This window comes from Arachis hypogaea, chromosome 11, assembly GCF_003086295.3.
Source record: "Arachis hypogaea cultivar Tifrunner chromosome 11, arahy.Tifrunner.gnm2.J5K5, whole genome shotgun sequence".
NCBI lineage: Eukaryota > Viridiplantae > Streptophyta > Magnoliopsida > Fabales > Fabaceae > Arachis > Arachis hypogaea.
The window spans coordinates 140,729,040-140,800,380 of NC_092046.1; the positions used below are offsets into that span (position 1 = coordinate 140,729,040).

Below are 71,341 nucleotides of genomic sequence, written 5' to 3' on the forward strand. Positions count from 1 at the left end.
CTAATTTGTCACTTCTATCTTAAGTACAAATAAACGCAATGTCACAGCATTCTATAGCATAATTGAAATTTCATTAGTGGTTTCGCGATTACCTCCACCTCGTGGTGACCGACCGGCACCCTAAATTCTCCCTTGTGGATAGTTCCAGGACATATGTCCAGGACGATCGCACTTATAGCATAAGCCCGAACCAAAACGACATGGCCTATTCGGGTGATAGCTTCCACATTTCTGACAACTTGAATCATCTGAAGTAGTCGCTAACTGTTTTCCTTTTCTCTTGAATTCTTGGCCCCTTGGTGCGAAGTTCTGATTATGTTTCCTTCGGTGAAATTCCCGGCCATAATTTCTTTCCAAAGCAGCCTTCTTTAAGCACTGTTCTGCAACCCTACTCTTGTTTACCAAGTCCAAGAAAACTCTGATCTCCATCGGACCCACTGAACTCAGTATATCACTCCGGAGTCCTCCTTCATATTTGATGCACTTCCATTCCTCAAAGTCTCCCGGAGCACCCTGACAAATCTTGGAAAATTGACATAATTTCTCAAACTTGTTTGTGTATTCAACTACAGACATTTGACCTTGCTTCAATTACAACAATTCAAGCTCCTTAGCTGTCCTGACCGAATTGGGGAAGTATTTTTTGTAGAATTCCAATTGAAAGGCATTCCAAGGTATTGCAACATCGTCTTGCTGCAGCAGGCGTCGCGTACCCTGCCACCAATGCTGGGCTTCACCCGTTAACTGATAAGTTGCAAATTCAACACATTGATTTTCAGGGACTTGTTGTGCTTGTAAAGCCCGTTCCATCGCCTAAAACCAGTTATATGCCTCTGTGGGTTCCGTAGTCTCTCTAAAGATGGGCGGATTTACCTTCAGGAAGGTTCTAAGGTCATTGGCCCCTTCTCTCTGTCACTGCCATTCCCATTACCGGCTTGATTCTCCAATGCCGCAGCCGTAGCCTGCATAGCAGCAGCCATGTTCTCTAGGGCAGTCATAAAGTTCGCAGGATTATTCTCAGGTTCCGTGTTACTAGCCCTATTTCTCCCTCGACCGTGGTCGCGTCCACGAGTTGCCATTTGGTTCCTGTTCACACCAAACAAGTGATATCAAGGTGATCAGTCTCAATATCGCAAGTCTAGTGCTTCAAAATTCCAAATGCATGCTCATGAACTTTATGCTATGTATATCAGGTAGATATCCTAAATAGCACATAAACACGACTCAAAGTATGCTCAAAAGCATAGTCAGTCCGTCCCTCAGGCTCTATAGGAACGAACTACTCTAATACCATAATGTAACACCTTACCACACAGAGTCTTATGCTTAAGTCATAAGACAGAAGTGGCGAGGTATTACGACCTCTAAAAATAAAATTTGTACATATAGTAGTATGAAAAGGTTTATAACTAGGAGCCTTTGAAGAAAAAGGGGTAATTCAAAACCGATAAATCGGAAAGCGCAACACTCCGATCGATAACGTAAACGAAACAGATAAGAATAAGCTAACACGAGGAGATATACAAAAGAGTACCAACAATACAGATATCAAGGCTCAAGACTTGTTTTATGAAGATAACCGGTCTGAGCATAATATATATATATATATATATATATATATATATATATATATATATATATATATATATATATATATATATATAAAATAGTAGAAAGTCCTAAAAGAATCCAAGACACAAAATACAAAACCTGGTTCTCCAAAATGACCTCTAAGAGGAGTTAATACAAAATATACATACAGTGGAGAATATAAGTATCTAACCAAGTATATAAGATCAAAATATAATCCCGAGAGCTAAGGATCTTCGCCAAAATAGAAGTCTCCAGTAGGGATGGAAATACTACCCGAACCCGTGGGTACCCACCCCGCCCCTACCCGCTCGGGGCGGGTAATTACCCGCCCCGCACCGGGACGGGGTCGGATTTAGGTAATACCCGCCCCTACCTGCCCCGCTATATATATAATATATATAATTTTAATATATAATATGTATAATATATGTAAAATAATTAGTAAATGATTAATAATATTCTATCATATTTAAATTTTTACTTTAATTTATGTTATGTATGTGATGAAGGTTATATAAATTTTGAAATTTAATTTTATTTATTGGATTTTAATAATTATAGGGGCGGGGCGGGTTAGGGTTCAACATTTTACTACCCGCGGTAGAAGTGGGGCGGGTTCTATGCGGGTTGTTGTGCGGCGGGGCGGGGTCGGGTAAAGCAAAAACCCGCCCCTACCCGCCCCGTTGCCACCCCTAGTCTCCAGTATGCCTTAGCGAGGAGCCTCATGTCCTGCATCTGAAAACCACAAAATCCGCATGGGTGAGAATCGGAGGTTCTCAGCATGGTAACAGTGCCCAAGTATCTAACATGTAATGTCCTAGGAGAGCCGACGGCAATCCTAGAACTTCCAGTTATAATCAAAGCGTATGAATATACTAAACCATGAGAAAGTGAAAACAGGCAACTAACTTAAGGATCTTCAATTTAACTAAATATCCCCTTTCCAAGTCCGTCAAACCTCCCAACTGCCAAAAGTAAAGATATGCAAACACAAGTATATCATACAAGAAATGCATAAGTAGGAAGCAAGTAAGACAATTAGGCAATTAGCAAGTAATGATGCAATCAGTTAGGCATTCCAAACAAATCACATAAAATGCATATGATACATGCCTGTCCTAGTGGCTGATGAGTCTCATCTCTCGGTTGTCAAGCCAACCCGATATGTCCTGGTAGCTAACCATTAGACAGAACACCAAACACGAAGCAAGTGGGACAACGCCACAACCCTTGCATCTTACCCGCGTACCCGGAGCAGGGGACAACTTCACCCTGCCTCTTACCCAGGCAGTGTTACATTCTCGGCCCAGAGCAAGCGGCAACAGAACACGGCCCTTACATCTTACCCGCAGCCTTTCCAGAGCAAGTGAATAATACCACTGCATCTTACCCGGAGTCACATACAGAAACACACTTTCGTATTCATTACCATTCATTCATTCATCCATTCATTCTCAATTCATACCCGGAGTAAGTCGGTAACACCACTGCATCTTACCCGGAGTCCTCACCTCTTACCCGGAGCAAGTGGTTAACACCACTGCATCTTACCCAGAGGCACATCGCAATCAATTTCAATTTCATTATCTTTATAATTTCCTCATCTCAGCCAATCGGCTACAAATCATAATTCATTACCAGCTGTAAACCATCATCATACACAGCCATTCGCCTCATATCATACTCAGCACTCCATCACTTTCCTTTACAACTCATGTCATCATCATTAATCATAACTCATCATAATATCCCTTTTTCTTCCTCCATAAGTTACCCCCTTCTCTAGCTTCCCCTCAATCACAAGACATTTTACATTGATTTAAGACTTAAAAGATGAAAATGGGGGGTTTATAAGCCTAAAACAGCATCTTAAAAGTTTACAAGCTTGTTGGAAATGTGAAAAAGACTTGAAAACAAAAGCTTTAGAAAAGAACAGGGTTGCGTGCATACGCACAGGGGTGTGCGTGCGCATGCCTAGAAGAATTTTTAAAACTGTGCATACGCACAGAAAGTAAAATCTCTATTGTTGTGTGCGTGCACAAGGTGTGCTAGCGCCACCAATAGCATGTTATTCCCAATGTGTGCGTATGCACAGGGCTGTGCGTACGCACAGCTTGCAAAACCTTATCGTTTGTTTGCGCGCACAGGTTGTGCTAGCGCTCCCATCAGTGGCCATTTCCCTGTGCGTGCGTACGCACAAGGCTGTGCGTGCGCACACAAACCAGAAATTACAAAATCTGCAGAATCTGCAGAATTCAGATTTTTGGCCCAAACTTTCAACGATCATATTTCCTTCCACAAAATTCGAATTTCTACCAAATTTAAACCATTTTAAAGCGTATGAAGTTATCTTTCATTTGATACAAAAATTATCAAGTTCTAAAAAGAATAACTCAAGATATGATCCGTTGAAGTTCATCAAAATTCCATTTTTACCAAAACTCATAAAACTCCCAATTTCTAAACATACACTTCCAATTCTCATTTAAAACCAACCAAAACTCACCCTTCCAATATCAAAATTTCCAAACCTCATTCAACCCTCAACCCACCAATTGTTCCATATTTAACCAACCTCAATTCAATAATTCCATTTAGGATTACATTTCCATAACTCAATTTCTTCCAAACATTCATTCAATTTCAACAATCACCATGAGCACAAACATTTATATCACACTAAATCATGCTTACCAACTTGAGTCTCAATCTCAACAACATTTGGGCATATTAATCCATACTACTCATAACTTTCCATGCTCATTAACAATTAGCAACATTCACAACCAATCAATCATTATTCACACATTCTCAACTTAATCCACATCAACATTTCATAATCCACTAAATACATACACAACAACATAATTCATTTTAACCCATCAACAATATCAATAGTTCAACTCCTATCTTAGGGTCTCTAGCCTAAGTTTTCACACCACATTATATTTTAGATACAGGAAACTAAAATCATACCTTGGCTGATTCCCGTCTAATCCGGAACACTCTTAAATTCAACTTTCAAGGTCTCCAAAACTTCCCCAACAGATTTCTAAGCTTGGTGCTCTACTCCAAAACTTTCCAAAACTACCAATCAAGTTTCAATAGCCACATATATACAACCTAAGCCACAAATATCACACCCAAACACAATAACTCAATCACTAAATCACAAAATTTCAAGTGTTTAGCTTAGGGTTGAGATCCTTACCAAGCCCAAGGATCAAGGAGGCAAGACTAAGCCTTCCCCTCAAGTTAATTAGATCCTATAACATCAAAACTCAAAAATCTCAACACTTTTAACCCAAAATTTTTGAAACTAAGGGATGGGAATTTAAGAAAGAAGACGTGGTTTACCTCTAGAATATTTGTATGGGTTTTGTAGAGCTCGACGCCCTGGTCGTGTGGCCGCAAACGGTGCGTCAATTGGAGCTCCGGATCAAAAGTTATGATCAATTGAATTTGGGACAAGGGTTTTGGAACTTCTCCCCTTCCCCTTTTCCAATTTTAGCGTGTGTGTGACTGTGTGTTCTTGGAGGAGAGAGAGTGATGAGCTCTCTCATTAAATGAGAGCTTGGTTGGGCCCTACTTGGGTCCAGTTGGCTCAATTTGGCCCGTTCGGCCCAGTTTTGGGCCGATTTCTTTAAAATTTGTGTCAAAATTCTCGTTTTAATTTTTTCTATCACTTTAAACCATAAAAAACTCATTTCTCACTTTCTAGAATATATTTTAATTTATGGGTTAATTAGTCACTAATTAACCGGATTTTACAAGTATGCTCTTTACGGTTCTTTGGATGACTTGATCCATAAAAAACCTCTCCCGGAGACCGACGTGAGTGTCTATGCACGCATGATTGTTAAAGGACTTTCGCATATTCATTGCAAAGAAATCATCCATTGTGACCTCAAGCTGGAGAACATTCTTTTGTTTCCTTCGTAGGACAAAGAGAGTGCAAACTATCAATTAAAAATCGCGGATTTCGAATTATCTAAGACCAAAGAGAAGGAAGCAGATTTTGAGGTTTGGAAGTCCAAGCCTAGAGATATGCCGTCGTACTTGTCATCGGAGGTATTTTCCGGTCATATTGATGCTCCAATGGATATATGGGCACTTGGCTGTATAGTAATTGAAATGCTAACTGAATTGCCTGCATGGGGTGAGAGCTTTTTGTCTACTGAAGAGTATTTGAGGTTCTTCATTGAGTATCTTGAACTATTACCAAAGAAGGCGAAAGGAATCAGTTTTTTCTGTTGTGATTTTCTAGAAAAGTGCTTTATAAAGGATCCTAGCAAGAGGTGGATTGCTGACATGCTTCTTGATCATCATTTTCTTTAGATCACACTTTTTCATCCGTATTATCTTGCAACTTGGCTATGATTGTTTTTCTTAGTTAGAGATATTATGACATTGTAGGATTAGATGGTTGATTTGTTTATTATGTCTCCTGTCCAAGGGCTTGATGGCTATGCCGTAGGATCTCTTGTGTCAGGCCGTCTTCTTCTCTTTGATGATTTTGCCGAAAGAGAGTTAGAGTAGAGCGGTGTTAGGAAATAAAAAAATTATACAAAGTGTTTGATAAATAATGAGTCTATTTCTTAACATTTATGGTTTGAAAATTTGAATAAACTAATTAATAATAGTAATTTTGTTGCTATATGTGCTTCAGATGTTGTAATTTCTTTTTACGTTTTAATTTTTTTTTTCTTTCATCTTTTTATAATCCTGCTTTCATCTTTTTATAATCCTGCTTTCAGTATATGATCAAATAAATAATTAATTGAAAACTAGGATACCTAAATAGGTTAACACAAGTGGTAGTTATTTGATTTGTTTAAAGATAATGTTCTAGATTTGATCCTTAAGAACTAAATGTGAAACGACACCTGATTTTCATGATTGAATAATGTGAAATTATTCTATAAATAAGCTACTACTAGTAAAATATAATGGAGTAAGGGACAGAATACATTAGTAAGTATCAACTTATTCTATCTCTGGTGCACAATGTCATCCATATATTCTGTAACTTGGTGCCTTATTTGGCAGTGCCGATCCTATCCATAACAGCAATAATTGCACAACATCATTGTGATATGATTTTTGGCTTAAGCTACCACAAGTCCGGACGTTATTCTATCTCTATGAATAATTAATGCATGACTGTATTTCCTCCAGCGTTTTTCCCTTGGTTTCGGGTACAAACTTTGCTACAAATACAATAGTTAAGAGGGAACATCCACCATACAAAAACAAAGTACCTGCCCAAAAGAAATGGCAATATATGTTACCATCTAAAGTTAGATGGACAAAATACAAATGCTAATTATTTCCTCCATGTTAAATTATCTGATACAAAGAGAAATCAATGAATTCGGACGCAATAATTTACATTTAGATACATTAATTCTTTAATCTATGTGTTGTATGGTACTTGTTTTTTGTCAACTTATCTTTTGAGATCCGCACTTAATAATATATATATATATATATATATTTATGTATCTGTAGCCTATTTTTTTCTTTAAAATATAAATACATCAGTAATATTACATGACAAGCAAATATTATTATTTTGGACTAATAATAATTTATATTTTATACCCATATTTATAAGAATTTGCTATATAAAACACATCATTTTTACTTGTATTTATCAGAATTTGCACACAAATCAATATAATTTGAACCTACATTTCCAAGAATTTACACACATACCATTTGATGTTTATATTGGCCAATTACTAGTCAAAATTGCTAAAATCTGTTGCCCCAAGACTTTATGCTTTAACATACCATTTTATTCAAATAGACAATTATTTGAAACTAAGATTATGCTTACCAGGAGAACTCCAACTCATTAGGAAGTTGAAAGTATATGAAACTACCCAAGCTCCTAGCCAGTTAACCAAAACCACCAAGCTCCCAGCTGTTCCCTTCACATGTATGGGAAAGATCTGCAGTATGAAATATAGTATTAGTTAGAATCTTATATTTGCTGAACATGTTACATGAGTCAAGACCATTCAAGTTTATGTTGTGTCAAATGAATGACACATACCTCAGACATTATCACCCAAGGAACTGGTCCCAATCCAATTGAAAATGCTGCTACATATATCTGTTAACAAGCAGAGGCAAAAAGATGGTGAGAATATGAGCTTAAAGAACAAGAATTCCATGGGAGAAGGGATCAATATCTTGAAGAAGACGCACCATCACGCCGGCCACTGCTAACACCGGTACCCACTCGAGCAATAAGCTTTGATCCTGATACAGGAAGTCACAAGTCAGAGTTTCAGAACTAAATAAGATATACACTCCAAGAGATTTGGTGTATATATATATATATATAAATTTAAGACTTGCCTTGAGAAAGAAGGCAATTCCAGTGATGAAGCAGCCTAAAAATGTCCCAAATGCAGAAACCTACAAGTATATCAATTAGGCATCAAAATAAAAAATTCTGATTCTCCATTTTATGGAATGAAATGTATTGTTCAACATTTACCATTATCAGTGGTTTTCTTCCAGACTTATCCATTAAAATAGCTCCCAATACAGTGAATGGAACCTGCATACATGCATAGGCTATGGTACCAACTTTGCCAGCAGAAAGTCCTGGAAATAAAGTTATAGGAGATTAATTACACAGAAGATTATATTGGTCTTTCAAAATCAGCATGCATCCACTGCATATATTTACTTACCGGCTGCTACAAAAGTCTCAGCTGTGTAAAATCCAATACCATTAATTCCAACAGATTGTTGGCACACCATTAATCCAACCCCAATCTGAAATCATCACAAACAGTTAGAAATCTTTGAGTAAATATACAAAAATTGGTATGTATGAACATTATGCCACTTACCACTACAGATCGCACGTGTTTGCTTTGGAACAAATCCAGAAGCTTGGTTTTAGGAAGGCTTTGGAGAGTTTCAATATAATCCTATAAGGAAAATGAGTTGAGAAAAGTGAGCTCAGATGATCAAGCATATCAACTTGATTAAGAAACATTTTAACCATGTTCAATAAGTTAATGATTGGAGCTAAGAAAGTACAAGAATTTCTTCAGCTTCTTGAGAAGTATCAACATTTTTTCCCCGAAGTCTCCTTAATGCTCCTTGAAATTCCTTTTCAAGACCAACTTTCGCCTGAAAAAATATATATACTTTTAATTATTAATTTACAATTTTGCATCACTCTCTTTAAGATTGTACTAATGTATCTCAATGCTTACCAGCCATCTAGGGGACTCAGGGATAAACCACAAACCAATCAGCAAGCAAATGCATGGAACTAGTCCTTCAATTTTCAAACCAAACCCTTCAAGTTAGACCCTGTTTCTTCACAACAGTCCTTTTGCAGAAAATTAAACTTTAAAGCTAATGGTATTAATTATGGTTTACCTGCTAGAGCTAGTTGTCTCCAAGTTATGACACTTCCTATTAAGAATGAGACTGAAGCTCCAATAACAATCATAAGCTGCAATACAATTGCAGTTAAGACCAAAATTCACTCCAATGGTGTGCTTCAACATTTTAATCAAACAAGTAATATGATCATTCTTAATGTTTTCCCACCTGATTTGTTGTTGCAAGTCCACCTCGAAGATTCTTTGGTGCTATTTCAGCTATATATATAGGAACCTGTTCCATTTTGCTAACATAAGATATAGCTTTCTATCAAAGCTTCTAATTAGGAAAAGAAAAATATTGATAATATTGTAATACACTATAGTTAATTACCACATATGAGATAACTCCAATTCCATATCCTGTGAAAAATCTTCCAAAGTCGAGTGAGTAAGGATCCTGAAGCAGACAAAATAACACATTACAAAATAACACATTGAACCTCAATTCAATTTTGATAACCTTTTTTTTAGGAGATGAATTTACATATTGCATGAGATGCATACCTTTGAGAAGAAGAGGGCTAACCATCCTGTTATGCAAAATGCTGTTGACATTCTCATTGCCTGTTTCCCATGAGAACCAAGGATTGTTTATCAAAATTTAAAGTCCCTTATAAACTGCATAAATTTATTTGGAATTTAGATATCACATACCCCTTTCCGGCCAATGAAATCGGTAATCCGGCCACTTGTTACAGCCCCGAGCATTGCACCAATGGTTACTAAAGAACCAAACATGGAAAACTGCCATCCCCACGAAACAGAATTAGTTTTTCTAATATTTCAAAGTTCAAACAGCATGATATAAGTGTCAATGAAAGAAGAGAAGATTATAGTACCAACCTGAGCAAGAGATAGATTAAGATCTTCCCTGATAGCCGCTTGAGTAGGTGCTGTATATCCCACCTGCCAAAATAATCTCTTAAACATAACAACACATGTTCCTGTTTTGTACATCCATCTATTAGTGTTATTTCTTAAATATATATATTATGTATACTCACACAAGTTCCAAATGAAAAAGAACCACAGACAGCAACAAATGTGCTGAGCAGAACCATTCCAATGGATCCATGTTCCACCATTGTTGTATTAGATTCAACATCTTTGCAGGAAACATCCTTCTTCCCTTGCTCAATGAAGGGCTCTTGCAAATCCTGAAGCCCATTATTATTATTATTATTATTATTATTGTTGTTGTTGTTGTCATGTCCACTCTCCACATCACTGTGCTGCTCAATTGCCATTTTCTTCAGTAGCAATATGGTTCAAACTTACAGAAGAAAATGGAATAACCACCCCAGTGATTAAGAGCAATGCAGTGATGCTAAGAGAGGACATGCAAGAAAAGAAGGGCATGTGTTGGATGCTATATATAGTACTCTATGTACTACACGACAGCATTGTCAATCACTACAAGATATTTAGTCTTTTTGTTTGATTCAAAGTTTCTAACATGTGGAAGGAAGCTGTCATTGACGTGGTGATTCTTTTGAAAAATGTGTTAAAACAGAAATATATGTTTACATAATGAAGAAAAAAATATCTCTATAAAAAAACTAATATTTCCATTACGGGCTTATCTATTAGAGCAGAATGGTATTGACCTCTGTGCATAGATAGAGCAGCAAGTCATGTGAAGCTTGTGGTGAGTAGCATTATTGGTGTTGGTTTATTCATATGATCTTACGTGGTTCTTAGTAGGATGGATCGGCAACATTTGAATATGTTTGTTATAGGAGGGTGCAAGCTGTTGGATAAAGAGGTATGATTGTATATTTGTTTCCACGGTTTTGGCTCAATCATTGGCATTGCCACAAGTCCATGCCAAATTGCCAATACGCGCCATTGCTATTGATTTTATGAAAACAATAATTAGCTCATTGTACATCTTGTCAAGATTTCTCATTGTCTCCCTAGCAGGATTCTATTCCTAATTAAACTAAATTCCACATCTTCTTAAACAAATAGTAATTTATTAGTCACAAAAAAAAATAATTTATTAATTAAAAATAAATTTAATTATTCTATTTTTTTTATAATTTCACAAGACGTGTAATTAGATTCATATTTTTTTTAATTGAGTCTTTATATTATTTTTATTATTGTAATGAGGTTCTTTTTATATTAAAAATATTAAAATTAATAGAACATCTTTTCAAAAATTATATGATTAAAGATTTAATTAAAATTTTAATCGTAGATATTTTTAATTTATAAAAAAATATTCTATTAATTTTAATAAAGATTTAATTAAAAAAATTATAAAAATTTAATTATAAATTTAATAAAATTATAGAGACCAATAAAATAATTAAACCTTAAAAGTATTATAAGTTGAAGAAGTATCTATTTTGGTCCTTTATTCTATCTATGTCCTATGAAGTACTTGGTACACTTTTTAGTTTCTACTACGAGAGTTGAAACCAAATTAGAATTGAACAAGCAGAACTCTTTATGATAAATGGCATGATGGCTGTATTATATACTCCTAAGGTTGCTGTAAGTTATGGTTAATACGTGTTGGTCTTGATGAAAGTTGTTTCTTGGCGGCTGTTACAACACTCTTTTGAGATTTAAATTAAAAAAAAAAATCAAAATAAAAAATTTGAATCTATTTTATTTTTTTTTTTATTTTATTAAAAAAATATCTTTGGTCTCTTCCTCTCCTCCCTAATCCAATCAATAAACATCATCATCTCATTGCCGCTTTAAAATGTTGCGCCTCCGCTATTCGCCACGACGCTGACACCCTGTCGCAACGCTAGCCTGAGGCAGAAATTCCGATTCCGACATTAACCCAAAGAGAAGATGCGTTGCGAAACCAGGAAGCCATAACGATGGAGGTGGGTTGATCGTGGAGTTGGATCTTCTTAAAGAGCGGCCATGTTGCATTCTCACTTGATCTCGGTTTCTCCGTGACAGCGGCAGTCATGAGCACCACGGATGAGCAGTGGCAGCCATGAGGATCAAAACCATGGCAGTGATTTCTCTAGTCCTTGTAGGTCTCCTCATTGTAGTACGATGTTTGCAAGCTCCGGCGATGGCAGATCACAGTAGAGACGCACAAGCTACGGGGAAAGATATAATTAGGCCTGATTCGAATAGGATTTGGATCGGGTAGGGGTTGATTTTCTATTTGTTTGTATTAATAGGGTGTATTTGAAATTTAAATTTAAATATAAATTTAAGGGTAAGTTACCAAAATAAATAATTTTCAATTCAATTTTACCTGATTATAACTTTTAAAGATTGCAAACGCAAATGCAACTTTTACGTTATTATAGAAATTTCACGACAGGAGACTCGCGGATTAGGTATACACGTAAACCCGCTAGAGGGGTATAGCGGTTTACTTTGAAACACATTTAGGAAGTGCCGCAGTTTTTTCATGAACTTCAATTATGCATAAACCGCGATAGGGGGTGTAGCGGTTTATGCTTGCCCAAAAACACCGATAAATATCAAGCAGGAGGGAGTGGTGTGATGGTGAATAGTCATTTTCACAAATTTACAAATGAATAGTGAGGAGAGTTTTTTTTGTTCTAGTCCATTGTTTTGGAAAAATTAAGAAAAGCAAAAGGCATGGTGTTAAGTTCACTGATAGAAAATCAGTGAGTGTTTTTATCCGGTCAACAAATACGTTGTCAGAGTTAAAGACGAGTATATTGCAAAAGACGGGGTTGTGTGGGGCCAAGTGGTGAAGAAGGTGTTCTACAAGATTCCGATTGCGGTTGTGTCAACTGGTGTGAAATATGAAACATTTGTGATCGGGTCAGACGAAGACATGTAGGTTTTGTTTCATTGTCGGCGCAGGTTTCCGGAAGTGAGAATCCACGAGTTGTATGCCAAGTTGGACGACAGTTTTGGTGCATCAGCATTGAATCCTCAGTCGATGACGGTGGGGGGTACTTCTACCTCGATGACTGTCATTGCACTTGGTTGTCTGTTGGCTGATCCTTCATCTGTTGCAGTTGGGATAGCTAGGTCACCTCGTATGATTCCGGGTATTTTAGGTGACGGTGAACCAGATCGAGTTGAAAATATGATGCGAGATGATGATTTAGACGATGAGCCAGCTCACATCATGGGGGGGACAGTGACGAGGATACTCAGAGGAACCCACCTACACATCAGGGGCCATCCAGTTTCGGGTCACAGCAACACCCTCCACATTTCTCAATGCTGAACTTGGAAGCCGTTGGCCAGCAACCGGACATAGATCCTACCTTTGGAGGTCAAGAATTACACGAGGGACATCCTTCTAGAAAATTTCAAATTGGCCAATCTTTCCAAACTAAGAAGGAAGCTGTATTGAGCGTAAAGGATTATAGCATCCATCGTGGAGTTGAATACCGAGTGATAGAGTCAGGCCATCTTAAGTATCATGGGAGATGCAAGGAGTTTGAGAAAGGTTGCACATGGATGATTTGCATCACACTTCGGCAGTAAAAGGGTACTTAGGAAGTTAGAAGGTACAACGGGCCTCACACTTGCTTGGCTACATCAATTTCGAGCAATCATCGACAGCTTGATCATCATGTTATTTGTGTGAGAAATTTTTCGTTGGTTAGAGCCGATGTAGCGATTATGATAAAAGTGTTGCAAGAAACTACTGAGGCAACCTACGGATTCAAGCCTAGTTACAGGAAGGTGTGGGTGGCAAAACAGAAGGCAGTTGCACAGATATACGGGGAGTGAAAAGAGTCTTATACCAAGTTGCCCCGTTGGATCCTTGGTGTGCAATCCACGATGGATGGAACCGTGGCGTTGTTGAAGACTTCTACGGTACGTGTCGGTGATCAGGTTGATGAGTCTATAGTGTACTTTCATCATCTTTTCTGGACATTTCCTCCATACATTGAGGCATTTAGACATTGCAAGCCACTAGTCAGCATTGACAAGACTCATTTGTATGGGAAGTACGGCGGCACTTTGCTTCTGACTATCACGTAAGATAGTAACTCGAATATCTTATCCATTGCCTTTGAATTTGTAGAAGGGGGAGAATGTGGAATCCTAAACTTTTTTCTTATCCAACTTGCGTTAACATGTGACCCCACAAGAAGGTATTCTGGTGATCTCTGACATGCACAATGGCATAAAGGCTGCACTGGAGGCACCTGACAGTGGTTGCCTACCACCTCATGCATATCGAGCCTTTTGCATTCGTCACGTTGCAGCTAATTTCGCCCTCAGTCGCATCAGCCGGTAGTACCCTGAATCTTTCATGGAACCATGTGAAGTGAACTATGAAGTGCTTTACCTTATCCGGCGGTGGAAGCTCCCCTAATAACTCCTGAAACCACTTTCAAGCCGGTCTGCCATCATCCATCAGCTTCTCAAAATCTGTGAGGCACCCAGCCTAGATACATCCTTCCCATCGACGGACAACCCCAGCTGGTATACCCCATCTTGGAGCGTGATGGTGTACTCCCCAAATGGCATATGAAAGGTGTGTGTCTCAGGATGTCACCTCTCAATGAATGCGCTGACCAGGGGCTCATCCAACTAGAACCACCCTGTGTTGAGTCTCGCAAGGTGGTACAAACCAGCCCTCTCCAGATAGGGTATGATCCTATCATGCAAAGACATATTCTGTTACCTCCGAACGTTGTAAATACACCTACTTGGCTGCAGCATGTGAGAAAAATAACAACACCAAATGAAATTCCAATACTTACAAGTTTAAACCATAAATTATAATTGGAAACAAAAACTACAAGTGTCATGTCTATCCAATCCGGTATAGTTCAATTAACATTATTTTTAACCTAATTTTATTAAAATAGAGAAACAAAAATGTTGAACTTTTACATAAAATTTTGAAACATATCTAAATGTATTTAGAAGAAGTAAAAAACTCCAACATTTAAACTTATAAGTCCTACGTTATAAAATTTAAAATAATAAGGCTCAAATTTAAGACTTAAATCTTAAATTTAAAATAATAAAATACAACCATTAGATTCTATTTCTAAAATTTAAGTCTTAAATTTTAAAGACAAAATTACAAAACTTCTAATTTTAAAAGTGAATATTTAATATTTAAAATTTAAAATTTTAGGGTAAAGTATACTTTTTGTCCTTAAAGTTCGACAAAAATTTTAAAAATATCCCTAAGTTTTATTTTGTTTCAATTTTGTACTAGAAGTTTTTGATTTGCATCAAATATACCCTTGATGGCTAATTTTTCAAAAAATTTAAGACCAATTCAATAATAATTTCATAAGAATAACCCTCAATACAAGCAAATCAAGTATAATTTTCATGCATTATTATTAGATTGGTCTTAAATTTTTTGAAAATTTTGTCGTTGAGGGTATATTTGATGCAAATAAAAAACTTTTAGGATAAAATTGAAACAAAATAAAACTTATGGGTATTTTTAAAACTTTTGTCAAACTTTAAAGACAAAAAGTATACTTTACCCTTTTAAGTATTAATTTTCAAATACGATATTTAAACAATAACCTTACAAGCCTTAAACACTGTATTTAAAATTTGAACCCTAAATCTCAATTACTGGTGGATAATCATTCTACTTAAACATTATATCCTTAAATTAAAATTTTAAATCTTAACTTTTAAATCCTAAATTACAAATCTTAAATTATGTATTCTAACTATTGCACCCAATACTACATTTTATGTTATATAAAATTCAATAACTAAAAGAAAATAGACTTATCTCTTCGTTGATGCTGTCAGCAACGTGCTCAACGCCGTTGAGTCGGTACAGGTTGCGTTCGTCCACCATAGTCCTATGCCTTAGTAGTTCCAAATGCCCAAATAATCCTCTCTAAGTCTTAGGAAATTTTCCCTCTCAATCCACAATTTCTTCTCTCTTTCTAAAACATTTCTTTTCTCATTCTAACTTTTTTCCAACTGATGCGAACTGAATAATTCGCAACTAGGTGCAGCGTATTTATACTCAAGCATAAGCCGCTATACCCCTATTGCAGTTTATGCATAATTGAAGTTCGTGAAGAAACCGTTGGAGGGGTACCACAATTTCTTCCTAAATGTGTTTCAACGTAAATCATTATACCCTATGTATACCTAATCTGCGGTCTCCTGTCGCGATTTCTATAATAATGTGAAAGTATGCAATCTTCAAAAGTTATAATCTGGTAAAATTGAATTGCAAATGATTTATTTTGGTAACTTACCTTAATTTAAATAATTAAATATAAATATTTAATTTTTAAAATAATTAAACAACTCTAATCCTAAAATGATATATTTTTGTTTTTCTATAATTAAACTAAAATAAATTGTGCTCTTTTTAAAATTAAATTAAATTAAATTTTTAATTCAAATTAAATAACTTTAATCTTAAAAAATAATATAATCTTTTAAATATAAATTTTGAATCTTTCAAAAAATTAAACAACTCTTATCTTAAAAGAATATTTTTATCTTTTTAAAATTAACTACAAAATTATTTTACTTTTTTTATAATTAAATTAAATTTTTAATTAAAATTAAATATATTTAATATTAAAATATTTTTTAATTTTTAAAATTAATGATAAAAAATATTTTTTATCTTTTTAGTTTTTTTTTATTTTTGCTTTTTATTTTTGTTATAATTTTGTAATAATTTAATATCAAATCAAAAATAAAATAAATTTAAATTAAAATAATAAAATGAAAAGATTGTAACGAAACAAAATTTTAATATTTTTTTTCTTAATTACGAAGTACTAAAATTTCATATATAGACGTTTTTTCTTTCTTATAATTAAAAAATACTAAAACTCCATATTACTTTAGAATATGGATGTTTAAGATGGCTGCCCTTTCCAAAATCCAACCCAAACTCAAGATATATTTTGTCGGATTTTCATTTTTTATCTGGTGTTATTTTCGGGTCGGGTTCGAATTTTGCTTTGGATCACCCGATCCGAAGTTACTTTTCACAATAAAAAATATATATATTTGAGTTAATTAATAATGTTATATTATACTTTTATTCAATCATCAAAAAATATTATACTTTTATAATTCAATTAATATTCTTTATATTATACGATATTAATTTTATTTTAAAATAATTTATTTTAATATAAATATAAACTAACCTTTGTTAAATTTATTTTTAAAAGTATAATTTTATTATTTTAATATATAAAATTTATAAATTTGTATATACTAATCTTTTCAGTTTAATCCATTTTTTTTTTGAATAACTTCGAATTAAGTCAAAATAGACCTGATATCCTTTTAGGAACAGATCTAAATTTACTCGCCCGATCCGGCCTGATCCATGAACACTTTACTTAGAATACCGAATCACTGTCAGGAGGAGGGGGTTCGAATTCGACACCTCTACAAAAAGGAAGAGGGCAAATGACATAGAGCTGCATCTCATTGGCTCATTAGTTAGTAGTCACCAGAAATTTTTATTTTATGACTATTATTGGCGTAAGGCCCAGGTTTCAAAATTTGACTGGACTGGTCTCAACTTAAAAAAGTCCAATAAGAATTTATTACAAAAGAAATGTATTTTTTTAATTTTTTGTATTATTAATTTTCTCAGCCAATACTTTTCCGATTGTGCCCCCTGTGCTTTTGCAATAGGTTGGGGTTAGGGTTTAGCTCCCATTATATTTCTTGGTAGTTATTTTTCCAAGGAGGGTTTATCTACCTCTCGTAATTGTTGGTTGATATCGAGAGAGAGAGAGAGAGAGAGAGAGAGACTGTGCGGCGAAGAATGGCGAGGTACCGAAGCCGGAGCAGAAGCTACAGCCCTCGCCGCCGGAGCAGAACACCGCCGCGCGAACGCAAGCGCTACGACGACGATCGCTACGGCGACAGCAGGTCCTACAGGGATCGCCGCTCTCCACTCCCTTCTGGCCTTCTTGTTCGTAATCTCCCCTTGATGCTAGGTATCTCCTTTTCTCGCTTTTTGTTTTTCGCGAGGCTTTGGCTTTCATTTTTTCGTTAATTGTGTATTTGTTACGTTTTATTGAGCAAATTGTTTACCACAATCGAATTGAAATGTGTTCTTTTATGTAAACTGTGCAGGCCTGAAGATCTTAGGGGTCCATTTGAGCGCTTTGGACCTGTGAAGGATGTTTATCTTCCTAAGAATTATTACACCGGGTACGTCTGCTTTTTCGTATCGTAATGTTATTAATACAGAGTCGTTGGATTTTGCTTATGCCCTTTTGTTTATCTTTTTGCACTGTTTGCTTTGAGATGCTTATTATGTTGGTCTGGATTGCTCAGCTTTAAATCCAAGCATTTCTTATCTTAAATTTTGGGGTTCTGTTATCAATATTTATAATTGGGATATTTGTTTTCATACCATTGCGATTTTGTTGAATTGAACATGCAGTGAGCCTCGGGGATTTGGGTTTGTGAAGTATCGATATGGTGAAGATGCAGCTGAGGCAAAGCAACAGCTTAATCATACCACCATTGGTGGGCGTGAAATAAGAATTGTGTTTGCCGAGGAAAACCGGAAAACCCCTCAGGAGATGCGTGTCATTTCTCGTGGAAGGTGAGATCACAGTTTGATTTACTAGCTGCCTTTCTGGTTTTTGCTAATATGTTTCTCTTCTGTGCTGATCTTGTTAATGTCTAATTTTCGATTTACATTTGGTTTGCTTTATATTACATAAGTGGTCGACAAGGAGGTAGCAGGAGGAGGAATCGGTCAAGGTCCCAAGACGCCGATATAGATGTTAGTTCAACCACTCACTTTTGCTTCTTAATCAGTTTCCAAATGCAAATGATACTCTCTCTCCCATTTTTTCGTTGGGTTTAAACTTTCTATTGAAAAATATTTGTCTTAAGTTGTAATATTTTTGTTTGTGTTGGCAGCTTATTCTCGGTCTCCAACACCAGCTCGAGATTATTCAAGGTGTGTGTTTTACACAGTAGTATTGTGTGTGACAACTTCATTGGCCAGTTAATATGTTATAGTTTGCATTGCCCAAATTTTTGCCATATCATATTCTCTGGGGTAATATCTTTGGATCATCCTTATTTTCTCATTAATGATGGGAAGTCTACATTTCAAACTGCACATTATATGTAACAATTTGATCTCAGAAGATAACTTTATTTTTCTAAGTGGTGAGTGTTTTTATTTTAGCTTCAGTATGACTGGTTTCTGATCTTTCTTATGAACGTCACAAGTGAATGCTGTATTTGTGAGATTTTTGGTTGGAGATCATTATGATCGAAGTTTGCTTGCCAGAGTAATGGTGGTGAAAGCAAATATGACCCTGTTTGTTTTGTTTCTTAACTTTCAAAATGACCGTAGTCTTATGTTATGTTTCTGTTATCAGACTTATATTTTGCTAGTATGTTCATGCTGGAAGACATTTGTAGTGGCAAGCTGGTTTATGGGTACCAATGTTACTGTTCCTAGCTCAATAAGAGTATAACTTGCAGGTTGACTTCTCAGTATTAGAATCTGCCAATCCTTTGACCGTGTCACTTTGATGACCCTCCTTTAATGTGCATAGCATAAGTGGATATTGAATGATATCTGCTTATGGTCTTCTTTATGCAGATAATAAAGTGTATTGGATCCAGACTTTAAAGATGGGTTAATAAAGATTAACGAGTAAAGAGGCTTAAAGTGATGTGCAACTTGCTCATGCTTCTATCAAAGATTCTTCATATGAAATATCACATATCAAACTTTCCTTATTCTGCCAGTTGCTGGACTTTCCCTCTTTTTGGCATTTGGTTTCTAGCTTGAAGAATGGTTCAAATAAGTACATCTTTTGTTTTCCTTATATAAATTATCTGTAACAAAGATTATATTTAGTTTAATATCTTGTTTTGCGTATACTATCCAGTTAAGAAAGAATATAAAGCTTATATTTGGCCAAAGAAAATCATCCACAAAGAATGGAAGCCAAAGTTTATACGAGTAGAGATATGATGACAATTGTGCAAGAAAGATAGTTGTGGTTTTAGAAAGTTGGGACAAAGAGCTATGAAGTTACAAGATGCTGGTCTTGCAGTGCATCATTCATAACTGTCTGTGTGGATCCGAGTGTCATGTATTTGTCCAGAAACTATTGAAAGGTACAGGTAAAGGTCATATTTTGGCTAATTAGATTTAGAAGGAGAAGTAAGTATTGGTTTTCGTCTGAAAACAAAAACTAGTTTTGGTTTAGTGTTGTGGTAAATGTGGTTAATCATCTTGTAGGTAGGGTTGTAATTTCCTGTACAGTTTGCTGTAGTTTTAAATATTCATATCCCTCTTGGTTTATGAAATGATCATGGATGTTGTTTGTTGTAGTTCTATTTCTTGATATGTGTAGGATATGTGATTTTGGTGAGTTAGCCATATTATTATTAACTTCTTTAACTAAGATTTCTTGATGTTGATGTAGGAGTGGCAGGGGCAAGGGCAGGGATAGGGAAGATTACTATTCTCCTGACCGATCAAGATCTTATTCTAGGTCACGCTCTCCTAGTGATGGCAAGGACTATAGGAGGTCTCCACATCCCAGGTCTCGCTCTCCTAGTGATGTGAAGGACTATCGGAGATCTCACTCTCCTAGTGATGGGAAGGGCTACAGGAGGTCCCCACATCCTAGGTCTCCCTCTCCTAGAGCTGAGAAGGATTACAGGAGGTCTCTGAGTCCCAGGGAGAATGGTCGGAGTCCTAATGAGAAGAGGGCTCGCACACCTAGCAGATCAAAGAGTCCTAGGGGTAATGGCCACAGTCCTTCTAGATCTGGTTCGCGATCTTACAGGTATGAGCCCAATGCTTCAAAATGTTTTCATTCTGGTCATCGAAAATTTCTGTCAATATGAAATATTATTACATTCTCTGAGAATCTTGTGGAGGCAGATGGAATTCTAAACTAATCTGGTAGCGGAAGTACAAATCTGAAACAACTGAATAAACTAATGGTCTCATTAGTATGGCGAAATACTGATCTTGAGCTTATTGTTATGGAAAAATTGCGGTCTATATTTAGTGTTAAGCTTAGATTCTTATGTTCGTAACTACTTTCTTCTATGTCATGTCGCATGGGGATTTCATCTGCTGATGCTGTAGGTGTATATTTTATTCATAAGTGACCTTTATATAATTTCTTGAATTTTAAATTTTTTTTTTTTTTTTTTTTTGCAGTCCACGCTGATTAGCCATCAAGATGTGTTTTTGGAGGAGTGGGGGTTAATTCAATTGGGTCATGTTTGTGGCTGCGTACTGTACCTACATGTTGGAATCGATATTGTTAATATTAGTCTGTAGGCGACAACACGTTTAAATGTGAAGTATACTTGATGCTTATCATTTTGGAGTACTATTTCATCTGTTGCCCTTATATTGTTCATTAGCTATTTCTGAGTTTAGCTGAAAACTTGTTACTTTACGTATTATCTGGCTTGTGAAATGAGATCACTTGTATTTTCGTTGCATTTGTTCCGCTCATGGGAATATCATTTAACTTATCATTTTGCAGTTGGCCAATAAAAACTAAAACAATTCAACATCCAATCCGGTTTCTATCACACTCAAGACTATGCAATTGACAATGGAAAAGTTATAAAATCGTTATTAACCATCATTCATACTTCTCAATAAAACGTTATTTTAGATAGAGTGCCAAACTTATTTTAGGTTAATAATGCTAATATATCTCATGGCCAAAATAGTTAGCGTCTTCGTTGTCATTTTTATTTTTGTTAGATATTGTATTCTCCTTAAGGTAATGAATAAATAAAGGATTATTCTCTACATACAAGTTATTTATACATACAAGTCTATACAAGTCATTTATATTGTATTGTTTAAGAATTTTTTATGTACGTGTATTGATAAGTTCTATATAATTCAAAACTCTTCCTCTTCTTCTTTGCATTATAAAAGTGGATTTTATTGAATTAAGGTTAACTTGTATAAACTTATATGTCAAAAAGACTTGTATGTGTAACAGGTCTCATAAATAAAACAGTGGATTGGTATTTATTCAAACTAAAACTATCATGGCCACTCACATCTTGTCAGGATGTATGAAAATATGAAATAATATATGTCACGCGCTTAGACTTGTTGGCTTATATATAGGTTAAGTACTATGATTAGTTGAACAAAAACCTAATTTAGTAACCACATGCCACTTACAAAATATTAAAAAAATCTAGGGAACTAACTATATCATGAGCTAACTCAAGTCAATCCTTTGTATTTTTATTTTTAAAATTCGAAAAATTAGGAATAGTAGAGAGTTATTTTTTTTTTATAACAGACCTTCTGTTTTAAAACTAGTTAGTCTAGTTGGCTATACCCCTAATTGGTTTCTTAGCGGAATTCCACAATATTTTATAGGTTTCCTCTATTAACAGAACGAGTGGAGCCAACTTTGTATGGGCAAGATAAGTTGCTAGCAAAACTTGTCTAAAAGTTGAATCAGCTTCCTAAAGTAGGGTCGGTAGTGCGCCTCGCCCTTTGGCCTTAACTGATTTGATACACATAATAAAGTTGGTTGATAATTAATTTATAGGACTTGTTAATGACTATCTTTGAGAGTATTATTTAACAAGTATCTATATTTTTTTTTTGTTTCCTTTTCTCCCTTTATAGTCAAACACTTGCTTTGGCTAGTTCGCTTAGAAAATAAAAAACCAACCAGTTATCATTTTCATCCGTACATGTGGTCAATTTTATTCAACGTTCTGTTGACTTATCGCGTTGTAAGTAACAGAGGGGAAATGATAGTTATTTGAACAATATTCTTCTTCCCGTCGTAGTGCTGCCAAGGAAAAATAATAAATAAAACATGAAAGAGGTTTATAATTTAATTAATATAATTTTGTTAATTAGAAAGGTGGAAGAGAAGGCTAAAAAAGTATTGTGAAGACCCGATGGATGATTAATTTGTTTTTTTATTCAACTCACAAATTCTCTATAAATATTTAAAAATAATTATTTGTACATAAAAAATTAGTTAATTATTTATATAAAATATAGATTAAAATATAAAATACACATTAAAAATATATCAAATAATACATTTTATACACAAATATATAAAAATGATCAAAGGTTAGAAGAAGCAATGCACATATTAACCAATTTGAATTAGTGGAGTGGTCAATTCGCTTATCTACTTATATAAGTATTGTGAGTTTGAATCCTACTTTGTGTCCAGCAACTTTCTTTCATTCTTTGCATTGAGTTTCACTTTCGGTTATTATCGATGAAAAAGAACAAAAAACAAGTCCGTCCAGCAGCATAGCATAGCTTACATTTATCTGAAAGAATCTATCCGTTCGTGATTTCCTCTTACGTGGCCCAATGGCATCCTTCTTTTCTTGACCAAAACACAACACCCTTTCATGAAATGAATGAACCTGTCTTGTTAGAATCCCTTCCACCTTCCACTTTGTACTTCAAAACACTTCCCTCCTTCTCTCTTTCTCTCTCTATCAATTCTCAACCACACACTTTCTTATATTATTATATTACAAGTTACTATTACTATCAGCATTGTTGTATTCAATGCCATCATCCATCCACCATCACCACCATCACTCACAATCTGTTGTTACTGTTGGTGTTAGTGCCATCTGATTGACACTTACCATTTACTCACAAACACTATCTCTTTCTCTGCTATAAAAGGGTCTCTCCTTCTTGTACTTTCTCTCCATTTTCTTGGTATATCTCTCTGAGTTTCTTCTGTTTTCTACCTACAACTTCATGGATCTCTGTGCATTCTCATATTCTACATTTGTGAGCCCTGCAACTGCAACTGCTTCTGATCCTCGGAGATCAAGTTCTCTTGCTTCTCACTCTCAATGGGGTCTGGATCTGCTTAATCAATCGCAGCACAGGTTCAACCAGGTTAACAAATGATTCATACTTCATTCTCAGATAACTCACTACAATCTACTCTCATTGCATGTATGAAGGAATACCCATTAGTGCTTTGGCTGCAAAGATTCTAGCTTTAGTTCAATACTAGCTTATTTGCCTTCTTTTGTTTGCCCAATTTCACATGTTTATTTTGAAGTCTCAAAATTTAGATGGCACTTGCTGATGATAGAAATGGGTATCTTAAAGCGTTTCTGAAATCTGAATGGATATAAATGAATAGGTGAAGAAAAAATCAAGTGGGGTATATGCATCCCTATCAGAGAGGGGAGAGTATTATGCTCAAAGACCGCCAACTCCGCTGTTGGACACCATAAACTATCCAATTCATATGAAAAACCTCTCTACCAAGGTATGCTTGTAGAAAGCATGTAGCATATGCTCCTTGTTTTGTAGCCAAAAACAGAAAATCGTAGTCATGTCAAAATCTTGTTTATAACCTTAATATTGATTATGCAGGAGCTCAAGCAACTCGCCGATGAGCTACGTTCTGATGTAATTTTCAGTGTTTCAAAAACTGGGGGTCATCTAGGATCAAGTCTAGGTGTTGTCGAACTCACTGTTGCGCTCCACTATGTCTTCAATGCCCCTCAAGACAAGATATTGTGGGATGTTGGTCACCAGGTTGGTTTATCAATCTCTTTTGTGTTTTGCATGTTTGTTTTGGGTGACGGGTTGTTCTGAATTGGACAATCTTGTATGGAATCCGCAGTCTTACCCACATAAAATACTCACCGGTCGGAGGGATAAGATGCATACCATGAGGCAGACAAATGGATTATCTGGATTTACAAAACGCTCCGAAAGTGAATATGATAGTTTTGGCACTGGTCACAGCTCAACAACTATTTCAGCTGGACTTGGTAATTCTTCCATCTATTGTCTAACTGAACACAGCATGTTTCAAGCCATAGTTTTGACAAAAAGATGGTTTATAAATTAGAATATTGGATTGTGATTTGGCTTTAACTTTCAATAATTTGTTGGACAAACAGGAATGGCTGTTGGGAGAGATCTTAAGGGAAGAAAGAATAATGTAGTTGCCGTTATTGGTGATGGTGCCATGACAGCAGGGCAAGCTTATGAAGCCATGAACAATGCCGGATATCTCGATTCTGACATGATTGTTATTCTAAACGACAACAAACAGGTCTCTTTACCTACTGCTACACTCGATGGACCGATACCACCAGTAGGAGCTTTGAGCAGTGCTCTCAGTAGGTTACAGTCAAACAGGCCTCTTAGAGAATTGAGAGAGGTTGCCAAGGTGAGTAATACATTACATGAGTTTATCAGTAAGGAACTTGTGCTGCCACAAATTATTATGGAAACTGATAATATATGGAATGATATCTTTGCAGGGTGTTACTAAAAGCATTGGAGGCCCTATGCATGAATTGGCTGCAAAAGTTGATGAATATGCTCGTGGCATGATTGGTGGTTCCGGATCAACACTTTTTGAAGAGCTTGGACTCTACTACATTGGCCCTGTTGATGGTCATAACATAGATGATCTTATCTCCATTCTCAATGAAGTTAAAAGTACTAAAACCACTGGTCCTGTTCTGATCCATGTTGTCACTGAGAAAGGCCGAGGATACCCATATGCAGAAAAAGCAGCAGACAAGTACCATGGTAAAAGAGGCCTTTCAAATTTCTTGAGTTCCATTAATGATCTATAAAATTAATCAAATTTTGGTAATTCAACCCTAGACTGCACCACATATATTATGTATATTCATTCTGGAGCTATCACTTTGAAACACTGTGCCTGGGAATTAACAAGCATAATCAATGAACTAAAGTAAAATCTTTTAGTTTAGTACTTGGCTTGCTATTTTCCTTGCCATGGTGTGATCCTATTTGATTTTGCAGGAGTTGCTAAGTTTGATCCAAAGACTGGAAAGCAATTCAAGGCTAATGCTAGCACCCAGTCTTACACAACATACTTTGCAGAGGCTTTGATTGCAGAAGCAGAAGCCGACAAAGACATCGTTGCAATCCATGCTGCAATGGGAGGTGGCACTGGCATGAATCTCTTCCTTCGTCGATTCCCAACAAGATGCTTTGATGTGGGGATAGCAGAACAGCATGCTGTTACATTTGCTGCAGGTCTAGCTTGTGAAGGTCTCAAGCCTTTCTGTGCAATTTACTCATCATTCATGCAGAGGGCTTATGACCAAGTAAGAATAATAACTCACTCGCTACATTCATTACTGTTTTACAATTTGTCTATGCTTTTATGATAATGATTGTACTGTGATTCTTTATTGGTCAATACATGATTAGTTTATGTAATCAGTACTCAAAGGACATGTTCTGTGACACAGGTAGTGCATGATGTCGACTTGCAGAAGCTTCCTGTAAGATTTGCAATGGATAGAGCTGGATTAGTTGGTGCAGATGGCCCTACACATTGTGGTTCTTTTGATGTCACTTTTATGGCATGTCTTCCTAACATGGTGGTGATGGCTCCTTCTGATGAAGCAGAGCTTTTCCACATGGTTGCCACTGCAGCAGCCATTGATGATCGCCCTAGTTGTTTCCGATACCCAAGGGGAAACGGCATTGGTGTTGAACTACCACTAGGGAATAAGGGAATTCCTCTTGAGGTATATTAGAAATTTAGAATGGCCACATATATAACTTCATGATGATTATGAGGAATTGCCTAATGTTTGTGTTATGTTTTAACAGATTGGAAAAGGTAGGATATTGATGGAAGGGGAAAGAGTGGCCTTATTGGGCTATGGAGCAGCAGTCCAGAGCTGTCTGGCTGCAGCTTCCTTAGTGGAGCATCATGGCTTGCGCATAACTGTTGCTGATGCACGGTTCTGCAAGCCATTGGATCGTTCCCTCATTCGCAGCCTAGCAAAATCACACGAAGTTTTGATCACTGTCGAAGAAGGATCGATTGGAGGATTCGGGTCTCATGTTGTTCAGTTCATGGCCCTTGATGGTCTTCTAGATGGAAAATTGAAGGTAAAAATCCAAACAAGACTTGTCAACTTAAATTAGAACTAAAGCACTTTTTATATGCATCTTTAAAGATATTATAAATCGCGGATAACTCATGCATGTTTTTTGCCTAACAACTGTGCAGTGGAGGCCAATGGTTCTTCCGGATCGTTATATTGACCACGGATCGCCTGCTGATCAATTGTCTGAAGCTGGCCTTGCTCCAACTCAGATAGCAGCAACTGTGTTCAACATACTTGGACAAACACGGGAGGCACTAGAGGTTATGTCATAAAAAGAGAATATCAAGAGGGGTTAAATTTTCACTCCCCACAATATACACATGTTAACAATATAAATCACCTTGTGTAACACAAACAAGGTAATATTAGAATGTGAATTATGTAAATGTTAGTAACAATGTAGTTTATCAAATAGTAGTATCAGCTGGTTACAACTTGCAAGGAAGAAATAATGTCAATTTTTCAATGCTGAGGAAGTTGGTTCATGAAATGGCCAAATTTAAAATAGTTTTTTTAGATCGTTACAAACTCGATCCAAAATTGAGAGAATCTACAAAATAGCATTTTACATGGCATTTTTTGCTTGATCTCTCTCATTCTTATCTTTCCCGTTTTGCAAATTTGAGACTCCTCTATCTATTTGAGACTCCTCTATCTATCACTTACCTGATCATGTTAAAAACATCAATTACTAATAATTCATTGCCTAATTTTTACTTTGTATTTAACTGTACTTTTCAAATTGTATAAAATTTTGGTCACACATCAATCTTGGTCCAATTTGTGTTTTAGCCACATATGGAATAGGTGGAAATTAAAATGAAGATATTTAAAATTTAGTAGAAGTTCAGGTATAGTTATTTTTATATAAAATTGATAGTTGAAGATCATTTGATAATAATTTAGTTAAATATGTTAAAATAAGAGAATTTTTTTGTCAATGAGTTATAGCTCAAATGGTATATGATACCATATATATATACATATTAGTTTAAAAAAATCATATTTTTACGATGAAGTAATGTCATTTTTATTTATTATTTTAACAACCATGTCATATAAATACTATGTCTTATCATCAATTATATTTTATTTTATATAATAATTTGTTTATAAAAAAATGTTTTTTAATTTTTTTATTTGTTTGCATTCTATTTATATGTTTGCATATATTAATGTTATTTTCATTCTTTAGATGTTTGGGACATAAATTGATATTTTTTAATCTTTACTTAAAATATTTTTTTAATTTTCTACCATTCTTTACAGTAATGTGTTTTGCATTCATTAACCCTTGAAATTCTAATTTTCCTACCTCTTGCGTTTTTTTTTGTAAATAATTAAAAAAATAAATTAGAATGAAAAACATATAAAAATATTAAATTTAAGAAATTTTTGACGATTAATATAAGAGATTAAGAAATAAAGAGTAGTAAGAGTCTTAATATGTATAAGTTATAGAATTTGAATATTTATAACTGAAATTTTTTATAATTATCATTATTATGACACTTTTAATGTATATTTATTACATTTAATTAGTACTTGATATTTTAATTGAATAATAATAGATAAAAGTTTTTTGTTTTAATTTTTTAAAAATATTTTACTAAATAGTGATTGGTTGATTTTAATCTTTTGCCAAATCATTAGAATTGCTGATGTGGCATCGTTAGCAAAGAAAATATGGCTTAAATTGATTGTGGAGAAAGTTGGTATCAGTTTTTATATATTATAAATAGATATGCGTTGTTTTTATATAAAATTGATAGTCGAAGATCATTTGATAGTAATTTAGTCAAATATGTCAAAATATGTAACGATTTTTTACTATCAACTTGATAACTGCACATGAGTTTCCACCTTAAAATTTTCTTTATACAAAGATTAAGTTTAAATATTGACATGTTATATAATGAGTTCAATAGAAAAAATATTTGATTTATTTTTTATGAATAATTATCAATTATTTATTTTTGCCCTTCATTTTGATTTATTTTTCGATTGAACCTACTACGTCACATATCAATATTTAAACTTTAACTGTTATGAAAAGACAATTCCGATTATTTTTATGAGGTTCTATTTATGATAGTGTAAAAAAACTCTACATAATTTCTATAACAATAAAAATTACTAATTTCAAACACATTATTTAAAAGATTATCTAGAACATATAAATTTGATTAAAATACCGTATAAAACAATTTACAAATTAATTATAGAATTTAATTTTAATGCACAGTCAATCAATATAAAGTAGTTTTATAGATACATCTAATTATATATAATCACATATATAAATTATCTTTTATATTGACCGATCATCTAAAAAAATAAATGTAATTACACAAATTATATAAAATGCTTTATACTGCATCAAAATTAAACTCTTAAATATATATAGTTCTTTAATTCAGAATTTGTTTTGTTAAGAAAGTGATAAATAAATTCTTAAAAGATTTATATTTGGAATAGATTAATTTTTTTTTAAAAAAAATACCAATAAAGTTTTCTATATGATAGTTGAACATGCTTATTTATGACTTTACTCTTGTTTGTTTGCACTTTCTAGTTGACAAGTAAAGGCATACGTATGAGACGATAAGAAGAGCCACGCAGAAGCCAGAACATAGCATGGAACTAACTCTGTTATTTCCAAGACGCACTATGAATATGAATATGCGGAGGCACAACCACTTTCATATTGCTGACTTTGGTGCTATTCTACCCATTCAAGTTGGTACAAGCCACACGCCAATTAGTGCTCTCTGCATACGTAAATTAAATTCCAACAATTAGAAGAAAGTAGACACCACATTAACAAATAAATATAAATAAACAAACAAATGAAGATGTCATCCTCCTTTCAAAACTTATCTATTAGGAAATTGTAATATCAAATGCATTAATTGCTTAAATCGGTGGGTTTCTGAATGGAGAACAGGATGACATTTTCTATAATTCAGCGTACATGACACCATGAACCTTATCTTCAATTGGTTATTAATTAGCAATACCACAGCCACAACAATTCAAAGTTCTCACTCTATCAACTAATTAATAGAATAATCTAACAAACAATATATAATATAACCAAAAGAATAATCGACAACTGTCACTTTCCAAATATAGCAAGCAAAATGTTCGAAAAAAAAATTAATTTTGATGCAATATACAGTAATTTATTAATTTTATACGCATTTAATTACATAATATCATATCATTAAAAATAATTATTTTTTACAATGGTTGTTTAAAAGAATAGATATAATTACGTAACTATGTAAACTATTTTACACAGTTAGTGCATTAAAATTAAACTAAAAAAAAAACATTATCTACATACATATTATTTTTGTGGGGCTGTATGTAACTATTGCCATTAATTGGCTATATCATGACACTTAAAATTTGTTTTAGAAAAGGGTAGAATCTATTTACAAGTAAAAAATCAAAAGAATAAGGAATAATAAAAGTAGTTTTCCTTTCCTATGTATGAAGAGACTAATTAATTCTATCTCTACATTAGTGCACATGCATGAGGGTTTTCATCATTGAACATCATCAAAGTTTCAGTGCTAATGCAGCAATATTTTTCAAACACATAACAAGGTGGCACCAAAACAATGCTATCACGTTCATTATTGAATCCATCATTTGAATCCTCATCCTTGTTTTCCACAATCTCCACTTTCTTGCCACTCTTTTTCTTTATCTTCTTCAAAACTTTATTTGGATCAATGCGACCTGTTACCACCACACGGTGTTCGTTCATATCTGTCACGAACTTTTCCACTCCTATAACAAAATCAATGCCACACATAATAATAATAATAATAATAATAATAATAATAATAATAATAATAATAATAATAATAATAATAATAATTAATTATTATTATTATTACAAAAATGAAGGAAAAAGAAAAGTGAAGATTAAGTACCTTTACACTTGGAAATGGCTTTTGCAACGGTTCTCTCACAAGCGTTACAATACATTGAGACTTTGTATTCTACGCTTATTACTGTGTCTGGCATAACTTTTTTGTTCTTTCCCATTGAATTCAAAAGTTGAAGAGTGAATGTACCAATGCATGCCGTGTAAAGAAAACTGAAAAGGATTCGAGAAAATATATATTTTGGCCAAGGGTTGTTTGATTCGTTAGAATGGCGTTAGGGCTAGTTATGACCGTTAGGTTGCCTCGTGTTTTTTTTTTCTCTATTCCATAAAAGTTTGAGAAAAAAAAAATTTTGAATTTGATTTTAAATAATTAAATAGAAAATATTAAGTAGAAACAATAAGAAGAAAAATTACATAAGATTGGTCTATTGGACATTTGAATGCAGCAGAAGAAAAATTTACACACTTACCTTGTTTTTGTGGACTAATTTGTCACAAATTAAAGTATTATTTAAGAGTTTGTTATTGACCAATAAATTACTGCATTCTGTATGTATAAGTCAAAATTCGAACCCTGAATTTACTTAAGTGAACTAGTGAGTTAACCATTAAACCAACTCAAATTGATTTTCAAATTTATCATAATATGATTGAGACTTGAGAATGATAGTGAAAATTGTCCATGATATCAAAACTTGTATCAACTGAATTCTGTTATAAATAACTATTTTGATGGTTTATTGCATTTTTACTACTACCCATAATATTACGCGCCAAAATTTGGAGTATGCTTTCAGTATTAGGGTTATAAAAATTACTAAATTGGATTTTTTAAGTGCTCCAATAGAAGATAAAAATTTAATGGGGTAATAGTAAAATTCATTCATGAAAAATCACTCATTTTTTAAATTAGTTCTCAAATAATTTTTTTAATTATGTTAGTCATTGAAAAATAAAAATGTAAGTCAAATTGGTCCTTCCGTTAGTTAGACGATGACGTGTCACATTAAGTGCCACATACCATGATGACGTGATAAGTTAATGTCATATGTCAAAAGATGATTGGTTAATATGTCAAGTTAATGATACCTAGCACGCCACATGTCACTTAATATGTTAAAAAGTTATTTATAATTAAAATAGTCTCCGAAAGTCCAAATGTAAGTCATTTTCATCCCTAAAATTTTAAAAATTAATCAAATTAGTCTTTATATAAATTTTTTTTATTTTTTCTTCATAATATTAAATTTAAAATATTTTTTAGTAGTATTAATTTTAGTATTATTTTTTAGCCCTTAATAAACAAAATTCTCCTTACATAAAATAATAAAAATAATTAAATTATTATAAGTTATTTTATCATTTATATTTTAAAATTTTATATTTTCAAATTGTAATATTTTTATAGTACATTTTTTTATTTAAACGAGTTTATTAAATTATAGTTGATTATATATTTAAAAATTTAATATTTTAAATTTTATTAAATAATATAGTAATTATTTTAAAATTTAAATTTTTAAATTTTTTAAATTGTAATTTTATTATTTTTTAATTTATTAGGTAGAACTCAATATTAAAGTAGTGGCCTTTTAATGTTAACAATAATAAAATTAAACAATATAATTTAGTGAGTTCTACCGATATTAAAAGATCACTACTTTAATATTAAAATGCTACTACTTTAATATTAAGTTCTACCATATAAATTAAATAAAATCTGATCCCTGTGAACTGTGAGCAACGATGGATTGATCAGGCGTGTCGCTTACTGGGGTGCCAAAAAATGGAGTTGCCTGTTCGTTACCTTGGAGTTTCTTTAGGAGCTCATCCGCGCTAGGTGAAGACTTGGAAATCAATCATAGATAAAGTGGAACAGAAGCTCAGTTTATGGAAAGTAAAGGTGTTGAATAAAGCAGGTAAGCTTGTTCTCATCAAATCGGTACTAAATAGCTTGCCCATTTATTACCTTAGCTTGTATAAGATGCCACAGGCGGTGGTGGACAAGCTGATCGCTTTACAAAGGAAGTTTATGTGGTGCAAGAAAGATGGAACCGATGGCATACCGTTGGTCAGGTGGGAGTTGGTCCAGGCTCCGAAAAAGGGGGGGCTTGGGGGTGGGCGATGCAGTGCTTAGAAACACCGCACTTTTGTTTAAGTGGTGGTGGCGGTTTTCAATGGAAGATTGTCCGCTGTGAAAAAAGATTGTTTGTTACTGCAACAAGTTGGCCCCTAATGTAATGCTAGCATCGCAGTCTCTACCAGTCAAAGGGGGGCCTTGGAAGGACATATGCCAGCTGAATATCAAAGAACAAAGGGTGCGAGATAAAATGGTGAGTGGGTTGGTGATGGAAGTCGGTAATGGTAGGAAAATCCGATTTTGGGAAGATTGTTGGATTCAGGGTGGTCCTCTGAAAGGGAGTTTTCCAAGACTCTTCTCTATCTCAAGCCAACAAGGAGCTGTAATAGGGGACTGTGGGTTTTGAAATGAGTTAGAGTGGATATGGAATTTTCAATGGAGGAGGGACTTGTTCCAATGGGAGTTAGAACTCATCCATCAACTGCATGAGTGATTAAGGCCAGTGAAGCTGTCATCTGAGAGCGAGGATATGGTTGTGTGGAAGTTTGATAATACAGGTGTCTTTTCCACGAAATTATTTCTGCAGGTAATCCAAACGGAGACGATGTCGAATGAGATCACGAGTTATAGTTTCACAAGTGCACTATGGAGAGGTCTGGTACCCCCAAGAATTGAGCTTTTTGGATGGTTTGTGTTAGTTGGTAGGATTAATACTAAGGAGAGGTTGACTAGATTAGGAGTTGTCATCAATAGTGATAATATGTGCGTCTTGTGCCACAAGGGGATAGAAACTGTAGAGCATTTATTTATTCAGTGTGACATCACATGGCAGGTGTAGTGTTCTTGGCTGCGGTCCTTTGATAGAGCATGTGTTATTCCTGGAACCATGAAAGAAATGTTTGGGAGTTGGATTGGCATGTACAACAGAAGACAAGGGCAGAAGCTGTGGATGACGGCATTCTTTGCAGTGATCTGGAACATCTGGTTGGAACGTAATGCTAGAATTTTCAAGAATCAAAGAGCTAGTATTGACTTCATTCAAACAAGGACAGTGTTAAGTTACAAAGATGAAATGGTGGTGATGCTTACGGTGGTTGATAGCAGGAGGTGCTAGGAGTTTGGTTTCTTTGTATGCAGTTTTATGTATTTATGTTTGTGTGTTTTGCTCCACTTTAATGTGTTGAGTTACCTCTGTTTCAAAAAAATAATAAAATTATAATTTTAAAAAATTTAAATTTTAAAATAATTACTATATTATTTAATGAAATTTAAAATATTAAATTTTTAAATATATTATCAACAATAATTTGATAAACTCATTTGAATAAAAAAAATTACTATAAAAAATTTACAATTTAATTTTAAAATATAAATGATAAAATAATTTTATAATAATTTAATTATTTTTATTATTTTATGCAAAGAGAATTTTGTTTATTAAGGTCTAAAAAATAATATTAAAATTAGTACTATAAAAAAATATTTTAAATTTAATATTATGAAAAATTAAAAGAAATTTATATAAGAACTAATTTGATTAATTTTTAAAATTTTAGAAACAAAAATAACTTATATTTGAATTTTTAGGGACTATTTTGATTATAAATCATTTTTTACATGTCAAGTGACACATAGCGTGTTAGGTGTCACTGACCTGACACGTCCACTAATCATTTTATAACACATAGCATTAACCTACTACATCATCATGTCACGTGGCACTTAACGTGACATGTCATCGTCTAACTAACGGAAGAACTAATTCGACTTACGTTTTATCTTTTAAAGACTAATATAACTAAAAAAATAATTTAAAAACTAATTTAAAAAATAGGTGATCTTTCAGAGATGAATTTAATTATTAAGCCAAAATTTAAACCATTCCATTCCATTTAGATTGTGACAATTTAGCAATATGTCATTTTTACTCTGTAAAAAATTAAATTTTCAGAATTTAAAATGTTCTTATCCCTTCCTCTTTCTAACATTATTGCTGAGTCACAGTATGAGTAGAATAGAACAAAAACTCTTATTTACACTGCACCTAAGAAATTTTTGTAAATCATGTACATATCGGTAAATTTATTAGAGGGATTATTCAAATCAACTACAATGGTGGAGATATTAATTTTAGATGGCCAACACCTTTTTTTTTCTCTCTCTTATATTTAAATCAACGGCTCCCTATACATTTCCTTATAGTAACCATTTTTTTTAACACAAAATATTAGTCTTAGTATTCCCCTTTTTTCAATAAGATAACCAATTAACTTTGATATAAGTCGTATAACTGTAAAGAGAGGAACTATAAGTGGAAGAAATAATATCAACAACATTTACTATTTTATACCTTTTTCCATGCACCGCTTATACTTGTACTTGCTTTAAGATTAAATTATGTTTTTTTTAAAACAGATTTTGTATGGAAAAAAAAAAAGAAGAAAAACTAAACTTGAAAATAAAAATAAATAAATAAATAAGTGCTTATGCAGTTAATTTTCCATATAAACCATTGTTTTATAGACACCAATAATAATAATAATAATAATAATAATAATAAATAAACCATCGTTTTATAAAAATCCATCAATATCAAAATTAATTAACCATATGTGTCTCATTTCTAATTCAAGGAAGCACAACATTTTTGAAATTTCAGCGATGTGGGGACATGAATTATTACCAGATACAAAAGCTGTAACCTTGTTTCTTATCTCAATCCAACTACTACCAGGCACTTTCCTCACCCCTTGATCCATCATTGCCCTCCTCACCCTCTCTGCTTCCTTCCACTGCCCACTAGCGCAATACAAGTTTGACAGCAAAACATAACCAACCTCCTTTTGAGGCTCTAAGTGCTTTAGATATTCTCCCACAGAGCTCCCAGTTCCTAAATCACTATGTGTGTAACATGCTCCAAGAAGAACCTCACATGAATTGGTCCTATCTCTGCTTGTTTTTGAATATTTCTTGGCTAAACTAGTTGCTTCTGCTACATACCCGCCTCGACCGAGCATATCCACCATGCATGCAACGTGATCCATTCCAGGTGAAAGTCCAAATTCCAAACTCATTGATTGAAAGAATGCAAAGCCTTCATCTATTAGGCCTAAGTGACTGCAAGTCATTAGCAGCCCTGTGAAGGTCACTTCATCTGGTCTTATACCGGATGCCACCATTTCTCTGTATAGGCAGAGAGCTTCGTCAGCATGCCCGTGTAATCCAAATGCAAATAACATTGAGTTCCATGATACTAGGTCCTTCTCAACAATGCCATGAAAGGAAAGCCTAGAACCTTCTATATCCCCACATTTAGCATACATATTAACCAAGCTATTGCCAACGTACAAATGTTTGTCTAAACCATGGTGAATTACGAAACTATGCATCATTTTTCCATATGCTAGTATAGCTAAGCTAGCGCAAGCATGAAGGACTGCTCCAGCTACTAAATCATCAAGCCGAACAGAGTTTCTTGTCATGTCTACAAACATACTCAGAGCTTGCTCTGCATTCCCATTTCTGGTATACCCTGCAAGCATAGAAGTCCAAGAAACAACATCTTTTTCCGGGGCTTGCTGGAAGGCAAGAAAGGCTTTCTGGGTATCTCCTAATTTCATATGGCCATCAATGATGGCATTCCAAGACACTTGATTAAAATCTTCTGAGGAGTTAAATACCTTCATAGCATCACTTTGACGATCTAATTTGGCATAAAAGCTTAAAACTGAATTCTTTACCTCCATGGCAGAGCTCCAACCTGAATTAATAACAAAACCATGCACCATGCGTCCATATAATAATTCCATTGACTCGGTGCAAGCATGCATGAGAGCACTGAGAGTCCACTGGTCTGGCAGATATGAACTCACACACATCTCTTTAAACAGATGCAAGCATGATTCAACTTCTCCGCAACGAGCATGACCTGCGATTATTATATTCCAAGCAATTTCAACCCTTTTAGGCATGCTGCGAAACAACTGGAAAGCCGTTCCAAATTGACAAGTGTTTGCATAACCAAACAGTAGCGAACACCAAGTGACTTCATTTCTTTCTGTCATCTCATCAAACACTTTACTTGCATCATCAGGACACAGACACTTACCATACATATCAATAAGCGAGTTACCAACAGGAAGAGAAGACCTGTACCCAGAAACAAGAACCAAAGCATGAATTCTGGTTCCAAAAGGAAGACAGGAAGCACTGGCGCATGCACTTAATGCTGCAGAGTATGAGAAGTCATCAGGTTTTGAATGAGAGATTCGCATGGTGTCAAAGAAAGCAAGACTTTCTTGGTAAAGTCCCAAGTGGGAATATGCAGATAGCATGGCGTTCCAAGCAACAGGGTCTCTGTGGGGCATTTCATCGAACAAGTTGCGAGCATGAGAAATTCTACCTGAACGTGCTAAGGCTACGATCTTGGACGTAGTACGGAACAATTCAGAGCGCACGTGACTCATTCAGGTTGGAGTTGAAGTGAGAGCAAGTCCATCAAGGAAATGTGGACGATGCTTCAGAACAAAAGAAAAAGTGTTAGTCACTTTATTAATAAATTCCTATCATACTAAAAAACAGAAAATTTTACAAAATCAACCAATAAATCCTCTTCTTGAGAAATCATGATAGATAATTATTTCATCGTATTTTGACTGAAAATTTGAAATATAAATCCTTAGAGATTTGGGTACTTGAGCTTTAAACTTTCAAAAGTCAAAACATTGTTACGACTAAGTGTGTGTTTGGATTACAGTTTACAAACTGGAGTTTGAATAAAATTGATTTTGCAAACTTGATTTTGATGAAAAGTAAGTTTGTGTTAAAGTGATTTATGTTTGGTAATCTTTGCATCAAAATGAATTATAGTAAAATAAATGTTGTTTAGATTCTACTACTCAAAATCACTTCTAGATAAAAAATTACTAAAATAGACACCAACTTAAATAATTTTTGTATATTATCTTATCATTTTAATTTAGATAATTGAATAGATCTTATAAAATTAATTCTATAATAAAATTAATATTTATACACTAAAATAAAAATAATATATAAAAATTGGCAAAATATATTTTTAATTAAAACTAACAAAATATAAATTTTAGAGAGTACTAAGAATAATAAAAAAATTAAATATTTATCTTGGTAGTAATTGAAATAAATCAAAAAAAAATTTATGATATTTTTTATATAGTATATTTTTAGTACTCTTAGTACTCTTTTTTAGTATGCTATAATTTATTATTATTATTATTATTATTATTATTTATAATTAATTTTTTGTTTAATTTACTTTACCTAATAGAATCAATAAATTATATTATAAAAAGATAATAAAAATAATACAAAAAATTACAATTATAAAAGTGTATAATATCAAATAAATAATTAATAAAAAATAAAAATAAAAATAATAAAAAAATAAAATTCATGTAAACAAAAATAATAAGAATTCTATAAATAATATAATAACATGTATAAAGGATAAAGTTGGTAAAAGGTAAATAAAGATAGAGTATTGATGGCTAGAAGCCCGTTTGTAAAACGCAGAAGCTTAAAATTGTAGCTTCTTGAAAACCATGCTTTTCAAAGCAAAATCACTTCTGCGTTCATGAATCAACAATTTGCCAAACCAAAAATTGAAGCTTTCAAGAAGGCTAAACGTGCTTCTTTTCTTGTAACGCGTTTGCCAAACACACCCTAAATGTTCTCTCTTTACAAGTTCCTGCTATACTAATAAACTACTCCAAAACATGACCAAAACAATAACCAAAATCAGACTGGTATTTTTAATTTTTTATGAAAATGGTTTCTACTTTTTGTTACAAAATTGTAAGCACTGAAGAAAACATATCTTCCAAAGTCCAAACAACAACCAAAATGAGTAGTATTATTACTTTACATAAATTGAAGCTGATTTTGCAGAATAACCAGGTCCAGTTCACCTGATTAAATTGGTCACAACGTATTTGGACACGCGTTATATTTCGTTCCCTAGTCCAATAAAAATGGATCATGTTGTATTTCATATTAGAAAATGTCTTGTATTTTGTGCCTCTGTTAGCAAATGCATGATATTAGGGTGGGTATGGTTTGAATTTTTAAAAATTCAAACCGGATTCACTTTAGAATTTTTTTTGTGGTTTATGAAATTAAACCGGAATTGAATTGAGGAGAGAAATCGATTTTAATCTAGTTTAAAAAAACAAAAATCGGTTTTAAATCGGTTTTAGAATTTAAATTCGGTCTTATTTACAAACCGGTTTTAAATCTAGTTTTTTAATATTCAAATCTAAAATCAGGTTTTTTTTTTTTTAAATCCAGTTTTGAAACCATTACTGACAAATTAGAATGTCGAGAAGTTCTGTAAACCTACAATCTACATGCGCCTTTGTAACAAAGATGCAAAACATAAACATAGAATGTTCTCAATGCGTTTTTCATCATCCAAAATTTTTGTGAAGTTTGTATAAAAAAGACATAGATTATTATTAGCAATGGACTATGATAATTCACATAGTTGCCGAGTAGCTAATGCTACCTATAAAAGAAATGCCAATAAGCCACAAACAACCGCTGACACATATATAATAATAAAAATTACAGAGATAGAATAGAAGTCATGGAGTTCCACATACAGACATTTCTTAAACCTCCATCTGAATTTTTTTAAATGAAAGAAATCATATGATGTGAATTGTTTTGGATTACCAAAAATTGTTTTCAACACTGCATAAGTGATATATAACTGAAAAATCAAACAGTACCCAACTAGTCAAAATTGGTTAAAAAATTAAAACAAAAACCATAGCTAAGCTGCTAAGCATCTCTCTATAATTTAATAGCACAATGAATCAAAAAAGAAAATAGTGTAACTGCATTGCATGCATATAGCAGATGGTGGCACAGCAGAGGTGTCATATCCATAGATTTTATATGCAAACCTGCTAAAAAGCCATTGGATAGAGATACCAAATAACACAATTTAAATTCTAATTTATGAAGATCAAACAATAGAAGTATCAAAATCCAGTCTTTTAAAAAAACAAGACTTTGTTCTATCTTCCACCTTCTGTCAGTTATGTGCACCCACCTGGCCACCCAAACAATACAGATCACAGTATATGTTAAAAATTGCAACTACCCAACATTATAAAGTTTGCTTATATTACTACCCGAACTAATTTTTGGAGTATCAACAAAGGCGCCAGGTAGTGATGGGTACAACATGAACTTCACAAAAAAATGCTGGGATGACTTAGGAAGGGAGTTCACTGATGCGGTGCTAGGCTTCTTCCTTTCGGCTACACTTCCTAGAGACTCGAATGTTACGTGGGTTACGCTGGTGCCAAAGTTTACTGGAGCCAGAGAAATAAAGGACCTCAGGCCGATTAGTATGGTGGGGTGTGTCTATAAGGTCATATCCAAGGTGTTGGTTAGGAGGATGCGAAAGGTAATGTCGGGGTTGGTAGGAGAGACTCAGAGCGCATTCGTTAAGGGCAGGAAAATCCATGATGGGACCCTGATCGCCTGTGAAACAGTGCACTGGCTAAAAACACGAAAAAAGAGCGCCGCAATAATAAAGCTGGACTTCCAAAAGGCTTATGATAGAGTCAAGTGGGGCTTTGTGGATATTGTCTTGCAGAAGATGGGGTTTGGCCAGAGGTGGAGAGGTTGGATAAAGGAGTGTGTCACCACTGCATCTATGTCATTGCTTGTCAATAGATCACCTTCAAAGCCTTTCAAAATGGAACGGGGTCTACGGCAAGGTGACCCGTTGTCCCCACTTCTGTTCGTGTTAGTTGTGGATGTTTTGCATCGAATGATTGGAAAGGCGGTGAGGAATGGCCTATAACTCCGTTACTGCTTGGTAGAGATAATATTGAGTTGTCTCACTTGCAGTTTGCAGATGATACTATTCTTTTCTGTCCGCCTGATGAGGGGACCATCAGGAATTATCATCGGCTACTCAGATGCTTCGAGCTCATGTCGGGATTGGCCATTAATTTTGAAAAGTCCAGCCTTATACCGGTCAGCTGTGAGAGGATGTGGGTCCGGAGGATGTGTCGGTTACTGGGTTGTAAAGAGGCTTCATTACCAGTCAGATATCTGGGCATTCCCCTGGGAGCAAATCCGAGACTGGTTAAGACATGGAAACTGGTGATTGATAAGGTGGAAGACAAACTGAGTTTGTGGAAAGCAAAAACTCTTAACAAAGCAGGTAAGCTGGTCCTAATTAAGGCGGTTCTTAGTAGCTTGCCGATTTACTACCTCAGTTTATATAAGATGCCAAAGACAGTGGCAGAGAAGCTGATTTTCCTGCAACGACGGTTCCTGTGGAGTACTGAGGATGGGAGATACGGGGTACCGCTCGTGAAGTGGGAAGTGGTTATGGCTCCAAAGAAGGCAGGTGGGTTGGGAGTTGGGGATGCGGTGATTCGAAATACTGCATTGCTGTTTAAGCGGTGGTGGAGGTTCTCGAAAGAAGACTGTCCCTTATGGAAGAAAGTGGTGTGCTCTTGTAATAATATGCATCCTGCAAGAATGGTGGGAGGACAGCCTACTCCCACGCGAAGGGGTCCTTGGAAGGATATATGCCAGCTACAAGTTAGTAAGTCGGGGCTGAGAGATCAGATGATCAGTGGGTTGTCGATGGAGTTAGGGAATAGCAGAACAATCCGATTCTGGGAGAATAGATGGCTACCGGCTGGAGTATTGAAAGATATGTTTCCTAGGCTTTTCTCGGTCTCAACTCTTCATGAATCTGTGATAGCAGACTGTGGCTTTTGGGATGGGCTAGTGTGGATTTGGAGTTTCCAGTGGAGGAGAGAGTTGTTCCAGTGGGAGTTGGACTTAGTACACCAGCTTCATGAGATCTTACAGTCATTCAAGCTTACAAATGGGAGGGAAGATAGTGTGGTATGGAAATTTGATAAAACAGGTGACTACTCAACAAAATCCTTTGTGCGAGTGATGCAGGAGGAAGTCCTACCGGAGGAGGTTACCAGCTATAGCTTCACTAGTGCTGTTTGGAAAGAATTTGTCCCCCCGAGGGTTGAACTCCTTTCTTGGTTTGCGTTAGTCGGAAGGGTCAACACAAAGGATCGACTGTGCAGATTACGGGTTATTGACCAGCAGGACAATAGGTGTCTTCTCTGTGGTAAGCCTGTGGAAACCGCGTATCATCTGTTTCTTAGTTGTGAGATTACATGGCAGGTGTGGTGTGCTTGGCTAATGGCCTTTCAACAAAGGTGGAGCTTTCCGGGTACTTTGAAGGAACATTTTGAGAGTTGGACGAGCTTTCTAGGAAGGAAGGTAGATAGGAAGAGATGGTTCACTGAATTCTTTGCTGTTATCTGGACAATTTGGCTGGAAAGGAATGACAGACTCTTCCGAAATAAGAGTTCAAGAGTAGGGAACATTATCAACAGATCGTTTACGTTCTACGAAGAATGGAGTGGTGCTGAGCCTTTTGGGTGTTGATGGCCGGGTCACAGTGTCTAGGAGTTGTATGTTGTCTTGTTTTATTCTTACTATAGCTTTGCTATCTGCTCCACTCTGCTATGTTGAGCTCCCTTTGATTCAAAAAAAAAAAAATTTGGAGTATCTGAAATTCTCAGTTTCAAAATAAAAACCATATTCCCAATATTGACCTAAATTCTTGGGGGTCTCCACCATTTACATCATTTAGAAGCATCAGTTCATAACACCTAACGACCTAAACAAGCATGAAACTGAGAGTAATTTCGAAAGCATAGTTCTTGAACGCAAGCAAATAACCAAATCCAATGACAAATTATTACCAGAGCAGTAAGATTTTGGACAAGCAGACGATGATCAAACTGCAGGTGAACACTAGATGGAAGAGCCAACACAGTGCCAGTGCCAGTTGCCTGCTCCGGTGCCGGCTGCGACGGAGACCAAGATCGAAGAGCCGAGGAGAGAAGACCGACATGGACACGGTTCTGTGTGAACTGGATTGTGGACTGGATTCACGATTCAGTCTTAGATTAGGGCTTATTTTTTAATTTGGATTTAAAAACCAAATTATAAAATAGATCCAATTTGGTTTGGATTTTTTTTATTTAAAATTGGTTTTTTTTAAATAGTTTGCTTTGAATTTGGTTTAAAATCCAAAATGTGGATTTTTTTTTTGCCCACCCCTTTATTGATATGCATTCTAATTGCTGATGCTCCTCAGTGGAAAAACACTATGAAACACGAAACCTAGACCGAGACATCTCTATTCAAATGTGTAGTAATACAAGGCACCAAAAAAAAGTGTAGTAATACCGTTTTGGATTTAATTAACAGTTTGAGAGGCTATAATAATAACTATGATTAATTAGCCTTGGACAGGTATTGGATCACAACATATATGTACACAAAATACCTACATATGATGATATATTATATTAATATATACAGTGACCGATTTCATTTCATAGCATTGGTATCATCAGCTTCTACGACTGAATTCTCAACCGAGTCGTTCTCAGGTGCCTTTTCGTTTTGAGTGTCAAGTGTTTTGAACAATGTTGCTTCCATCCTCAGTTTCACCCACTTTTGATTCCTGCTGTGTTTCTGAGCAGGTAGTGGTATCCTTCTCACAGGAGCTCTCAGCAATTCTTTCCTCTGTTTTCGGAGAAGGCGGAGTCTCCAAGTGTTTCAAGGCATCTTCATGCATGGCTTCAGTAACATCAGCTTCAGATTGTTTAGCTGCTGGAGAACTGCCTACTATATCCTTCTCCGGCAAGCTCTCCACACGTAGGATGTCTTTTGACTCCTCACCTTGCATAAGTTGATCCCCCTGATTTGTAACAGCACCTGATTCTTTAGGATCAATATTTGCGGTAGAGTTGCCAACTAACAACTTCTCTGAGACTTCTTTCGATTTGTCGTCTTGCATAATTTGATCTCCCTGGTTTGTAACAGCACCTTCAGATTCTTTAGGGTCTATAGTTGCTGTAGAATTGCCAACTAAATCCTTCTCTGGAAAGCTCTCCCCGTGGTTGACGTCTTGCATGATTTCATCTCGCTGCTTTGTAAAAGTATCTTCGGGTTGTTTAATGTTGAGAATTGCCGAAGAGTTGCCAACTGAGTCCTTATCCAACAAGCTCTCCACATGTTCAACGTCTCTCAATTCATCATTGTACGCAATTTGATCTCCCTGACTGGTAACAGCACCTTCAAATTCTTTAATGTGTAGATTTGCTGGATTGTTGCCAACTAAATCCTTCTCAGGCGTGGTCTCCGTAGGTCTGACATCTTTTAACCTGTCATCTTGCATTATTTGATCTCCCTGGTTTGTAACAGCACCTTCAAAATCTTTACTGTCAAGATTTGCTGGCAAGTTGCCAAATGAATCCTCCTCATCCGGCAAGCTCTCCACGTGTTTGGCATCTTTCAATTTGTCATTGTGAACGATATCACTTCCTTGATTTGTAACAGGAGCTTCAGATTCTCTGTCTTTCAGTTTATCATCTTGCACGATATCATTTCCTTGGTTCGTAACAGAAGCTTCAGATTCTTTGGCATCACAGTTTGTAGAAGAGATGCCAACTACATCCTTCTCCGAAAAGCTCTCCACACTTTCCGTGTCTTCCAATGCATCATCTTGCCCAGCTTGAGTTTCCAGGTTATTAATAGCATATCCAGATTCTTTGGCATCAAGATTTGGGGAAGATTTAGCAACTATATCCTTCTCAGAAAAGCTCTCCACATGTTCGACGTCTTTCAATTCATTGTCTTGTACAATTTTATTTCCCTGGTTAATTACACCAGCTTCAGATTCTTTGATGTCAGGATTCACAATAGGGGGGACAACAAAAGCTTTCTTAGACAAGCTCTCTACATGTTCACTCAACGCTGCTGAAGTGCAAACCCCATCAATTGATGCTGTTTCTTGCACTGCTGAGCAACCAGGAGTAGCATCCATTCCATCATCACTTACAACAGCTTCAGATTCTTCCGTCACCTGCATTCTTCCTGTGCCATCAACTAAATCTTCCACATTCACAACTGATGCTGAGGAAACTGGGACTTGACTCTTGTCTGCCTCATCCTCATCAGTCAACTCTCTTGACACATTATCCTGCACTTTGAAGATTCTTTGTGGACCCTCATCAGGCAAGACCTCCACCTCATTTTTTCCCTCTGCTGTAGTGACAGACACAGCCAAACATCTGGCTTCATCATCTACTGGTATCCCATCAACCTGGGATGCACAGACAGAATCACAAACCAGACGTTAATGGAAACAACAGATCAAATACGTATTTTTTTTCCCTTATGGAAATCAGACCATAAATGCTGGATGTGTACAAAATTCTGACCCAATTTCTATAATGTACTGATTCTAAACATAAAGCATCATCAGAACAGAAACAGTGGTAAATATTTTTGGCAAAGCAGGATACTAAAAACGAGTATGTGTAAACCCAGTCCGCTTGAATATTATGAATAGAAGAATACATAGCTAATTGATTACATTAAACATAAAATCAACCCACTGACCTGTAAAACCAAGACAGAAGTTTGGGTCTAAAGGGGGAACCAACCTGTGACTCGCTTTGATTATCCATCTCAGCTCCAGAATCAAAGGACTCCTGCACCATTATTTCTTTAGTGGTGGGAACCTGCAGAAATAATTCCATGGGGTTACGGGGGAGAATCACTATAATATCTATCTATCTATTTATATCATATAAAGGTTGATACCAACGTATAGTAGAATGAACTTATGCTATATTGCTTTTTTGTATTTTTGTCACTTCAGCAATTTTGCAAACATGGCAATTTTGCATTTTTGCAATATAAAAAAATAATTAGATTTCTATATAGTATTAATATGTCATTTATCATCAACCGTTACAAAATTTAAATGAATTTTCATATGCCACTAAACAAAATTTTAAACTTAATCAATTAATTTAATACATATAAATACTCAATTGGATTAAAAAGTAATAGTTAAATACAATTATTATCTACATTAAAACTCTATATTTTCCTTTGTATTTCTTTTTTGTTGAATAGTTATATTGAATCATATATAAATTGCCAAATGAATGCACTGTAAAATATTTTTACAAATTAGCTTTCAAGTTTAACATTAATTTACATATTATCCAGTCTATCCCTAAACAATATAGCATTTTAAGTCTATACTATATAGTATAATTAATTTAACTCTCCGCATATCGAACGGGTCTTAATCTAGTATATAATAATAATAATATTGGTAAAAAAGGCTTACCTCAATGACTTCGCTACAGCTCCTCCCCCCAGTCAAACAAACTTTTGGATCCCCTGGTGCAGGCAGACTGCAGAGTGAGACCTTAACAAACGAACCATCAACCTTCATTTCCTTGATCATTGAGGACTCTGAAGGGATATTGATGTTCTTTAATGGAAGCCTTTCCACATTATCCCCATCCCCAGCAACATCATCAGATGCCTCCACTTGATAGTCAATTTGAGCTACAGAAGGATTTGATGCCTGCAGAATTGATGCATTTCCAATCGGTCCCAGAAGAAATGATTGTATGAAAGGATAATAAGTTAATAACTATATCAGCATGCTAGTAGGTAGGAAACACCATACCTCATTACCATCATCACAATCCTCTTGAGTCAAACAATCCTTTGGTTCTGTGGTAGCTAGTGGGTATGATAATACATCGACTTTATCTTGCTCCATTCCTAAGGAAGAAGGCAATTCCATGTTTTTGGACAACAGTTCTGGATCAACCCCATCAAAATCAGTTGTCCTGTGATCACCGATCTCAGCTTCAGGATATTCTTGTTCCTGTTGGGGTGATGGATTTGCTTCAGAACCCTGCATAAATGAGATCAATACATAATTGGCAGGAGAACTATAGCCAGATGTACTAATAGCCATATATGTGGAAAACAACATACATTGGTGCCATCCCTATGACTCTCCTCTAGAATCAAAGGATCTCTTGGTTCACCCAATGCTAGTGGACTACAGAGAGGACCCTTGTCAGATGACACATCAACGTTGTCTTGCTCCATTAGTGAGCAAGATGATGGTACAACCATGTTTTGAGAAGTAAGCTTTTCTGAATCTTCCTGAGAAACCTGACAAGCATCAATTTGGTCACTACTCTCAGCTACTGCACTTTCCCCATTTACCAATGGCAGCTCACCCTCCACAGATTGATCAACAGTCTCGGGGGACTTTGAAGGCGACTGATTCACTTGCAACACTGTATTACTCTGATCTGCCTTGGATCCTTCCATATCACACTCTGGTGTAGACCTTGCAACTAATTCAGTATCACATGGTACACCTACTTTTTCTTCTTTTACTTGAGACAAGCAAGCCAGGACAGTACCAGAGATAGTTCTTTTTGGGTCAACTTGAGGAACATCCAATTTTTCACATGAATCATCAGAGCACACAGGTATCCTTGGAGAAACTGATTGCCCTTGTGAGCCATCTTTATCAGATGAACAATTGATCCCTTCTTCCTTAATCTTTGATATATTATCTCCAGATGTAGTGAGAGATCCACCAGCCTGAGAGACATCTTTATCACCAAGCTCAACTTTAGCATCGTTAAATTCATCAGATGATGATGAACTGACAGAAAGTCCTCTTGCAGATGAGCCTTCTATGTTACTTTCCTTTGTCATCAAGCAGGTGGACAAATCTACAGTGTCTCGCAGAACATCACCCTTTACACCCTTCACATGTAAATCCTCAGATTCCAATGGAACATCGGTTTCTACCATATTAACATCTGCTTCCTCCTGGATTCCAGAGTTACCAGCCACACCCTTTTCCATTGACTCGTCAAAAGATTCTGAACTCCAAACTAGAGATGTTGCAGATGAGTTTCCATTTTGCTTGTTCACCAAGGTTGAACAGGGCAGAACTGCAGTTTCAGATACAGTTGCCTCTACAAGGCTGCTCACCCCAGAAACACCCGCTAAATTGTTCACTTCATCTTCCGAGCTCGAAGGTCGTTGCAACAATACTTTATCAGTGTCAGATTGACACGCTGGTTTTTCTTCCACTAGATGCTTAATACTGTCATTATTTGATGCATCAATCATGGAGTGAATCTGAGATAAATCATCCTTCGAACTGCCAACAGGAGAAGGTACCATATTTTCCTGGGGAACAGAGCTGATATGTTGTTTAACTGCAAAAGAAACTTCTTTGCATATCGAGTTCCCTTCATCCCTTTTTCCCTTGCAGAGTGATTCAGGACAGCTCTCAAGCAACGAAGCCTCACGCAAATCCGAAGATTTTAATGCATCTTGATACTGTTCAGCTTTATCAACTTTGGGGCTAACACAACATGCCATTTCAGACACAGAAGCAGAAGCTGGATCCAAGCTAAATTTTGGAGGTTTTGGAATACTATTTTTATCATGGTCAGCTGATGCAGAAACTTCATCCCCACCAGTCCCATCATCGCAAGAGACTTCGACAGAAGCATGTAAAGAAGACTTTCTTTCACTTCCAAAATTTTCAGAATCTCTAGGAACACTAGAAACTACCATTTCCATTGAGAGAGGGGCAATTGCAGGACTAGATGGGGTCTCTTGTTGCTGATCACCCAAAATTTCAGCATGTTCACAATCAAGAGGTGAAGGCTTTTGGGATATTTCTGTAGGATCCAATTTTGTATCCAAAGTGTGCTCCGTAAAACCAGGAGGTCCTTCTGTGGGTGAAACACCCTGACTGTAGGTATTAGCCTGAGTAGATTCAGTACTAGTGCTAGAATGTTCTGGTTTCATTGCAGCTGTTTCATGTCCTGTGCCACAAATATTAAGGGATGAAGATGGCTTCTCTATAGAAGGCTTGGATTGGTCACCAAGATTATGATCAATTACCAAATGAAGTTTACCATTAGGAGAAATTTTTGATATACTTAACTGATGGGTGAAATCTCCTATGCCAGAATCAACAAGGCCATCACCAGTAGGAAGTTTCTCAGAAGAACCAGTCTTCGGCGAAGTAATAACTGGAATCGCATCAGGAACCTCCATTTTACTCTGAATACTTAAGTTTTGAACATAAACTTGTGCTTGTTCATCTTTTGCTTTAACATCATCACAGCCACTGGTTTCAGGCGGACTGAAATAACGTTTGTTTTCAACAGTAGTTATCTTGTTATCACATGTACTAGCAGAGATCTGCTCATCCCCATTAGGTAGAGTGCCTTGCATCAGGTTCATTACTCCAGTAGTTGGCATATCTAAACTTGCTCCACACTCCAGATCCTGCACATTTGATACCTCTGAATGTTTTTCACGAAGATGCACTGAAACATCTGAAGTAGAACATGCAGCTCCAGTTGTAGGTATTTCACAACATGCTTTATCTTCCAAGCTCTGGTTATTAGAGGCAATTGCAGCTTTAGTCGTTACATGTACAAAAGTTGTACTCTTATCTTCACTCCCAACAGAATCCTGTGCTTTAGGTTTTGGCAAACAAGTTCCAGAGAAAACTTCCCTCATCACCCGAGCAAAGTCATTAACATTTTGATTTCGGCCAAAAGCAGTAATCTTATCTGAGGATACAGCTGCACTGTCAATCCTTGTTGATGCAACTTTCTGCTGCTTACTTGCGGTAGAATTGGTTGCTCTCTCTTTTCTTTTCGAATCATGGACAGGTACTCCACTGGGCAAAAGAATCTCTAAAGCTTGAGCTTGAGTAGCATTGGCAGCTTTACCAACCAATGAATCCCTAGATGAATTCTGAGCATCATGAATCAAATTGAGATCCTGATCAGATGGAGCTACAGGAACAGCAGGCAACATCAAAGCTGATTTTCTCCCACTACGCCGAGGTGCTTCCACTCTATTTTGAGCTTTACGGGGTTGTCTTTTGGCTGGCATAGATTTGAGTGAGGGAGAATGTGTAGAATCAGAAGCTTGAACAGTGCTTAATGGGGTACTGGGAACAGCCTTTGCAGTCAGAGGATCTAAAGTATCAGCAACTTGATGAGTTCTGTCCCCCAAATGTTGATCCTCGATCACCATGGTAGGTGTTGTGGTAAGTAAAACTCCACTCCCTGAATTCTCTGAGACTTCAATCTTGGATGAGTTAATTTCAGAAGATTTAACCTTCTCCACAGAAGAATCACAAACATCTGGATTAACCTTCTCTAAGTCTGAACCTGCAAAAAGAAATTCTTCGGTTAATGTAAATTTTAATAAGTTAGAACTACAATATCACAGTTCAATAAAATTTACCTGGTGATTTTGTTGTACCATGTTCACTAGAAGACAGAAGCACTGTCTGCTTGGATGAATCATCTGACTGCTCCCTTGGCTTTAAATCCTGCTCACCAAGGCTCTGAGACAGTTGATCTAGGATAACACACTTTGAATCTTTAATATTTTTATCTAGCAAGCCTTTTTGTTCAGTGGCTTTGCCACCTGATATGCTGCTCGACGAAATTTGCAGATTTGGATTTGGATTTGAATCCTGGTGATCTGGAACATTTGGAATTGGTGGTGATATTGTTGCCTGTTTCTTCCCCCTACGCCTGGGAGCTCCTGCTCCAGTTTGTGACTTCCAATTTTTCCCCTTGCCTTGCTCCATCTGTACAGAGGGATGAGTTTCGCCAGTTTCAACCAAGGTGCGCAAAGGAGGTGGTTGCTTAGCATTCAGAACAATTTCAGCACCCAAATGATTATTTCCACTATTTAAATTAGCAGCAGCCAAGATGGTAGTTGGATGGTGTGCTGCATCAATATTGCTGGCAGCATCACTCGGGGAGATAACTTTATCTGAAGGTGGACTCACGTGTTGATTTTGGAATTGCTCACTTATCTTCAAATCAGGACCACCAGTGATAGGAGGAGAAACCATGGCCTGCTTCTTTCCCCTATGTCTAGTCCCTTCAGCACCATGTGGTTTCCTCCCTTGGCCTCTTGCTTGCAACTGTACAGAAACAGCAGCAGCGACTGGCTGAGAATTTGGTGGAACAGCAGGCATAGGAATGACAGGCTGTGCATTATGAGCAACTATTGTATCAGACTGCATCACAGCTCCAACTTCAGCAGAATGAGCAACAGAATGAGGAACTGAAGACGTTATTTGTTCAAGCTCAGTTCTTTTCGGTAACTGCTTCTCTATTTCAATGGTTGTAAAAGTAGCCTGAGGTACTACTACAGCTGGTGGCTTATCTGAAGCTATTCTTTTTGGCCTTCCACGACCACGTTTGGCTGGTGGAGTTACTTCTTTGATTTGCTGGACAGGCAAGCTCTCCACAGATGGCAACATTGGTATTGGGGCTGCTGAAACTGTCGCTGTAGGTTGTGTGTTAGAAGTAGTAACAACAGAGCTGGCAACATTTGCTGGAGAACTTATCCCAGCCACTTCCTTTACTTTGAGTGAACTTGGAGATTCAACTTGACACATCTTCTCAAACTCCTCCTCTGTCCACTGCTCTTTATAAGAACGTTCCTATCATGTGTACACGGCAATAAGCAATTAGATGGGATACTGAACAGTATATAGTTCACGATAATGTAGAGTGTAGTATCTGAACTAGGTAAGAAATACAACTGTTCACACAACCTAACATAATGCGAAATATAAACAAACCTCTCTTGCACGCTTTCCCCTGCCATAATGTTGAATATCAAGACCCCCAGCATTTCCACTCTTTCTCTTTACTCCATTAGATTCTACCTCACCCTTGGAAACATCAGATATCTTCATTACTTCAAAGAACTGTTTCAGGTCTTCATCAGTAACAAGACGAGAGGGAAGGGGTGGAATAAGATCAGAACCACCAGTTGCCTGCCCAACCACTAATTTTTTCCATGCAGCCTGCAGTTTATTTTTCAGAGTTCCGATCAAATCCCCATGAAACGAACAGCCAAAAAAAAGGCAGTATTTTAGCAGGGAAAACCCAAGAAAGTAATCAGTATTATACCAGTTCATCGTCCTTCCTTTTTTTGTCAACAGCTTCAAACACGTCTAACTCCGCCTCACTGCCAACAAAGACAACATTTTAGTCAAACACCTTTTCTTCCCTTCAGCCTTTGAAAAATTATTTGGCGGAAAGAAGAACAACTGCGGTTTAAAAAGCTGAATTACAAAGAAGTTCTGAAGTTACTTTCATGTCAAAACAAGAGCTCTAGCATAATCACAGAATTGACAGCACAACAATCCTAGAACTAAAATAGACCAGCACAGCAGACACAAGCTAGTTAAAGGGATACAGGCTAGTATAGAAAGTAACACATGATTAAAAGCAGCAAACACAGATAAGTTAGAATACTGAAATGACTATAGTACAGAAATAACATGTCTGAAGATAGTGAAGAGTTGCATAGACATTTAAACAGGATGTCCAGTATAGCATAATAGCCACCAATTTGGGAATAAAATTCTTTTTTAAGTTTCCCTTTGGTGCTCGGCTCAGAGTCTGCATAAGATGCTTTTCTAGCTGATATCAAAGTTTATCCTTTTAGGCATTAGCTGCTCCTTTTGTATAGGATATCTTATCCTTTATTGGTACGATTTCTTCCCATAATTTTTTTTAACAAAGAAATAACACTCAAACTACACCCACTAAGTTGTCATTTTTAAAAAAATGTCAACTATGAAGATAGGTAAAAGTAAAAATAGTGTGGTCAACAAGGCCACAACTGTTACTCATAAGAAACACAGGGAGATGTATCAAGCCATCATAGATGCATAGATTGCGAAAAACTGAAAAGTTAAGACCTGCGGGCCAAGATATCATTTAACGCATCATCATCCAGAACAGGTGCAGCTTCCTCTTTCTTACACTCGCGGAGAAGCGATTCCAAGTATTCCCTTCGATCTTCAGCACTACAACAAACAAAAGGGAAAAGAAATCCAGAGCTAACTCAAAACACAGTAATGGAATATTCACTTATAACATGTACTATGTCTTTTCCTACCTTGTATCATTGTCAAAAAAGCCAGCAGTTATACTCTGGTTAGCAACACCAAGTTTGTGCTCAGCTGAAGCTCTAACTTGTTCTTCAACAGTTTGAACCTTGATGCATAGTAAGCAGAGGAAGAAACTTTAGCTACTATGAAAAACATACCACCACATCTATGCATCAAACACTACTACCAACAATTATCAAGCAATTAGCCAATTAAGCAGGTAGAGAGAGAGGAAAGGCTAAAACACCTTTGGCAAGGTAAACAACTCATATAATACCAGTCATAACCACAAAATGGGTAACTCCACATGATTTCATAGAGCATAAGTAATAACAAGTAAATTTTCTGGAGAACCAAACCCTTATTCAACGGCAAACAAACAAACAATTGTGTACAAAGCAGTACCAATCAAACTGAGTTCAGCTCTCCTACTCGCAAAAGATTAAATGATGCATACACCACGACGCCCATAATGAGTTTAAAGTTTAAAAACAATCATATGAACTATTGCCCTCGCAACGCTAAACAGTAAGTCAAAAGGGGGAAGGTACTAACTGTCTCAAACCGAAGAACGAGAACATCCCTCTTTTGACCAATTCTATGAGCTCTTGCCTGTGCTTGCAGATCAACCTAAAATATTCCTAACAAAGAAATATCAGAAATAGTCAGCAAAAATGGCAACGTCACATAGAAAATCATATGAAGAATTTCCATTGCCTGTGGGTTCCAGTCAGTGTCGAATAGGATCACCGTATCAGCAGCTTGAAGATTCACTCCAACACCACCAGCTCGAATACTTGTCACATAAATCAAAGACAGCATTATTATAGATAAGTAATGATCTAATCAAGGACTCAACAATACTCGGGCCTCGTTTGTAATGTCCTTAAGATTATAACCAAAACCAATTGAACAAATATGTGCGAAGAGGAGGAACTAAGCATGCTAAAAACCAACAACCTAAAATAAATTACAACATTGCAAAATATTTTCAAGCTGAATTCAATTGAAATCATGAGTCGTCAGCAACAGAAAGATGCCGCATGACTTGGACCCAGTTATATGACTGCAGTAAGAGGTCTTCCATCAAAAAGCAGACCCAATAGGTGAACAGCAATATGCTAGTAGGATCAGACTAACAACCAACAACACATGAACAGTGGATTGAAGAATAAACATTTTTTGCTTCCCATGCAAATCAATAATCTCCAAAATCAGATTAAAATGCACTTTTAATAATATGAGTTCCCATAAAGGTAAAATGTTAAAACAAAAAATAGTGCTCAAATTTACAGAAGTGCAACATACCTGAGTAAGAAAATAAAATATGGAGAATCAGCTCGGTTAAATAAGTCAATTAAGGCACCACGATCACTTCCTGTTGTATGCCCATCCAACCGGAGGTATCGATACTGTTTTAAGCTTAAGTATTCCTCCATAACATCCAGAAGCCTGGTCATTGTTGAAAAGAAAAGAACCTGAGAGAACATTGACAATGATGGAAATTAGATTCCAGCATCTAATATTGCAAATAGACATCTACTTCTCAGAAATAGCCATGAATCAACATAAAGATGGTAAATAAGTTTCTTATACATCTTTCCACAGTTATCACAACTCATAACACAATACAGTACATACATGAAAGAGGGGGGAAAATCAGTGTCCAGCAATATTACTACACAATATTCCATACCCGATGATCTGTTGCTTTCAATTTAGGTAACAAACGATCCAGCATCTCAAGCTTCCCACAAAGTCTAATAATCGGTGGCAAATAATGCTTAGGTATGAAGTTATCCACCTACAGAAGGCAGAAGTCAGACATCCTCCCAGAACATGATATCTTGCTAATGTAGTCAAATAAACTAAGTAAATTATTTCAAACGGTTGAAAGAAACCCATTTTTAAAATATATATGTTATGAATGTTACCAGAACAATTTTCTGCCCAGTTTTGCACTAGCATTCTTAATCTTAATGTTTCAATTTTTTCAAGTAAATAAATAAATAAAAATAGAAATATCATTTTGTTTACAATTCAAATCCTATAAGATCCATTTTCTACGTTAGATGAGGTTAGGTCGTGATTCAAGTAGCCCAAAATATATTGATATAGATAAGAACCAAATAAAATAAGTATATACCTCTTCTGCATGAAGCTGGCTGAGATATGGATGATTGCAAATATTACGAAGCTCCATAACAGAGTTGTGTACTGATCGAGCCTAACAATTGAGAATTTCAATTAGACCACCTGAGTAACTAAACATGTGTATAGCATGCTATTTAAAATGAAAAGAAGAGGTTGGCCTCACTCCACTACTGAAGAGTGTAAAAACAAAACTTCCAACACAACATATTGTAATAGAGATGATACCTTTGTAGTGCCAATAGAACCTAGATTTTCTTCCACCCTTTTCATCAAAAGTTTCTGATAAGCAGAAGCCTCACATCTTATAAGTCTCTCGATCTTTTCAGGCAGTTCATTTTCAACCTACAATAAATTGAAAAGTGGAGGAACATTAACAAATGACAGTGACTTCCAAAGCCCACACTAGTAACACACATGTTAGATTGCAGTTTCAAAGGATCACATTATGAAGTCATCATTACCAAAACAAATGCAGCATATGACTTGAATAACAGATAACATATTTTACATATATATCAAGCAACCAAATCCCACTGTAACAACTGGTACCTGAGATGAATTAATTCACACAGAGAAACAGAATTGAAGGGAAATAGGAAGTGAAAATCAAGATGAATTCACCCGAGGTAGTATTAGTGAACTAAGAAAGTGCAGAAAATACAATAGAACAGTAAGGTAGAAATGGCAGAGGATTGGAGAGCCAGCCTCTCTCCTAGCCTAATCTGAATTCCTTTTCCAAAAGTCTACCTCTCTCTCTCTCTCTCTCTATTTTGCTACTACTTATACTCTCCTCATCCAATCATCAAAATCCGTTAAAACATCCCTCCCGACCCATTTTCACGTTTTCCCCACTAACAGTGCCATGTAGCAAATCAGTTACATGAATATTCTCTTCCCCAGTCTTTCCTATTCTACCCTCCACTCTCTTCCTTCTAGTGTAGTGCAAGGGCAGAGGAGAAATTGGCTTCCTACTGGCTTGGAAATTTCTATTCCCACTCCTCCTCTACTATTTGGGTACATAACATCCACTGATACTGAACATAAATTCGATATTCCACCAGAAATTCATCATAACACTAGCATATCTCAAAAAATAAATGCAGTGTGGAAAAGTTTGCTTTATTATTCCACGTTCCAGTTCAAGAATGTATGAGCAGCATCTGACTGCAGATTGTAACATATCTTTGGTAATAAAGAGCTGTAACTCTTATATTGCTAGATGTCTTGTACAGTTTGGAAAACTTTACTTTATGATACTTAACTCCTTATTCCACACAATGTACAAGCAGCATAGACTGCTGATTGTCACATATCTGGTAAGTAATGTGCCGTAGTTCTTATACTGCTAGACCTTCTCGGAATGTTTATGAATGATAACATGCAAAGAAACTAAGGCCTAAAGTAAACCCAAAATTATAAAACAATTATTAATATATGCATGAAGAGGTATATATATTTATTATAAAACATCATTTTGGCCCCTAAAAGATTCAATTTTTGACAAAAGTCCTCCGATAGAAATAAATGAAATCTCAGCCCCCAAAAGATTATCTCAGTTTGACGAAATATACTATTATTTTTTCACAAAGTGGCAAATGACTCGTGTATTTGATCCAATCATTTCTATGAACATTTGGATAATTATGTAGAAGGTGCATACCAAAAACACAGACAAAATTTGATCTCAAAACCCTTTTTTTATTTTTTGAATTTTTTGCCATTGGAATAAATAAAAAAAAGGATTTACAAACAATATCACCAAAATAAATCCACTTAGCACAAAATCACCAAATTTGAAGGACCAAAAGATTTTATTTTTATGAACATGTTTGCAAAAAATAACATCAAAAACTAATCTCTAGAGCCATCTTTACAGTATATCTCTTATTTTTGGTACATTTTCTTTTGACGGGTTAAGATATCATTTCTTTCTTTCACAGACCATTTTGTCACAAACTAAATCTTTTAAGAACCAAAATGGTAGTTTACTCATATATTTCATTCACAGATTACTATTAGGAACGAATGTGACTACACAAGTTGAAACAAGAATCATTAGCTATGGAAGTTTAATCATAAGAATCAAGCATGGTGATAGTATAAAGAAAACTCAACGAAGAGCAGAAACTAAACCAAGCTTAATAAGCATAGAGTCAGATATTATTAACCTTATGTTTCAGCCTCCGGAGGACAAATGGCCTTAGAACTTGATGAAGACGATTTATGATCAAGAGATTCTCCTCTTCAGACAGTAAAGCCTACACAATAATTATGCAAAAATCAGTGACATCAAGGGTTGAAAGTATACAAAAATAAGCAGTGTCAAAAGGTGAAAAACAAACTTCACTTAATATATCAAAACAGAAATTATCCAAAACTTACTTCATCAGGTGAGTTATCCCCATTACTCTCAAATGGCTTGTTAAACCATTGAGAGAAGTCCTCTGATGAATTGAATATGTTTGGTAGTAAAAAATTAAGTAATGCCCAGAGTTCTTCGAGATTGTTCTGCAAATAAAACAAAGTAATAATATTACAACAATATTCAAAATTCAAGAGTGAGTGCATGCATGCGGGTGTGTATAAGAGAGAGAGAGAGAGAGAGAGAGAGAGTGTGTGAGAGAGAGAGAGAGAGGGTGGGATGGGAAGAACCTGCAATGGTGTTCCAGTTAAAAGCAATCTGTGAGAGCTTTGATAATGTTTCAACTCAGCATTTAACTTGCATGACGCATTCTTTATTCGGTGGCCTTCATCGATTATTACATAGTGCCAATGTATTTTACTGAGCTTGGGTCTATCATGCTTGTTCATCAAATATTCATATGTAGTCAACAGAACATTAAATTTCTGATGAACAATCCTTTCCCTGAAACATGAAAGCACTGCTAAGGAGCATTCATCAAGGTATAAGAAATAAAATAAATAGAGTAGATTTGATCATTGAAATCCATTACTTGAATAACCGACGCCTCTCCTCTGGTGGACCAGCATAGACAATTTTATGAATAACAGGAGCCCAGAAACTAATTTCAGAGTCCCAACCAGGTAGAACTGAAGAGGGAACGACAACAAGGAATGGCCCTCTATCATTTTTTGTTTCCATCAGGTAGCAAATTAGAGAAATAACCTATAAAATACAAGGGTATTAAGATTTTATATAGTATATACACAAGCTCTTCCAACATACTAGTGCATGATCCATAATCTTAACACATAACAGAAAAACAAAGTATTCAGAGTGATGAAGATAGTAAATGACAAACTAACAAGAAGAAAAACCTACCAAGGATTTTTTTTTTTTTTTTTTTGATAAAAAAAAATAATTTCTTTAAGATGAGGACAAGGGATCCCCAGTAAAGAAGCAAAATCACAAAACCAAAATTTTATCTATAAAGCATAGCTTTTCCATTATCACATCTTTAAGAGGTAAAGTCCCCTATAAAGATCATGAGCTTTACACCAACAAGATGCTAGGCGTCTGATTCCATCCCGTAAAACATGCTTATCAGTGAAGGTGTGTGCATTACGGTCTAACCAAATAGTCCAAACAGTGAAGAAAACTGAAAATTGCCCCCAAAAATTTTGCCTCTTTTCTACTACCAAACCCCAAAACCTAGTCAAAAGAAATTGGTCTAGGGTTGCAGGGCACACCCAACAATCATCAAAGATGCTAAACAAGTTCCATGAGAAAACAGCTATTGGGCAATGCAAAAACCTAACAAGGAATTAAATTAAAAAAATAGAAACCCAGCCAAGGATATTAAGTTTCTTAGCTAAAAGAACTGGTTACCTGGACCGTTTTACCCAGTCCCATTTCATCAGCAAGGATTCCATTTAAATGATTGTTGTACAATGAAACCAACCACCTCAAGCCATTCATTTGATATCTAAAGACATAATTGCAATCACAAAGAACATCAAACTCACTGCTTGACTGTCAAGCAATATTAATTAATTAATTAATAATAATAAATATTTTTGGATTAAAAAAAAGAATTTCATTAAGACGAAGAAAAGGATAATACAAGATACAAAAGCAAAACAAAACAAAATATTTATCTATAAAGCATAGCTTTCCAGTCTCTCAATAAACAGAAAGCCTTCTATACAAATCATGAGCTTTACACCAAATAAATACCAAACATCTATCATATCCCATAAAACTTGCTTGTCAGCAAATAATAATAATATTACTGCAAGGAAACATACAATCCCAGACAAGATCAAAGACAATGCAAAATTATACAAATTGCAGTCACATAACATCAAACTCAATGCTTAAATGTCAAACAATATTAATCAAGAAAAGTGATAATAATAATAATAATAATAATAATAATAATAATAATAATAATAATAATAATAATGTGTGAAAAAGCACAACCCCGCCAATGAGTAATAGCTCAAATGGCATAGTCTCCCCATACTCAATTAAGAGGTTGCGGGTTCGAGTCTCATATCTTTGGTAAAAAAAAAAAAAGAAAAAGCAAAACCCCGTACAAGATCAAAGACAACACAAAAGTATACAATAACACTAGCACTCAACAAAAACAATCAAGATTCAGCCTAAAAGACACAAACTTATAAAACTGAATTGCATGCAGTAGAAGGGGAAGAATTTAACATACTCCCTCAATTTTCCGCCCTGTAAACAAGATGGCTGCTCTGCAATGCTCTCCTTTATGCTGCAGAACATAAATTTCACTTAGAATGGAGCAGGGATACTACCCATTACTCAACATAGTAGAAACTTCAAAAAGTATATCTATGGATGATTAATTGAATAAATAGACAATAAACACTTAAAAATTTTCAGGATCACACATAAATTGTTGAAACTCCCCAGCCTCAAACAACGTGCAACTTTTCATAAACCTATGGTAGATCATGACCTTCTCTAGACAAGCACAAACAAACAGAACTAATACCTGTGAGCCATCATATAATACTTCTCATTACTTTCCATATAATGCTGTAAAACAAAATTGGAATAGATGAGTGAAATGTAATATTTAATATTACAATGAAAGAAACCATTTTTTTTCATTGGGGTGGGGGAATAGCTGAGGGAAGACTACTTGCCTTTGCCTGGTCACTCAGATCCTCATTTTCTGAATTAGTATGACCATTCTCAGGGAAACTGTAACTTCCTGCCTCATCATCTTGCCCAAAGCGTCCTGCTGCAGACTTTGCTTCCTGTAGCTTAGACCCAAGCTTTTGAAGATATTTCTCAGTCTCTTTAAGAAGTTGCTTTACGCGATCTGATTTTGCATCCTATTATAAACATTAAATAGATTTCATTATTTAGGGCATGCAAACTTTGACCTCAGCAATATAACTATGTATATTTATTTATTTATTTATTTTAAAAAAAGAAGGATTTGACGTCTGTGCACAAGTTGGTAAAGTGCAGAAGTGACAGGTTAGACACACCATTGGATCAACATCCTCCATGTATTTGGGACCCACTAAATGATCCAAGGTGCTTAACTCAATAACTCCTAACTTCTGCACTTTACAAACCTGTGAACCTTTAAAGAAGCCAAATACTAAAAAAATAGACCTACCTTCACCATTCTCAAATAACCCTCCACATCATTTATTTTCAACAAATTAATCTTTTCCCGTTGGATTCTATCAATCTTCTCACGATGCGTACGTTCTTTTCTTTTATGGAACTCCTTCACATATCTATTGAAACCCTTCCACCTTTCCCTCTTGATTTTGAATACATCATCAAGTTTTTCCCTAAATATCCAAGTAAAGGAAGTTTTTGAAACAAGCAGGGGAACACAAATTAATAGATATCAACTACAATTGATTATGAAAATAGAAGAGATAAAAGGAACATACTTGTGAACTTCTATCTCACCAAAAAACTCCTTCTGCCTTTCCCGAATTCGTTTTTGACGCTCTTCTTTCATTTTTTGCTCATACTTTTCAAGTTGTTTGACCCTCCTACCATGCCTATGCTTCTTAAATGACTTCAAATGTTCTAATTCAATTGCAATTGGCTTGAAAAAATCATTGAGAAAATTACTGCCCACAAAACATTGTACCTGCTGTCAAACTTACTTAGACAAAATATGATAAAAAATATTCATAAAAGCATACCAATTACCTGCGGAGACGCCGTTGGAGATCTAGTAGTTGTAGTTTTTTCAACTCTATTACACTTTTTGTTTTGGCAGAAATATCTTCAGATGAGTTCACATTTTCCTACATCACATGGAGTGAAGAAAAGAGCATAAGACTTGTGCAAAAATAAATTCATTACAAGCCACATAAATTTACGATGGAACGCAAAATAAATAAATTGTGCATGGGAACATGTTAAGCACTAAATTAGCGAAACAGGCCGTTGAAAGTAAAGCAAACCTTTAACTTGAGAAAACTGGTAGCCATTCTTTGCTTTGCTTTCTGCTGTTTCTGAACAAAACTTCGCTCAACTAGATGCCTCTTTTCTGCTGATCCATAATCCACCTATCAGACATTGAATATTTCGGAGATTGTAAATTAGATGATGCCTGTCTCTCATTCCCTTCTTGCTCTGTAGCAAAATTAATGCCATGTTTTGATGCATTATCAACTGGAAGTGTCTTGAACATGTCTGCAAGTGACCACAGAAAACAATGATTATTAACACTTGAAATAACAAATAAAACCATAATAGGAACTTGTTGCAACATTGTTCTAGTAAGATGGCTTTCACCTGGAGAAACATGTTTGGTAATCACATTTCCTTCCTTCATCATGCTACCATGAAGATCACTGTCAGTCCCTGAAACATGTTTCCAATGCTCTTTTAAAGAATATGAAGTCATGTTATTAACAGAATTGTGATTCACAGATCCGCATTTGTTAATACTTTGAAACTGACTGGCTATAATGTCTCTTCTATCTATTGGCAATCCGGTGGAGATCTTCGGAAGCCCTTTTGAAGCCTCGTTCTGACCAGCAAATCCAGTCCAGCTATTCAGGCCTACAACAGGAGGTTGGTTAGACCTTCCAACCTGAACATTTCTATTGACATCATCATCCAAATGGCTATTAACAACACCAGCAGCCGTTGTACTTAAAGATTCCAGCTGCCGAGATAAAGTATCTAAAGAACCTTGTGCAGCTGCTCTTTCTTGAATTCGTCTATCAGCCTCTCCTCTTTTTGTTGCTGAGAGATGTTTCCATTCATCCGAAAGCATATGGATGTCAGAATGTGGCATAACTTTGTCCTCCATAGTTCTTGGGCTCTCAGTTCCCTTTGGCAAAGAGTTCACCTCCTGAACTTTTGCAGCAGAAGAGGACCCTGAAGGGGTTGTATCAGGTTGTCTTAAATTATTCAGACCTCCAACTTGTGTCGTTACCCCAGACGTGTTACCTGATTCATTAAAAGATTGTGATTTTCCTTTGTGGTATATCAGATCTATGCAAGATCCATTCTGTATTACCATGATGTTGCTTAGTAGTAAGTCACTGAGATCTTTAATACATAAAATTAAAAATAAAAAGTTACCTTCTCTAGAAGAGGTGGTTCCAAGAGCAATTTCAAGATGAAGTTTCTTTGGCACCATACGATTTCTGCAGAATGTTTCACAAAACTCAACATAATTTAAGTCAAATTAATCAAATTCAAAAAGAGATAACAGAACTATGCCTACCTAAATGCTAGATAAACAAGGCACTGAGCTCGAAGTTGCTTTAACTGCTGTTCCTCAAATGGTGCGAAAGAGCGCGCAACAGTAATAGCAGATTTCCCAATATCCCTGGAAGGAACTTCTTGTCTTAGCATCATTGTCTCCATGCCACTACCTTGCCTGCCAATCTGTCGAAAGCATTATCTAGTCAAGCAATCAAGTTGGCTCATATACATGCCACATAATCAAAGAGAATAACAGCAACAGATTTAGTTTAAACTAATATTTCCTTAGATAGTATAGCAAGAAAACAGAACAGAGATTATAGACAAATCCAGAAACAAGATATGAGTAGACAGCACTTGAAGTACCTGAGCCATTTTATGCTCATCAGTAAAACTAGATGAACTTCCCATGTCATCAAGTGCACTTACACTACCATATTGCATTGAACTTGATAAAACAGGTTTGACCATTGAAGATGCACCAGTAGGAGCTGCCATCCCCCCCTGAACCTTGGCATAAGCACCTGAAATTCAGCACAATTTTTTCAATAACGATTACCCAAAAATTCTAAACTAGGCTTTCCATAATTCACCATTGATGGAATTATTTATATAAAATAAATATTCAAATTCCAAAAAGCATAGAACATTGAAAACCATAGCTCTAATAAGAACTAGTGTTTCAATAGCATCACACAAATAAATTCTCCCATTTCCATGGTTAAATTTACACCCAAACTCTCCTAGAATTTTTTTTTTAATTCACTTCAATATTTAACATTAAAATTTAAGTTAAAATTTTGAAATTATTCACAATTCTCAAACCCGGGAGCATAGTTTGAACAATGTTTACCAAACTTCAATATATGGCATTGACATTTAAGTATAGACATTCCAAATCGTTAGCGGTCCTCAAACACAATAGCATCATCTGATAAAGTCAACATTCTTTACTTTGCTAATAAATTATGACCTCCTTGGTTTGCCCTAAACACTCTTCTCATGCTACCAGGAAAAGTAAGAAAATTCTCCATTTGACAATTTCTAGGAAGTAGTAGCAATGTTAAAGTTCACCAGCTCACCGCTTTTAACAGGAAGGTCATCCAATGGTTCAGCCTTGGTCAGTTTCGCTTTCCTTGTATTGAGAACACTATTGCGAGGATCAACCTGGGAAGGACTGTCAACATGTGGCTCCAAAGGTGATGAAATATCTCCCCTCTTTCTCTTTGTGGGGGCCTTCTTACCATCCTTTTGATTCAGGTTCTTGTCCCAATTGGCAGCATCACGTCTGTCTTGTGAATGGGAGTTGGCAGACCTAGAGTCCAGACTAGATGGACTTCCTTGATCAAAAGACTGATCACTCCTCTGAACCACAGACCCTTGATAATAATCAGGTGCTCCACCGCTTGGGCCAACTGGTGGCCGGCCGGAAGGGAAAGGGTCCAATTTAGAGCTCTCATTTTCAGACAGGCTCCTTCTGGAATCCTTTGCACCACCCACAGCCTGTGAAGAAGACCCTGCACAGATTACCAATATATGTGATCAAAAGAACTGAAAAACTATTAGAACATTCTTTCTGCAATGCATGAACACACATAATTACCTATTTGAACACCACCACTCAAAGAAAGACCATGTTGGTTGATTACAGTCTCCATTGCCCTACAGCAGACGATATTAAGTCAGATGAAGCAGGAACATGCATGAAATGTAAAATTGAAGTGCAACTTAAAATATCAACTACCACAACAAGGATGATTTTGACGCAGGGATGGCAAGGCAGGTAGCCCGGCCCGCCCCGCCAAGACCCAAGCCAAAAAGAGACGGGTCGACCCGCCCTGCCAAGTAAAGCGGACTTAAAATGCTAGCCCGCCCCATTTTACGGCGGGCTACCCCGCTTAACTTTTTCTAAAAAAATAAATTAAAATTAATATAAAAATTCATAATTAAAAAATTTAATACAAATAAAAAATATTTAAATTGTTATACAATTTTTTCACTATCCTCTTTCAAATTTTTAACTTCAATAAAATTGTTCAAAATAATATCCGTCAATAGAATCATTTTTATTTTAAGAAATAATTCACATAATTTGAGCATATATATATAAAAGTGTAAAATAAAATAAATAAAGTTAATAACAAAAAGAAGAATAAAAAGAAAAAAGTGAAAAGAAATATGTTTGGAAATTATATAATTGTTAATTTTTGTAGCACTAATCACTCTTTTATTTTAACAAAAATAATAAGTAAATAACATTTGGCTCAGTGGGCGGGTCCGCCAACCCCCCAACGGCGGGTTTTTTAGTTTGGCGGGTTCCAAATCCTAGCCCGACCCGCCCTTTGGCGGGTTAGGCCCAACGGGATCGACCCGTTTTACCGCCCCTATTTTGAAGTAACCACGCGAATTTATTAAGATGATCAGCATTATTTTTTAAGTTTTACTATCCTATGATTCCTATCTAACTACAGCAACTGTAAAGAGGTACCATGGCCTAATTAAAAACAAAGCTAAAGATAAAAAAAATCTGTATACGCACATGTTTTGAGTGCTACGTTTGAGTGGCAGGTATTTTACCTTGATATCACTTGATATGGCATTGAATGTTCCTTCCCGCTGGATTTCATATGTTGTAATATCTGAAACACTCATCAAATTAATTGCAAGAATGCCGAGTCTTATACAAGTAGAGTAAATAACAAACATAAATTTCATTCAAGGAATAGAAATAGACATACAACATGGAGTTTAGTAGCCAGCTTAGCTGGCTCATCTTTAGAATTCTGAATAAGTCTATGCAGAAAGTTGGCTGCCTCCAACTCGACATTTTGTGAAGACGCCATCTCATCCAAACTGCACAATCAGAAAGAGACACCATGACATCTCAGCGAATTAGCAATGACACTCTGACCAAATAATTCAGCACAAAAACTGGACAATTATGATGCCCAACAGTGACCAGGTAAACCCATCCAAGTGTTATATACCTGAAATCCTCCATATAAATATACTTAGGAAAAGAGTAAAGTATCGTTTTTGTCCCTAACGTTTGGGATAAGTCATATTTGTGTCCCTAACGTTTAAATCGTCTTATTTGTATCCTTAACGTTTATAAAAGTGATTCAATGTTATCCTACTATCAATTATACTAACAAATCAGATTATATTTTTCAATTATTCTCACTTGGATATGTTCATTCTCAATTAGGTCTCACTTGGATGTGTTCGATTTTAATATTATACCCACTATTTGTGTTTAGATTCAATTATGTCCCTAGAAAAATGAATTATGTAAATGTTGTAGGAATTAGTTTCAATATTTGATGAGCTATTTTTCGGAGTAGACCATCGATTTTATCCCAGACATTTGTATTCTAACTTTAAGAAGAGATTTTTAAAACTCAAACTAAAGCACTCATGATGTGTAATTGACGGCAGGATAACATTGAATCACTTTTACAAACGTTAGAGATACAAATAAGACAATTTAAACGTTAGGGACACAAATAAGATTTACCCCAAACGTTGGGGACAAAAACGCTCTACATAAGATACATAACCATATCAAGGAATATAATTTTGAAATGGAATAAAATATTCGAAACACCTCAGAACTTTCTACTTGCTCCCGTGTATGCTAGTGGAAACATCTCAAAGTTAAATATTATGAACAACCATTTTCGTTTTTCTTATATCCCAAACTAAAACCCCAAACAGAAGAAACCTCGTTGTTTGTTTTACTGTTATGTATAAGTATACTGCGAATACAGTAAATGTAAGCTGAGGCAGGTGAAATTCTAAACGACATCGTTTTGCAGCTAGGGAATCAAAAGCAGAGAGGCAAGCACATAAGGTTCAGCTGGAATTAAAAAAGTTGGACGATTCTTAGAACTTAAAAGAAGAAATTAGTTTGGGGAAAAAAAACTAAAAAAGGCAGAGAAGAAGAGAAAAACCTGATCGGACACTGCGAAAGTGCGAAGTGGCAGTGAAGAAGAGAGGTTTCAATCTCAGGTCAGGTCAGCTGCCAACATAACAAGCAAGCGAGAGAGAGGGAGAGAGGGAGAGAGATGAGAGTGGAGTGAGAGAATCGTAATTCATGCGTTTGGCGAAGAAATGAAGGTGACCGACTAAGAAAAAAAAAAATTCAGGTCTTATAGGTGCGAACTCTATTTTTCCTTCTAAACAAAATAAAGGATTTTATAATATTAATCGGAAAAAATGACAAATAGATAGTAATTTTTAGTTGTGCGAATATTTAAATATTTGAAAATTGAAAACTATATTTAAATTTTTTATTTTTTAAGATTAGAACATTTGGATTTTTCCGTTCATCTGAATTTACAAAATATAACAAAAATATAAATGTGACTGTTAGAGTATTTCACGTGGATATATCAAAAAAAAAGAATTAATGGTCAAAATCGTACGTGAAAGATATCTCGATCTCTATTTTCGTTCCCGAAAAATAAAATTAATCGAATTTGTCCTTGAAAGATATCCAACCTAGTCACGTTCGTTTTTTCGTCGTCTTCTTTATGTGTCGTTAACTACCTGCGTGGCATACAATCAAAACGACGCATTTTTTATACAATACTCTCCTACCGTTGAAACGTTGCCGTTTAGTCTCCAGCTTCTGGGCCACGTCAGCCATGTCTGAGTTGCGAACCTTGTAACCAAGAGCAGCGAGGAATTCGTCCATGACGCCGCCGCTGGAGCTTGGGTCGTGATCTTCCTCTCACATCTTGGCCTTCCCGCTCAACATTGACGAGCATTCGCTTTTGGCCACGCTGTTGCTGCTGCTACCTTGCTGGCCGTAGCTGAAGCCAGCTTCACTGTGATCCCTCTTGATCTCTTCTATTGCAACAAGGGAAAGGGAGAATCCGAAAACGATGGGAATGGAGAGAGGATTAGAATTGGTGTTCTAATCGGGTCACACAGCAGTGGGAGAATGGAGGGAAGGGGGAAGGAGAAGGAGAATCGGGTCACGTCAGCCATGTCTGAGTTGCGAACCTTGTAACCAAGAGCAGCGAAGAGCTCGTCCATGTCGCCGCCGCCAGAGCTTGGGTCGTGGTCTTCCTCCCACATCTTGGCCTTCCCGCTCGATATTGACAAGCATTCGCCTTTGACCACACTGCTGCTACTACCTTGCTGGCCGTAGCTGGAGCCAGCTTCACTATGATCCCTCTTGATCTCTTTGATTGCAACAAGAGAAAGGAAGAATCCGAAAATGATGGGAATAGAGATAGGATAAGAATTGGGGTTCCAATCGGGTCACACAGCACTGGGAGAATGGAGGGAATGGGGAAGGAGAAGGAGGTTATGAACTTTGAAAATTGGTATGAGTCGTGAGAGAAGAGAAGAAAATAGGTTGAAAATTGAAAAGGGGATCAGGGTTTATCTACTCAAGGACTAATTTGACTTGATATAAAAGACTTATCTTGTCAGCAACAATAGGATACAACTTGGCGTCTGCTATGCTGGCAGTTAACGACACACGTCGCGAATGTTTGCCAATTCAGTGAAGGAGATGACGGAAGGACGAACGTGACCAGATTAGGTATCTTTCAGGGACAAATTCAATTAATTTTATCTTTCGGGGGCGAAAATGGAGATCGAGGTATCTTTTAAGGACGATTTTTACTATTAACTCGTCAAAAAAATTTAAAGATAAAAAAAATCCCAAAAAATAAAAGGACATATAAGTCATTTACCCCTTTTCTTTTCCCTCTTCTAAATTCTTCTTCAAATATTTTTTTATGAGGAATGCTAGGGGGCAGCAATTTTTGTGATTTGTAGCCATCAAATAGCCATTAAGATGGTTTTAATGGTGTGAGATTGGTGTAAGATTTCATCCAATGGCTCACTTTTCTTTGCTGGTTACATGCTGGCCAGAATTTAACAAAGTTGATGGCCCCTAAACTTTTCCTTTTTTTATTGATCTTTTTCAAAAAAACACAATATCACATAAGTTGCAAAAAATACAAAGGGGCTTGTTTGGGTGAGTTTTTAAGAAAAAGATATTTTTTCGAGTTTTTTTTTAAAGATCTTATGAAAAAGTAAAAGTAATTTTATGTTTAGGTATCTCATGTAAAAAGATCTTTTTATCTATCAAGTATGTTTGGGTATAACAATATAAAAGTACTTTTTTGTTTATTTATTACATGAAAAAAATATCTTTTAAAAAAAGATGTAAATTACAGCTTCTCAAAAAAGATATTTTTTTATTTCTCTAGTGCTTTTACTTTTACTACTAGAAATTTGCCAAACACGCTAAAAAATAAAAAAAGATATTTTTCATCAAAATAATGACGCCCAAACAAGTACAAAAACTCACCAATAAAATCACATTCATAGAAACTAAGTATAAATACACTACTCCAATGATTATCACATCCAGCAATTCCCTCGGCCACTGCTGGTAGTGCAGACGAGGCCAAATTAGACCACAGAAGCCGAATCAAAACACTGGTGTCATCGCTCTTCTGCCCCGAGGTAATCACCTTGCTCATTGTGATTGTCCTGGGCAGTTCCCTCCTCTTCAAAACCTCTATGTTCAAACTCACACCATCATCGCTCTTCTTCGGCCTCAACTCAACAACCATGGTGTCCTACGACAACAATAGAGCCACTATTAGTTGCGACTGGAGCTTGAGTATATATCAGGTAGCTAGTGCCCTTATTTATTCGGCCCCAACTAAGTGTAACTAGTTCCAAATCTGTTTGTGTCAGTTCAATGCATGCTGACGTATTCTCTGAACAAATGTGAAAAAATGTTCAATGAGGTATCAGGATTTGCCTCTTGAAATAACCAATATGATAGATTAGGATAAAAAAGTTTTGATTAGATTAAGAAATTAGTATCTCACTTATTACAATATTTACAACGACTTCAAAAACTCACATGAGGTAGGATGAAATCTGGTCACAGTTAAGTAACACATGCAGATGTGCAGCATCGATTTTTTTCTACTCTAACCAGTAGTCACTGTCCGCACCAATTGCAGCTCCTTCCAAAGCAAAGACTGGGTATGTTATTCCATTTGACAAAGATTCTCCCCTCTCATTGTTTCTTGTAATCCTAGTTCTGCGTGACTCAACATGAGACTGAAAATAGATTAAGCAAAATGCGGATTTTCCTTAGCTAGGAATGTTTCGCAGATGCTGCCCTCAATTCGAGCTCTATTCTTCATGTTACGCTTGAATGAACTAATCATCCTCTCAAATGGGTACATCCACCTAAATTGGACCGGCCCACATTATATCGCTTTGTACAGTAGGCAGATTGTTAAGTGTTCCATAACGTCAAAAAAAGATGGAAGAAATATCCTCTTTAACTTATAAAGTATGATGGGAATATTGTTGTCCATGACTGTGAGATCATTAATGCTAATATTCGTAGTACGTAACTCCTTAAAGAATTCACGTATTTATGTGAAGGGGTTTCCAAATGTTGGTTGGAAGTTCTCTGAACGCGACAAAACGCAATCACTTGATGCCAGGGCATCATGGCTAGTTTCACAAGCCATTTTTAGTATGCTTTAGGGTAGTTTCATGCATTTTCTTAAGCAATAAGCAAGTATTTGGTTAATTATGCATTCTTATCTTGATTTAACCAAACATTGTGGTTTCTAAACATTTTCATGAGAATAATGTAAGAATTGAATGGTAGAATGAATGATGCATCATCTCATGATTAGAGCAAGACTTTGATGCACTTTGCTTGGTTGATTTCAAGTAGCAAGAAGCAGAGACCCACGTTAGTGGCCACGATAGTGCCACTAACGTGGAAGAGAGGAATGCTTGGAAAGTTAGTGCAAAAGTGAATGTCACTAACTTCAGCGAAGGGCAAGGAGACCCAAGTTAGTGCTACTAACGTGGGAACTAACGTAGAAGAGAAAGGCAGCTTCAAAAGTTGGTACAAAAGTTAGTCCCACTAACTTGTTCGAAGCAAGGAAGACCCACGTTAGAGCCACTAACGTGGGTATTAACATGGAGGAAAGGGGCACAATGAAAAATTAGTGCAAAAGTTAGTGCCACTAACTTGTTCGAAGCCTAGGAGACCCACGTTAGTGGTCACGTTAGTGCCACTAATGTGGATATGGGAGCTGCATGAAAAGTTAGTGGAAAAGTTAGTTCCACTAACTTTTGCTAGGCCAAGAAAGCCCACGTTAGTGGCCACGTTAATGCCACTAACGTAGGGACTACGTGAGTACTGCCCAACCCCAACTCTTCCAGCAAGCTAAGCAAAGCCCAATGAGTTAGTTAACTACTTCAACTGAGGCCAAGAGCCCACATCCAGAGACTTGCAAACTCAACTGAGGATCAGAGAAGTAGTATATATAGGAGCAGTTTTGAACTAGAAAAGGATTGGGACCTAGGGAATCCAGGATTGCAAACACTCTAAAATTACTTTTCTCTGTATTCAGTTTTACTTTCAATGCACTTTACATTTCCAATTTCCATTCCCAGAGCTATGAACAACTAAACCCCACTTCATTGGGTTAGGGAGCTCTGTTGTAATTCAATGGATCAATAATAGTTCTTATTCTTCTTCTTCTTTCCATTCTCTTTGATTTGCTTGAAAGCTTTCGCTCTTCATCCAATTGAGCAATTGTCTTGGGAGAGAAATTGCTCATACTTGGATTTTCTCTGAACCTTGGAAGAGGAATGAGAAAATCATGCTAGAAATGCTTTCTCATGTTGGACTGGGTTGGGGTTGGATGGATATAGTGACATATAATCCTCTCAATACTTTGATCTAGGAAAATATATGGTATAATCAGTG

General features: G+C 35.8%; 5 protein-coding genes, 1 long non-coding RNA gene and 1 pseudogene across 8 annotated transcripts; 3 read left to right on the forward strand and 4 right to left on the reverse strand.

Annotated features, from left to right (window-relative positions):
• Window positions 1-6,483: 6,483 nt before the first annotated feature.
• Window positions 6,484-10,359, reverse strand: LOC112723030 (sugar transporter ERD6-like 16). The gene is made up of 17 exons (XM_025774249.3): window positions 10,019-10,359; window positions 9,858-9,920; window positions 9,669-9,758; window positions 9,519-9,578; window positions 9,346-9,411; window positions 9,181-9,246; window positions 9,007-9,082; window positions 8,838-8,902; window positions 8,659-8,751; window positions 8,466-8,546; window positions 8,304-8,388; window positions 8,105-8,214; window positions 7,963-8,022; window positions 7,810-7,863; window positions 7,655-7,714; window positions 7,436-7,550; window positions 6,484-6,854 (listed from the first exon to the last, which is right to left on the reverse strand). The coding sequence occupies exons 1-17, from the start codon at window positions 10,259-10,261 to the stop codon at window positions 6,736-6,738; spliced, it is 1,506 nt and encodes a 501-aa protein (XP_025630034.1). The 5' UTR covers window positions 10,262-10,359; the 3' UTR covers window positions 6,484-6,735.
• A 7,374-nt stretch (window positions 10,360-17,733) lies between these two features.
• Window positions 17,734-21,419, forward strand: LOC112722024 (uncharacterized; annotated as a pseudogene).
• On the forward strand, window positions 19,288-19,835 carry LOC140176422 (uncharacterized). Its single transcript, XR_011867947.1, has 2 exons — window positions 19,288-19,424; window positions 19,546-19,835. It is a non-coding gene; the product is annotated as an uncharacterized lncRNA (long non-coding RNA).
• A 1,752-nt stretch (window positions 21,420-23,171) lies between the features above and the next one.
• Window positions 23,172-27,348, forward strand: LOC112723032 (probable 1-deoxy-D-xylulose-5-phosphate synthase, chloroplastic). 2 transcript variants are annotated; one of them, XM_025774250.3, is made up of 10 exons: window positions 23,172-23,847; window positions 24,101-24,229; window positions 24,337-24,501; window positions 24,590-24,740; window positions 24,873-25,144; window positions 25,239-25,512; window positions 25,753-26,060; window positions 26,208-26,489; window positions 26,575-26,859; window positions 26,981-27,348. In XM_025774250.3, the coding sequence occupies exons 1-10, from the start codon at window positions 23,704-23,706 to the stop codon at window positions 27,128-27,130; spliced, it is 2,160 nt and encodes a 719-aa protein (XP_025630035.1). In that variant the 5' UTR covers window positions 23,172-23,703; the 3' UTR covers window positions 27,131-27,348. The 2 variants fall into 2 exon arrangements, with proteins under 2 accessions (XP_025630035.1, XP_072063666.1); XM_072207565.1 differs by having other exon boundaries at window positions 23,396-23,907; window positions 24,017-24,229.
• Window positions 27,349-30,381: 3,033 nt separating this feature from the next.
• LOC112724098 (heavy metal-associated isoprenylated plant protein 19-like) lies at window positions 30,382-30,860 on the reverse strand. Its single transcript, XM_025775371.3, has 2 exons — window positions 30,806-30,860; window positions 30,382-30,659 (listed from the first exon to the last, which is right to left on the reverse strand). The coding sequence occupies exons 1-2, from the start codon at window positions 30,858-30,860 to the stop codon at window positions 30,382-30,384; spliced, it is 333 nt and encodes a 110-aa protein (XP_025631156.2).
• Window positions 30,861-35,413: 4,553 nt separating this feature from the next.
• On the reverse strand, window positions 35,414-37,576 carry LOC112723033 (pentatricopeptide repeat-containing protein At2g36980, mitochondrial-like). The gene is made up of 2 exons (XM_025774251.3): window positions 37,443-37,576; window positions 35,414-37,359 (listed from the first exon to the last, which is right to left on the reverse strand). The coding sequence occupies exon 2, from the start codon at window positions 37,306-37,308 to the stop codon at window positions 35,416-35,418; it is 1,893 nt and encodes a 630-aa protein (XP_025630036.1). The 5' UTR covers window positions 37,309-37,359; window positions 37,443-37,576; the 3' UTR covers window positions 35,414-35,415.
• A 5,551-nt stretch (window positions 37,577-43,127) lies between these two features.
• LOC112723034 (uncharacterized) lies at window positions 43,128-61,470 on the reverse strand. Of its 2 annotated transcripts, none has more exons than XM_029290302.2 (28): window positions 61,299-61,470; window positions 61,042-61,139; window positions 60,774-60,959; window positions 60,488-60,668; window positions 60,003-60,194; window positions 59,849-59,892; window positions 59,549-59,605; window positions 58,711-58,807; window positions 57,875-58,047; window positions 57,573-57,786; window positions 57,303-57,428; window positions 57,089-57,178; window positions 55,146-55,262; window positions 54,913-54,993; window positions 54,463-54,570; window positions 54,075-54,244; window positions 53,484-53,562; window positions 53,322-53,396; window positions 52,775-52,872; window positions 52,575-52,682; window positions 51,778-51,835; window positions 51,444-51,671; window positions 50,084-51,302; window positions 46,769-50,007; window positions 46,452-46,685; window positions 46,104-46,346; window positions 45,362-45,483; window positions 43,128-45,062 (listed from the first exon to the last, which is right to left on the reverse strand). In XM_029290302.2, exons 1-28 carry the CDS (start codon window positions 61,323-61,325, stop codon window positions 45,044-45,046), a joined length of 7,683 nt encoding a protein of 2,560 aa, XP_029146135.1. In that variant the 5' UTR covers window positions 61,326-61,470; the 3' UTR covers window positions 43,128-45,043. The 2 variants fall into 2 exon arrangements, with proteins under 2 accessions (XP_029146135.1, XP_029146133.1); XM_029290300.2 differs by having other exon boundaries at window positions 45,406-45,483; window positions 61,299-61,465.
• Window positions 61,471-71,341: the final 9,871 nt, after the last annotated feature.

What these genes read in the sequence shown, in the direction of transcription:
- LOC112723030 (XM_025774249.3), bottom strand. Translation starts at nt 10,261, where the DNA reads ATGGCAATTGAGCAGCACAGTGATGTGGAGAGTGGACATGACAACAAC. An exon ending in GACTTGCAACAACAAATCAG is followed by an intron (nt 9,083 to 9,180) that starts GTGGGAAAACAT and finishes ATTGTATTGCAG; the next exon opens with CTTATGATTGTTATTGGAGC. An exon ending in TAGCAGTGGCCGGCGTGATG is followed by an intron (nt 7,715 to 7,809) that starts GTGCGTCTTCTT and finishes GCTTGTTAACAG; the next exon opens with ATATATGTAGCAGCATTTTC.
- LOC112723032 (XM_025774250.3), top strand. Translation starts at nt 23,704, where the DNA reads ATGGATCTCTGTGCATTCTCATATTCTACATTTGTGAGCCCTGCAACT. An exon ending in AACTATTTCAGCTGGACTTG is followed by an intron (nt 24,741 to 24,872) that starts GTAATTCTTCCA and finishes TTGGACAAACAG; the next exon opens with GAATGGCTGTTGGGAGAGAT. An exon ending in AGCAGCAGACAAGTACCATG is followed by an intron (nt 25,513 to 25,752) that starts GTAAAAGAGGCC and finishes TTGATTTTGCAG; the next exon opens with GAGTTGCTAAGTTTGATCCA.
- LOC112724098 (XM_025775371.3), bottom strand. Translation starts at nt 30,860, where the DNA reads ATGTATTGTAACGCTTGTGAGAGAACCGTTGCAAAAGCCATTTCCAAG. An exon ending in AGCCATTTCCAAGTGTAAAG is followed by an intron (nt 30,660 to 30,805) that starts GTACTTAATCTT and finishes ATTTTGTTATAG; the next exon opens with GAGTGGAAAAGTTCGTGACA.
- LOC112723033 (XM_025774251.3), bottom strand. Translation starts at nt 37,308, where the DNA reads ATGAGTCACGTGCGCTCTGAATTGTTCCGTACTACGTCCAAGATCGTA.
- LOC112723034 (XM_029290300.2), bottom strand. Translation starts at nt 61,325, where the DNA reads ATGGCTACCAGTTTTCTCAAGTTAAAG. An exon ending in TAACTGGAACACCATTGCAG is followed by an intron (nt 57,429 to 57,572) that starts GTTCTTCCCATC and finishes TTTTATTTGCAG; the next exon opens with AACAATCTCGAAGAACTCTG. An exon ending in TATTTTATTTTCTTACTCAG is followed by an intron (nt 53,563 to 54,074) that starts GTATGTTGCACT and finishes TTATGTGACAAG; the next exon opens with TATTCGAGCTGGTGGTGTTG.